The sequence below is a fragment of the Protobothrops mucrosquamatus genome, unplaced genomic scaffold, assembly GCF_001527695.2.
Source record: "Protobothrops mucrosquamatus isolate PMUCROS unplaced genomic scaffold, P.Mucros_1.0 scaffold_174, whole genome shotgun sequence".
Taxonomy (NCBI): domain Eukaryota; kingdom Metazoa; phylum Chordata; class Lepidosauria; order Squamata; family Viperidae; genus Protobothrops; species Protobothrops mucrosquamatus.
The window spans coordinates 161,356-224,401 of NW_015386250.1; the positions used below are offsets into that span (position 1 = coordinate 161,356).

At 40.6% G+C, this 63,046-nt stretch overlaps 1 protein-coding gene across 1 annotated transcript; it reads right to left on the reverse strand.

The window, feature by feature from the left end:
* Positions 1-21,934: 21,934 nt before the first annotated feature.
* Positions 21,935-54,049, reverse strand: ISM1 (isthmin 1). The gene is made up of 6 exons (XM_015822438.1): positions 53,927-54,049; positions 35,170-35,409; positions 27,227-27,500; positions 26,510-26,653; positions 24,217-24,306; positions 21,935-22,481 (listed from the first exon to the last, which is right to left on the reverse strand). Exons 1-6 carry the CDS (start codon positions 54,047-54,049, stop codon positions 21,964-21,966), a joined length of 1,389 nt encoding a protein of 462 aa, XP_015677924.1. The 3' UTR covers positions 21,935-21,963.
* Positions 54,050-63,046: the final 8,997 nt, after the last annotated feature.

The following is a 63,046-nucleotide window of genomic DNA, read 5'->3' on the forward strand; positions in this document are numbered from 1 at the left end:
CTCACACTTATAACTGGTTGTAGTGTCCCAAGGTCACAAGACCATGTTTTATGACTTTTTGCTGTTTTCTGGCAGAAAACAGCAAACTGACTGTTGGATATGCTGAATTTGCCTAATGAGACTGTGGTTTGCTTAATGACCATATCGTTTGCTTAAAGGCCATCATAAACACATTTGCAAAATTGAGTCAGGTCACATGATGACTGACTTAGTGACCACAGTGATTTCTGACCAAAAATTGCAGGCTCAATTTTGGTCGTTGTCAAGGACTACCTATAAGATTATTGTTAATATTTTTATGGCTGGTTATTTTTAATTTACTAGGATTTTTTTAAGTACACTGTTTTTACTTAATGCTTTTCTTGGCACCTACTATAGTTAAGTGTCTGACTTCAGCAATGTGCAAGTTAATAAAATAAAGCTCATCATTTCTATTCTTTCATTAACCCTGCAGGGTAGCTACTTTTATAGATCTTTTCACCTACTTCCAAAACAATGTTTTTATTCTGGTTAAACCATTCTGCAGTTACTGACATTCTGTATTTTCTTTCTTTCTTTTAATCTTTGCTGCTTTTTTTTTCTCCCAACATGTTCTTTGCAATTACATTTTTTTTCTTTATGTGACTTACACTACAGTTTTTGTCTTGTCCTAATTTTTTTCAGCAATTATATTCCTATATCCTTTTTTCACTTACAATGGTGCCTCTTCACTTCATCATTTCATAATCAAACATCCTTTTTCATTAGTACCCACAAATGTATGTGCCCCTTTATCTCATGTTTTTGCTTCAGAGGTTGTGGGTGCTCCGTCACTGGAGGTTTTTAAGAAGAGATTGGACAACGGTTTAAACTGAAATTGTATAGGGTATCCTGCTTGAGCAGAGATTTGAACTAGAAGACCTCCAAGTTCCTTTCAATTCTGTTATTCTACTTGGTTCTAGACAGCTTCAACATCATCTTTCCTTATGTGCACTTTCTACTTATTCTGTTGAGAGAATCTGTTTCAGTAATTTCCCACTTTTACATATAGGATTTGTACTACCTCTTCATGCAGTTCTTATGCTGTTTTGTTCTTATTCCCTATCCTTTCCTATTCGTCCCCCCCCCCGTCAAGTTAATCTTTGATGCTACGAAACAGTGGCCTGTACCACGCTGAGAATCTCCCATCACCATTATATTCATGAATTTTTGTAAGCTTTCATTGTAACATTCCATTGTCCTATCCCACTGGGTCAAGTAAAGAAGGTATGTTGCAGACCCCATTAGTTAAGGAACTTTGACTGGTGGAATCTAGAAAGACAGCTTTCTCTGCCATTGCCCCTGCCCTGTGAAATATTTTTACCCCAGAGGTGAGGCAGACTCCGACTCCCCTGGTCTTCTGAAAAGAAGTCAAAACATGGCTCTGTGGCCTCGTGTGGGGAGCCTAGAGGATCACACAGTCGTGGAGCTGGCTAGAGTCCTGAAAGCCCTCCTTTCGCTTTTTAACTAATTTTCTTCCCAATTTGATTATATACCTTTAAGCTGATGTCATCACTGACAGCCAGTTTTGTCTAATGATTAAGGCACTAAGCTAGAAATGAGGAGACTGTTTTCTAGTCCTGCATTAGGCATGAACGCCAGCTTAGTGAATTTGGGCTAGTCACTCTCTCAGCCTATGACATTAGGCTGACAATAAGCCAGTCAGTCAATTCCTATCACAACTAATGAATCCACATTTGATCTGGGGGGGAAAAAGTAGTTCCTTCATTAGAGTGAAGGATCTGATCAGGTTCTTCAGATCTTCTAACGATGCACCACCCATCACCACTGTATTTGAGTTATTCCACCTTGTTGCTGATCATCCTCTTCTCTTTCTTTCCATCTTTCTGGGCATTAAAGCCTTCTCCAGAAAGCTAGGTCTTTGTATACTATGTCTAAAGCAGGATTATTTGAGCCTGATCATTAGTGCCTTGAGTGAAAACTGGGTTAAATTATTTCATGATCCACTTTTTTCCGTAGAAATCTCAGCAGTTTTCTCCAATGTCAGACTTCAAAAGCATCAATACTCTCTTCTGTTTATTTTAATTTCACAAACACACAATGTACTTATTTATCTTTCATTCATTACTTCACGTTTTTACTAGGTATTTCTTACATTCAGAGTCTTTAATATGCCATGGTTATCAACAGTAATTAATATTGAACTTCACTAGCCATTGTAGCTTTGCTCGATGTAACACTCAATAGTAAAACAGGAGCTAGGTGACCATCCTTGCTATGTTAAGGACATATTACCAGGCAATTTCAATTTCATTTTGACCAGTATGCCACAAGCTCAACAAGCTTAATGCCCAGTTTTACCCCAAATATATTTTTGACATTCTAGACAAGTAGGATCTTGAATCTAAAGTCAGTTTGGTCTAATGGTTAAGGCTAGAAACTGGGAGACTGCAAGTTCTAGTCCCACCTTAGCCATGAAAGTCAGATAGATGACCTTGGGCCAGTCACTTTCAGCCCAACTGACCTCATCAGGTTGTTGTGAGGAAAACAGGAGGAGGAAGGGATATTAAATATGCTCACCATCTTTTGTCTAAAAAAATAATAAAGGCAGGATCCTAAAATAAATATTTTGTAAGCCAGCATACTATTATTGTCTGCATCCTATCAATTAGAATATCCATGCAATTTACTGCAAATGTAAGAAACGGGGGGGGGGGGATGAATTATTTTTATAAAAGGTGTTGAAGAAAAAGTCTTCATCATGATTCAGTCCAAGCCGGGAATAAACAGCATGGCGACTGCTTTAGAAAGAAGGTTGCAGTTTATTGAAGAGGAGAGCCAGACAGAAAGATGGCTCTGGAAGAAAAGAGAGCAAGCACATGTAGGGAGTGGGGTTTTTTAACCCCCTGGAGCCTTTTGTTTGGAATTGTTCCTGTGGCATGAACTTTGATCTGTGTCCCTTTGGGATCTGTGGGTTAATCCTATTATGTCCTGTCTTCGAGTTTGGGTGGGGTATGTAGATTTTAGGTGTCTTTTCTTTGTCTTCTTAATCTTCTAGCTGGGGGACTCCAACCTTCCTGGATTATTTACATCTGCATTTCTACAGAGCTGGTTTCTGCTTGGGGGAGGGAGACTTGGGGCTATTAAGAAAACTGGGCATGCTTTTCTGCCTCTTTAATATTTCCTTCTGGGGGGGGGCTGACTTCCCACAAAGGCACACACCTTATTTCACAGGCAAAGTGAATTATTACTGAATGATTAAAAAAAACTTGTAAGGGCGGATGGTCATGGCCTCCCCCACTTTTTGTTTGGAGTATAGCTTTAGCAAGTACATATACTAGTGCTGTCCAAAGCTCATTGGTTCAAACAAAAGCCATTCTCCTCAAAATATTAAAACCAAACTTTAAAATGTGCCATGTGACCGGATCAAAGACTGCCCCCTACAATCTGCATATGAATGAAAACATAGCTGCTGGCAGTCCCAGTAGGAGTGTTGTCAGGATCATGAGTATAGTTTGGTGGGGGGAGATCTGGATTCATTTCAACTGGAATCAGCAATCCTAGGTGGGCAGGGTGATGAAGCCAGCTGTTTGGCTTAGATTCTTATGTTCATATTGTTTTTTCTTTGAAGAGGGCCCTGATGTCTTTTAAAGTAATTACGGTATAGTTACAAGGAAACTTTTAGAATCATTGGTTTGATTTGATTCACTTTAAATAATAATTGGCCAAGCAAAATCAGCCATAGCCTCTAATAAGTTTTTATCAGTCACTTAAGTACTTTGAGATTATCAACAGATACAGTGAGGGAAAAAAGTATTTGATCCCCTGCTGATTTTGTGAGAGACAGAATAACAACAAAAAAGCCAGAAAAATGCATTTCAAAAAAGTGATAAATTGCATTTTAACGAGTGAAATAAGTATTTGACCCCTTCGCAAAACAGTACTTGGTGGCAAAACCCTTGTTGGCAGTCATAGAGGTCAGATGTTTCTTGCAGTTGGCCACCAGGTTTGCACACATTTGGAACTTTTTTGAAATGCATTTTCCTGGATTTTTGTTGTTGTTATTCTGTCTCTCGCTGTTAAAATAAACCTACCATTAAAATTATAGACCGATCATTTCTTTGTTAGTGGGCAAATGTACAAAATCAGCAGGGGATCAAATACTTCCCCCCCCCCCTCACTGTAGGTAATTAGTAGCAATCTGGTAAACATTATATTTTTGGCCATTGAAACATTTTTCATACTCTCTCTCCTGAAACTCCATGGTCCCGAGATAAAGTCTTATTGTGGGTAAGTATTTAGTTGAGAGACCAAAAGTGGAAGCAGGTGAAATTAAGAAACAGTGGTAGAATGTAGTTAATAAACAGTTTTGATAATGTCAGTAGTGTGTGTTTGCGTGTTCCAAATTACACTAAGCTGAATACTTTTGACTGATCTTTCTTTGGCTCATTTGAACCATTGCTAAAGGCACAAGGGCTAAAGGTGATGCCCAATGGCTTGTTTTGTGCAAAGGAACATCTGGGCGGGAGGCAGAGGTAGTTCCTGCTGATGGAGCTAAAGCTTGCACCTCTAGCGTTCAGGAACCATTCCAGAATGTAAGTTCTGCATTGAGGTTGGAGCCATTTATTGCTAGAAGACACCCCTTTGTTTTAAATGAAGGAATGGGGTGACGTTTGGCAGGGAGAAAAAATACCAGAAAGATGTGGCAGCTATCCGTATGCAAGCAAATTTTAGGCAAAGGGAGAACTTTGAAATTCTGCATAAAGAATGTGTTTTCCTTTGTGGATAATTTTGCAAATTACGCTTCTCTTTGCCTGTTGGGATTTCTTTTAATGAGGAATGAGGATGGATTTTTCTATATATTATGCATTAAGTGGATTCTCCACAAAAGAAGGTGGAAGGATTTGAAAATGCAGCAATTGTTTTTCTATAATTGGTATAAGGAAAAAAAACAACCACTTGTTGATGCTCCATGCCCCCACTTGTAAACCTCAAGGGAGGGAAATATTTACACCCTATAAGTGTAAAAGAAAATGTAAAAATCTAGGGAATTGAATGAATGTTATATTTAGAGTGGTGTGGTTGCCTAGTGTGAGGAAGCTTGCCTCCCACTTGGAAGGTTGAGAGTTGAATATTAGGTAGCGGCAGATATTTTTCTCTTAGGGCGCAAAGAAAAAATATCTGCTGCAAACTCTGTGTGGCATTAGGAAAGGCATCCGGCCAATAAATGCTCATCTCCATCCAGTCGCCCCGACTCGATCCCAAATAAAGGGATTATAGGGTCGTAAAAAGAGTTTATGCAATGTTATTACATTTGTTCCAGAACAAAATGAACCTACCAGTTTTCTAGATATGTTCTGATCTTAACCTAGCTGATGGGAAAAGTTTCTAGATTCTTTCTTGGAAGGATGCATTCCTCCCATCATTAGTGAACTGTACCTAATTTGGCTTTGAGGATTTCCCCCCCCCCCCTTACATAATAGTTTTTACTCAGTTTAAATGCCACTTAGCTGTATTATGATAACTGTCCAGCTGATCCTAAATTTATTTAGGAAACTATCTGCTGCTATTCCCTATTTGTGAATAGAATAATGGTTTTTACCAATGCATTTGTTCCAATCAGGCAAATGAAAGGACCCCCTCCCAAATCTGCCTCGATTTAGGCAGAAAATGAACTAAAATGAAGGAAAAGCCTGATTGGAAGCAAACAGGAAGAGAACCCATCATCCTAGAGGGTTTTTTGCCACTTAAATCCATCGATGAGCCATTGCTGAGGGAACCCTGCTAATTTATTACATTTTATTTTATTTTATTACACTTTTATGCTGTTCATCTCCCGATAGGAAAATTGTAGTCTAATTGTATTGAGAGGCTACAGCTTTTCCCCACCCCTGTTTTAGGGCTTCAAAAGTAATTGCCAGTATTTTCAGCTGAGTCTGGGAATGAATGGACAGCCGGTGAAAGCCTATTGGAAGATGTTCTTAATAAGGTTCTGGAACATTTTTTCAGAGGCCTTTCTGTATGTGATGCATTGCGGTCAACTAGGGCCAGAATATGGCTGAACATATACAACTGTGTTCAGATAGGGGACTGAATGCTGGTGAATTGTAGCAAGCTTGGATTTAAACACCAGGTGTCTCCCTTCATTGTGCCACGTGGGCTGGAGCTTACAGGATCAGAGAACAGTCAAGGAAAGATCTTTGTTGAAGCGATGGCAGTCATGTGTGGAGGACAGATGACTGCCATCACCTCATGATCTTAATCATCTCCGGCTGGAAACGGGGTCATGCTTGACAGATCCTTCAGGCTAGATTTTAAAAATCCTGCTCTATGGCTTCATGTGTTTATACAAAAGCAAGATGCCTAAATGCAGGCAGCCTTCCTGTCCCCCTTTCAGTCTTCTTAAACTCCTTTTGCAGGCAGCCATGCTTACCAAGTCTTTCAGCACATGCTGAGATCAGGATGTCGGATTTCTTCACTACAAAGTGATGCCCCTCCTTTCCCTGCAAAAGTCAGCTGGTGGGACAAAACAATTGAATGAATCCATTCATCTTCAATCCATTGACCAATATCTTTCTGGAGTCTGACCTATCTTAATCTGTGCCTGTTTTTATACTGTATACTAATCCCCATGCTAATACCTCTGTTTACTGACTTTAAAGAATGGTTTAGATCATTTGGCAATGGTTCATGGTGGCTTAAAGCCAGCCTCTTAGTACAAAAATCTACTCTTATTGGAAATGTAAACATTCCCAAATGATTAACAGCTGGAAGCTCTAAAACATAAGTAGCAGCTCTCTCTTAACTCAAGGAAATGGGTAGAATGTGGTGGGTAGTGTATGGGAGAACAATACTTGCAGGATGGGTTTATTTCTCCTAGGGCAGTTTCAAATAGTTGTCATGCTGCCATACAAAAGAACACGTCTGTGGATGCTAACAACTAGACTAACAAAACATCCTTCCCATTTTGCTTTTGCGTTTTTGAATGAAGTCAAGGTGCCCTGTTTACCAAAACCTATTTGCTTTATCAACTGAAGAAATAGTAGCTAGATGCTTTTCAATAGTAAGTAGATGTTTTCTGAAAGACTAAAACACCTGATGTTATACTGAGAAACTAATTAGTGTAATATGTATCCCATAGGAAACTTGACTATTAATGCTCAGTTTGATGGCCCACCTTTCTAGGAATCAAACTTGCTAATTTCCTTCCTTCCCCATTCACATCCCATCCTGTTTGTGCTGGAGGTGCTGGTTAAGGCGCTTCTGAGTTGACAGGATTAGCTGGTGACATTACTGTTGCCCAGGGGATGTGGTGGGGAGGCTCCTTTCATGTGCCCATCAAAGTGCTGGATAAAAACAGGAGCTCACCCTGCCACACAGCAGCATTTGGGTCTCGAATGCGGGCTTACTAACCTCCAACCCAGCATCCTAACCACGTGAGCCACTGCGTTCCTCCTCCTCCATTTGCACTATGAATTGTGGTCGACATTGAGCCTAATCTAATGTTCTTTTCATGTGACCTCTCTCGTTAGGAGTTGGCCATTTCAAACCACTACAAACAGAGTAGCAAACCTGTGTCCCTCCAGATCTCTCAGCCCCAACAAACATTGGGCTCCAACAGAAGTTTCAGGCCCCTTCTTTCTTGTCCCAAGCTAGAGCTTGCCCACTTCCAGTATTTAAGAAATTATTTCCACCCCTGCAAAGTATTTCTCACCCTGCTTCTGTAGGCGGAAGGGCTGTGTAGGGTTGCTCAGTGATTAAATCAGCTGTATGCTTGAAGCAATGACTTCATCATAAAGATTTCATTGGAACAGTAGACATCGCCTTTTAAATGTGTGGAGACTTGTCCTAAAAAGAAGAATATTGGTCAGAAGTATTTCACCAGCCCCATATTTTCAGATGCATGGCATGGAAACAGTGAATGTCTTGATCCATTCATCTGTAGTAAATGGAGCTAGAGACTGTATTTGTTTTGTTCATTGAGATGTTAATCTCCAGCAAACCCCATGAAATGGCACTCACCCAGAGTTCTAGCTCTCTTAAAATATATTTGGAAGGAGAGTACATGATTAAATGACATAATATATAATAACTTCCCCTGCCTTCTACCTCTTAATGGGAATAAATTTTAAACCTGCCCACTTCTACATGCCATTCCTGTTTTACTGTGTCGGGCCCCGTTGCTTGTATTCACTATGCTGCCTTGAAAATGCTCAAGTATAGTGAGTTTTTTAAAAAAATTGGTAAGACTCTTTTGGGGAAAAATAATATATGCTTGCGCCAAAGTCATACAGAAAGTGCAGTGGCCAACTCTTCAAAAGCTATTGAAGCTGTCAGAGATCAGCTGCTGGTTAAAGCCAGTATTTTCAGGGTACATTAAGAATAACGTTCTCCCAAGTGCATTTTTATTTCATGTTCCATACTTCCTGCCCATTTTATTCTCCAAATTCCTTCTAGAGAGTTTCATGCTGAATGTGGAATTTAATTCAGATTGTTCTAATCTTGCTAGACACTTTGTTGCTACACTACTCTGTCCCCCATCATTTGACTGTTCCTTGCTTGAAATGTGACATGATGATAAGTGTGTGATTTTGGGGAAACCAAATTCATTCAGTGGAGAACTCCGTATTTATGGAATTTTGTTTCCACAGAAGCCTACTATTATCCTCTAAGAAGTGGTCAAATGGCAGTCTTAGGGACATATCTGACCTGCAGGCTAATATCAAGTAGAAGTATTTGCCTCTAGTAAGCAAATCCAGTTAGATCTGTTGGTTAAATGTCAGTTTATCTAAGCAAATTACATTACTTAGTTCATGATGCCAATCCTTTTGTCAATCAAGAGTGAGAATGTGACCAATAGACTAGCTGCAGGCCTGACTCTGTCATAAGGTAAAGTGGAATAGCTGGCAGATCCTGAAGATGGGAAATGGAGCAAGAAATGTGCAACGATCCGAATTCCAAGGGTTAGTGGTGAATCACTGTGTAGGTGGTCATGTGTGTCACACCTTTGGCAACTCCTTAAAGCAGTTGTGTCTTTTCCTGGCATGCTTTTGATTTAAGGATGTTCCAGTATATGTGCCCACACACGTTCTGAATCATCTCTTCCTCTTGGAATCTGGATCACTGCACACCCCTAGTAGCAAGCTACTGAGGAACTGTGTCAAAAGGATTACGTCACAACATCTGATCCTCCTCTAAACTTGTAGGATGCCCTGGAAAGGATATTATCCCACTGCAGATTTCTAGTTAAATTTCAATAATTGGTCCAGTCAGCTTTGGTATGTGACAAGGGTAAAATACATCACCACCATTGAATACATCAGTAGTGGGTGAATACATCACCACCGCTACCATTGTTTCCTCTCAGATTACAAAAATGATCTAAGGATTGGCCCTCACTAGCTCTTTCTTTCAGACTGTATACTAAACACAGTGTAGCTCAAAGACCAAGATCCGATATATCTCTTAGTATGACTTAATGTGATGTCGATTTCAAATTAGGGCAGTCTTCCACAATCTGGGTTACTCCAAATGTATTGGGATTGTAACTCACCCTATAAATCGGGGGTCTATAATCCCAATACATTTGAAGGAAATGGATTAGGGAGTGCTGAGATGACATTAAATTGGGAGAAGATAATTATACAGAACTCTGGTACAGATTTAGAAGGGAAAAAAACCATTAAACAGTTTAGTCTGGGTTGATAAGGCTTATAGCCTTTTAAAAATGATGAGTCCAACTGGATGTTATTTCTTGAGTGATCTTCGGCTGGTGTGAGATTTTTTCTTCTTCTATAGACTCAACATCTGTAATGGGTAATGTTCAGAAGTTTCTAAGAAGATGGAATTTTCTAGCGTAGGAGGTATCCTAGGTTTTTCTGTTGGCTCAGAGAAAAATCCAAAGCTATTTATGCCCCCTCTACTTTGCATGCACTCAAATAGAGCAACAAGAAAATGCCATATAACTCATGAAGTAAAGGCTTGTCTGTGCCAAAAGTAATATTTGCACTTGGGAAACATGACCTACACTATATGAAGCAGTAGCCTCTGTGCGGCCCTTGAAGTTTCTTTTGGCTGGATGTTTCTGCGAATGGTCTTCGCTTCTTCATTCATGTAATGGCTGTGGGGCCGTTGAATGTTTTTACATGGAAAGACTGGAATACTTCAGGTTTTACTATTTAGATCTGTGTTGAATGCAGTGTTCACTGCTACACGGGGTGGGGAAGGAAGAGGATGTGCAGAGGGAACACAGAGCTCCCAACGGTTTAGAAACAATGGGACTGAATGTATTTTATCTGATCAGACAAGAGTGCCCCTTGGGTTGCGTTGGTTTCAACTTAGTTTTCCAGTGTCTTGAGCTCTACTGATGATTCTGCACCAAGTCCTTTCTGATGCGTGATGTACCTTTGGGGTTGCCAGAACTTAGATTGGAAGAAACCCACAATAGGGTCTCTGGCACTGAAATGGTGCTGTGCTCTTTAATGATTAATTGATGAGTAGCCTAAGAAGACAGCTTTGCTTGAGGGGAAGGGACACAGCAACACTTGGCATATGTCTAGAGCAGGGGTAGGCAACCTCGGCTCTTTTATGACTCATGGACTTCAACTCCAAGAATTACTGAGTTGAACAACTCAGGAATTCTGGGAGTTGAAGTCCATGAGTCATAAAAGAGCCGAGGTTGTCTACCCCTGCTCTAGAGACAAAGAAGAGAAACATTGTAAGCACTGGGGTCAATCTGCACTAGAGTTTTAGCCCTGTACTGAGACTCCTGAATCTATTTCTTGGCACATTCACCAAATTTTTTCCCCTGGTATTGTTTAGTTAGTTAGACAGTGCTGCACCCCATTTTCTCCAAGATTAATCTTGGGATCTTCCCCCCTTTTAATTGGAGTTCCTGGACGTTTCTGTGTTATGGCTATTCCAATCAAATGGTGTTGGAATTCTTACTAACTCAACTAATTTTGAATCTGTAGAACCTGTTTTGCCACATCCCCCCCCCCAGCCTCCTTTGACTTCTGAAAGGAATGAATTTGCAGTTAGGAAATCAAGATGGATTTTCCCCGGAGGATTTTTATGACTAGATCTCTCTCCCTGCCATTTTTGTATGCTTCTATCAGAAAAGCCTACTGCATTGCAAGTGTAGAAATGTCCCTTTCCTGCATAGATAGACACCTGTATGGTGTTTGGAGACGCCCTTTCAACTTAATGTATTGAAGAAAAAGTACTTTTAATACCTCTAAATTAGCAATGATGTCTGGTACACTCCATTGGGAGTGATGGAAAGAAGGGCAGAGCAGATAATTACAAGTAAAGCCATGTATAATTATGACAATGGGATTGACTGGAATCAGAGACTGCAAGAAGCAAGAAAGTAAATTATGAGTATGTAGCAAAGAATGAGGTGTCAGCACTCTGACCATACACCATTATAAAAGTGCTCTCTTGAGTCTCCATTCTGTTGTTCAGGCAGAATGTATTGAACAGAAAATAAATCTCATGTATAAAGAGCAAAGAGAGAAAGTGAGAAAAATAGAAATAATGAACCGAGGATTTATGTCTTTCTGAAAAGTTGCTACTAAACATGCTATGATTATTCCAAAGTTTTCAAGATTCCAAGTTAGAAAGAAGAAGTTTGGGGGGAAATAGCAGGGAGTAGGGTCCCTAGCAAATTTTTCCCACCCCTTCTTCAACTGTTCTCTTCGGAATACCGCTATAGGGCAATTCATGCCAAAACAATTTTTCCTTTGTGCCATCACTCTGCTGAACACCTACTCCTCACAGTACTATCTAACATCTATGTACAATTACCCATGTTGTATGGCTGTAGTATTGCTAGTAGCCTTCCCATCTTCTTTACTACTACTCTTATTGATATCATTATTATGCATGCACACTGAGAGCTTTTGCACCAGAGACAAATTCCTTGTGTGTGTAATCACACTTTGGCAATAAAGTATTCTATCCTATAGGGAATAAATGGCTCCCTGGATTCTAAATTCCCAGCATCCTTCACCATTGCTGGCAACCTCTCTAAGATCATCTCCAGTAGCCCTTCAGATCCAGGAGCCCAATCCCTCCCTAATTCTTTTCAGCAGTTCAGTATTAGCTTCATATATGGGCCATTTCTTATGGACATCATCGGAATCTGTGCGTTGAAAAGTAGCACCCAGCAGTGCCTTTTGGGAAAGAAGCATGGCAGGATATTAGCACACAGGGCTTTTGCTTCTGATGTTATGTTGTCTGGAAAGTTTTGCAATTGTGCAACTTTTTTTGGGGGGGGGGGAGATGTTATTACTAGCATTTCAGCCAGGACTATGAATGGAGTAGTTATTTTCTTTCCTTTAAAGGAAGTTCCATCCGGTAGCTGTGCCAGCTCTGTTCTCCTCACGTTCTTGTGTGTACATTCCACTCTTTTGTTCCAGATGGGATTCTACACATTAGTGTAAACATGCCAAAAAATCATCAGAAGATACTGATCCTCAAAATGCCAAATTTTTAAGAATGTAGCACTGGGTCCAGGAATGATTTCATCAGAAGTGACTTTCCAGCCACTCCAAAGCCTTTGATGTCTCTTGTGAAATAGGCTTTTCTTCAAGCAAATAAATCCAGGGCCAGATTATTGTCATAAATACTCAGATATTTCTTTAACTTAAAAGGCCTCAAATGTTATCAAAGCAGACAATGAGATTTTATAACACTTACTGGGTATAAATACTAGAATGGTTGTCATGCTGTTTGTTCTCTAACAACAATAATGATCTTAACACTTTCGAAGTTATAATTGAAGGCAAAACCTGAATTATGGGGACCAAAGTCTTTGCATAATACTGAAAACATTTTTTTTTCAAACAAGAAGTTCAGTTTAGATGAATTTTATTTTTCAGATTTTGGGAGTGCAGGGTTAGGAAAATGGTAGGTGTAGTGTGTGCAAATCTTTGAAAGGAATTATTAAGTTCATGGATAAATGAGAATCATCTTACTTGTTCATGAAGGAAATTGGATGAAATTTCAGGAGATCCAGAAAATAAGTGAAAAGTCATGTAATAAATTCTTTGGTCTGTTTGTTTAGAAAAAGGATGATGTACCTGTGACCCTCCAGATGTCTTAGAACCATTCTCTCATCAATCCTGGCCAGGGCAACCTGCTTGGGTTGGAACTAAACTGTACATACACCAATCATTGGCTACAAATGTGACAAAATGAACACCACTAGGGCCAGAAAGGAGCATTGTATAGCCACAAGGCTAAACAATGCAATGCTCTTCCATTTAACCCCATAAATGCAGGTGGGCTTCAATAGATAACATCATCGACAATTTACAATCATGCTTTCCTGCTCTGCTTCAAAGGCTTTCTGACTTGCATTGGCACAAACCTGGCTGTGTACTTTTTTGTCTATGCCTTAATTCAATCTGGGGAACTTCTGCACTCCCAGGAATCACCAGTGAGGGCTGCTGGCAGGTCCCCTTCTCTCTGATTGCAGTTGTCTGTGGCCATTATAAGAATTTACGGAAAACAAGTCAAAGTAAAACATAAATTCCACTGTGCATTGTAAGGCAACTCTTAGGCATTAGGTGGACTCCTTCTGTAACTCTCATAAGTAATGGTCTAAAGCTTCAGGTTCATCAGTACCAAGGTTAAGTCAACCAGCAGCAGATCAGAGAAACTGGTGAACCATTAGACATCTCTCACACACCGATGGGCCAGCAAAATGGTGGATTTATTTTTAATTGAATGAAATTGAGCAAAAGTTTTCCAGTTTTCAGTTCTAGGCCAAGCAACAGGAAGAAACAAAACTGTAGAGGTGTCTTACTGTCCTTCAGTGGATGCACCAGTCAGAAAGGTAGCCAGATCAGAAGGGGTTTCCTGCAAAAATTCTATCAGTAAAAACCACAAATCTTCAAAGAAGAATATTGATCAGCAAGAGATTGGTTTTATCCTTATTGGGATTTGTCATAGAAACATAGGTAGAACTTTTTTTTTGTGGGATTCAAACCCTCCACCAAGAATAGACCTCATGGACCATAGCAGGAAAGTGCAAACAGTGTTGGGCTGTTGAAGCCCTGAGCTGTTGAGAAGTAGATTTTTACCAAGAAAGTAAATGTAAGAGAAGTGATTTCAGTTCTTAAGGCAACAATAGGCTTTTGGGTTTTGTTCTAGTCTGGCTAGCATTTCCATGAGTTCAGTTAAACTTGTCCAGTGCAATTCGAATTTTGCCAATTCTCCTGTTCAGTTTTCCATTCATCCTCCCTTCCCCTCCCCTCCCCTCCCCTCCTCTCCCTCCTTTTTTAGTTGTTATAAAAAAACTTCCTGAAGTGTAGGACACAAACTTCCGGAGGCAATTGTTATTGTGTTTGCATAGGTTTGGCAACAACATTATTCATAAATGGAAATAAGGCATAGGACCAATACAATTTATATATAGCAGCAGATGGAATTTATTAATACTTTGACCCAGGAAACACGGCTTTGATCAGGATGGTAAGGGAATATAATCCTTCTCCTCTGTCAATGCCTCCTATATTTAGGAATGGATGCCTGAGCCCAAATTGTTTGCAAAAGAACTGGCAGGTTAAAAAAAGAAAGAAGCAACCATTTTCCATTGTTTCCCCCTTTTAGTTCTAGTGCTTGTAAATTATTTCCAGGGACAAGAAGTTCAGCTCAGGGAAACAAAGGAACAAAAACAAGTGTCTTGCCTCATGAAAATAGTTGTGAATTATACAAAGCGATGGGAATCGTGTCTCTGTACGTTTTGCTAAAAGGCTGTCTACCCTAGAAAGCTGTGATCTGTTTAGCCTCCTAGACATTTTTACAGCATTTTCCAGCTCAAGCATATTAATTTCAAGCATGATCAAAGAAAATTTAAAAATTTAATCCCCTTAAGGAAGGTTTTTTTGGCATCACCAAGAGCTTTGCTTTGACCTAAATTACAGTTGAGCTACAGCACAGAGTATTTGTTTTATTCTAGTAAAGACTTTCAAGATGACACATCAAACTGAGACTGTTTGGAATACAGAGGATCATTTGACTAGGAATACAGACCTTTATTTGGTTAAGTCCCATTCAGCTTAATCATAAATATGTGCCGAGAAGGATGTACAGACTTTAAAGACTCTTCCCAATGGTTTGGAGATTTCAAAAGCAAACCATTATTTCTCTTTTGAAGATGCAAAACCAATGTCAATAGCATTGATTTGTATGTTTGTTCAAGTTACCCCGTTAATAGTCACCATCACCTTTCTTTCACCCTTCTGTGATGGGCTACAAAGTTGTAAACCTGGTCTAATGTGATGCTATATGGCTTTTTAAAACAACTTTCAGGTTCAAAGGAAGATTTCTTCATGCAGGCAGTCTTCTCACTTCCGTGTTAGCTGACATTCAGGCACTTTTGTCAAAAGTGTGGCACTGCTATTCCTTGGAGAATAAAAAAAAAAAAAGTTGTAGCTGTGGCTACCTTGTGGATTTTCCAAGTGCTGCTAACAGTACTGATGTTTGTGAGAGAACAGACGAGTGAATGACCAAAAAGATTTCCTGTCTTTATTTACAAATGTGTAGGCACAGACATGGGCAAGTAATTACTATGTCAGCCCCTTAATTTTCCTTGTACTGTGTGGGAATAGTAGAATGCAAACTGCCTCAGCAACTTTCCAGTGGGAAAAAAAATTATAACCAGATATAAATTCACTTAAATGAATCTTCTTCTTACTACTACTCCTCTTTTGGAGATGGGGACAGTGAGGTAGTATATCATTTTTTCTCCGTGCTGAAAAATACCTTCAGCCCCTTAATTTTCCTTGTACTGTGTGGGAATAGTAGAATGCAAACTGCCTCAGCAACTTTCCACTGGAAAAAATATATATAACCAGATACAAATTCACTTAAATGAACCTTCTTACTACTACTCCTCTTTTGGAGATGGGGACAGTGAGGTAATATACCATTTTTCCTCCATGCTGAAAAATACCTTCTGCTTTTATCTTTGGTCAGTTAGGGGGTCATTTAATCAGGCCTTCCTTATTCTACTTTTACTGTCAATATTTAGGCAACAGAGCTCGTCTAGGTTATTTGCTCTACAGCGATTTATGTCTTCAATTTGATTTTGTAGGTATCTTAATTGGTTTTTTGGTTTTGTTTTTGGCCATAACTCAAATTATCTCATTAGGCTGGAACCTGATTTTTTCAACTGGGTTAAGGGAATTGCCCTAAACCTTACCCAACACAATAATCGGAAGGCCCTGAAAATTTTAGTCAGATTTCCCTGGCATGTGGGTCATTCCGTACAGCAGGATCCCTTTAATCTACAACAGGGGTCCCCAATATGTGGGCTGCGGCCTATTCACAACTGAGCTACATGAGTGGTGGGCCAGCATACACACACACGTAGCCCCATTCACACAAGTGGCCTGCGCGCCTGCCTGTTCACACAAATGAAGCTGTGCACGTGCACGGGCCTGCCCTCACACAAAACCATCCCCTCTTCCCTTCTCTCCTCACCCACTCCAGGCAGCCAACTCAGAAAGGTTGGGGAATGCTGATCTAGAACATTCTGGGGTTTTGTTTGTTTGTTTTAGAAAAAAAGATAAGGAAGGAAACATTTTGCCGTAATTTTTGCATATACCTACATCTGGATCTAATCCATTGATTCAAGATGCTTATAACAGCCTAATCCAGACATATCAAACACAAGGCCCGGGGGCCGGATGCGGCCTGCGAAGTGGTTTCATGTGGCCCGCGAAGCCATCCTGGAAACAGTGAGGGAACGGCCTCCGCTGCCTTGACCCTGGCCCAGGCCGGCCAGGAACCAATGTACAATTTTGTGGTGGCCATCTATGCTGAAACGCATTCAGTCTTAGCTCCACAAGGCCATCTAGAAATAGCAAAGAACCAGCCCCTGCCACGTCGGCCGTGCCCCCTGGGTGCATGCTGGGGAGGTGTCACCCTTTGTGAGGAATGAAGAAATGGACCATGCCTTGGCGCTTGCCCTGGTCCCACCCCCTTCTGCCAGAAACCCTCAGATCTGTCCCACTCCTGCCCAGGCCCCCACAGGCCCCCATGACGCGAACGATGTAGAGCTGGCCATGCCCACCCATTCCATCCACGCCCACCCAGTAGGCCGTCCCCCCCCCCCCGCGAGCAACTGCAATGCTGATGCGGCCCTCAATGAAATTGAGTTTGACACCCCTGGCCTAATCCATTGCTCTGACCTGTGGGAGGGGGGGTTGGCAGGCGTGAAAGCAGGTAATTTGTCTCTCTGTTTCCTTTCCTGCTTCCTTCTTTCTGACATTCCTTTTCAGGCCTCCTTCTCTTCGTTTGTGCTTGCCAGTGTTTGAAGCAGATTGCTTGTGGAGAACTCTTGGAATCGGTCCAAGGGCTGTATATAGCTTTAGAACTGTCCAGCTACCCAACCTAGTGTATAGTTTACATACTCAGTAATGATGGAACTCTCCTTGCTTTCTTCAAACTTCACCTCTTCCTCCCTTTTCTTCTCACTATATCATTGCCTGTTTTGGTAACGGGCCATTCAAATTCCTGCGTGCATTTTGACCTTTCTGCTTCCTATGATGTTGAGATCGACACACTGAAAGGCAGATATTTGTAACAAGTGGGAAAATGCACAAAGCAGGAGAGTGCATTTTGTTGCAGAGTGTTTATAAAGGAAAAATCCACAATTGATTTAAAATAGTAAGCATATAAACTCAATCACGGTATAGACAATTAAAAACAGAGAGACATAGAGTTTATTCTGAGCATAAAAATGGCACATGAACATTTTGAGTTAATGATAAATATGAAAACAAAATCCAGCATATAGAATAAACTCACAATTTACAGGAAAGCAGAGGATGGTGGGTATATCTACTTTTTTTTTTTTTTTTGGTGCTCAAGAATAAAGTTAGACAATGTACTGGAGAAATAAAGAGATAATCCAAGGGAGGAATACAATGGCAATTATAAACAAGATCATGAAAGACCAGAATACTTTTAAAACAACAAATATCAGAACGGTATTTTTTTTTAGTGTTAATATATAGTTATGGAGGGTGGATTTTGAGAAGGGCTAAAAGAAAGATGCTTTTGAATTGTAGATTTGAAGATAATTCCTAAAAGTATCGCTGAATCCAAGATGAAGTTAACATTGATTGTTGTCTTTAGGAGGTGAATAGTAAGCAGGGGGTTAGCATAATTTTATTGATGGACTAGAAAAAAATTAGCAAGGTTGAGAGAAGTCAGAGAGGAAGACAGTGCATAAAGAGGAGGTGGATAAATCAATAGGATTGCAAGAATATCTCCATATTTTTAGTTGGAATAGGGCAAGTTGAAAGGCATTTGTTAAACAGGCAGAATTAAGACCTGACTTGGTGGCGCATCACTAACTGTAGTTTCCAGAGAGAGGAGTGAAGGATATTACCCCAGATAAGTCTCCACAAATTGGATACTACTTGATATTATGGGGTTTCTGATGCACTTACATAGCAAAAGATCCCATTACATTTATACACAGACTCACACTTCATTACCTAAAAAACCCCAGAGCCTTGGCAATGAATTTAATCCTGCAAGTTGGAGTTAAGAGTGCAAGCAGACTACATTCTGTTACATTAGTCAATGAGATACTAAAAAAAAAATATAGCAGACTAAAATATTTTTTCCAAGCAAAATCAATAACTATGATATTATTTTGAAATATAATCACCAAGGACCACAGATGGAGAAATAGTTTTCTTTTAAAAATGTTCCAGAACTGGTGTGGAAAAAGCTGCAATGATTTTGAAAACATATTGCTACAGACTGCCAAACGATTTTTGTCTTGGCAGGTTAAATGCCCTTGGATTTTAGATAAATGAGATGAAAGATATATATTAAAATAATATCCTCCTTTTGTCCTTAATGAATCTTGTTACATTAGGTAGAATAGTAAATTACAGAATACTTTTTGATTTTTCCTTCTTTTGCTGTTTGCTATTAAAACACACACACACACACACACACACACACACATTAAGAGTAACATTTAAAATGAAGCTATTTTTGCATAGATAAAATATTCTATCAAGGCGCAGTCAGTGGGCTGGTTCTCACCAGTTCTGCTGGCTTTCTTCAGTGGAGCATTTTTAAAGAAACATTTTAGCACTCACTTTAATGAGAACACAAACTAATGGATGTTTCAGAATTGCTTCATTTGTAAGCTTGCTTTGGATTGTTATGTAATTACCTTATGGAATAATCTTGGGCTATCAGGAAGTTTCTAACCTTTGAAATTTAACTTAATCCTTATTAACTAAAGGTGAATAAATACGTATGCTACAAATGTAATATTCTTAAGGAATTGACAATCCTCACGCAGAACTGATTAATCTTTTTAAAATATACGAGTTTCTTTTTTAAATAACACACTGCATGTATTTGCAACATAATAGAAAAGTGAGGGAGGGCAAGATGTTTAAAATCAATTCTCTTCCAGAAAGATGTTCACAAGGATTTTGCTTTAAATTGTCCCCTGCAATAGATCTCTCTAAACCCCAAGCAGTATGTATATGGCAGGTTCTGCAGTGGAATGGGCCTTCTTTTTCTGTATATCTATGAATGCATCAGAATGCAGTTTAAATTCCACTGCCAGTGGTACATTTGAATCTACTGAACTCAACTTTGCTGGATTGCATAGCAGTGGCATAGAGAAAATATCCCTGCGCTGCTATCAAAGAGGAATTTAAAGCACCTTTAATGGAGAGGATGAGTATCATGTACACAGACCCCAAACCAGGGGATGAACACAGAAACTGTGAGCAGTTAAGATAGAGGAAATAAGCCCTATCAGCGACAAAATGACAAATCATCTTTTCATCAAATATGTAAACAGACTTTTGGAGGCCGAAACACATTCAATCTTTTCCCAATTGGCTAGTCAGATTTGTTGTGTATTGCTATTCGAGATCTTTTGGATGTGAACCACAATTTTGTTCCACGTTCTGGGGCTGCCTTAAAATCTTTGCTCATGAATGCATCTACCTGCTTCTCAAATAATTGTCCATGCCTTTTGCCCTTTTCTTCTTCCCTTAAATATGTCTAAATAGATTTCTAGAATAGAATAGAGCTGGAAGGGACCTTGGAGGTCTTCTAGTCAGACTCCTGCTCAAGCAGGAGATCCTATACTATTTCAGACAAGTGACTGTCCAGTCTCTTCTTAAAAACCTCCAGTGATGGCGCGCCCACGATTTCTGAAGGCAAGCTGTTCCACTGGTTAATTGTCCTCACTGTTAGGAAGTTTCTCCTTAATTCCAGGTTGCTTCTCTCTTTGATCAGTTTCCAACCATTGTTTCTTGTCCTTCTCTCTGGTGCTTTGTAGAATAATTCGACCCCCTTTTCTTTGTGGCAGCCCCTCAAATACTGGAATACTGCTATCATGTCTCCCTTATTTCGTCTTTTCTTTAGACTAGCCAAACCCAGCTCCTGCAGCCGTTCTTCATATGTTTTAGTCTCCAGGCCTTTGATCATCTTAGTTGCTCTTCTCTGAACTTTTTCCAAGGTCTCAACATCTTTTTTGCAGTGTGGTGACCAAAATTGGTTGCAGTATTCCAGGTGTGATATCACTACCGTTGTATAAAGCGGTACTAATACTTTGCGTCAGGGCTTTTTTTCTCATAGAACGCCCAGAACGGAGTTCCGGCACCTTTTTTGGATGGAACCTTGTAGGGTAGGCAAGGTGGGTTGTATGACGTATGTGAGTTCCGGCACCTTTTTTTTTTTTTTTTTTTTTAAGAAAAAAAGCACTGCTTTGCGTGATCTTGATTCTATGCCTCTGTTTATACAACCCAGGATTGTATTAGCTTTTGTGTTTATTTATCCATATCTATCTATAAAGAGAGCATTTAATGAACACATTTGTATTAAATAATTTATGCACTCAGGTTTTATTTCTGCTACTCCCTTAGCTTTGACTTAGCAATCCTATCTGGAAGGCACGCGTATGCTTTTTGCAAAATAAGGGAGCCCTGTGTCAGAGGTATATACTGTAGGGGTTTATTAATGAAAAAAACTACAGTCGTTCGAACTGGACTGAGCAGAGTGGGGAGGTTTTTTTTTTTTCCTTTGGCTCCAGGTTTAGAGACAGAATTGTCATGTTAGAGTGGGTAGTTTGACACTGGATCCTCATTTTCATCACACCACCAACCTCTCTGCTGTTTCTGATATCAGAAAACCACACAGGAAAAGGCTAATAAGGATGTGTGGCAGCAGGCTAGTAGGGGCTGAGAATACAAAGGATCCGCAATGTTTTCTGTCCTCATCCTGCCTCTTTACAATCACTAGAAAAAGTACACAGCTTTATAAACAAGTCTTCCTTCCGGTGCTTCCAATAGATAGGCACAATAAAAATAATAATACCTGCAGCAATAACAGCTATTCCTTTCCGATTTGGTCCTGCTAATCTCAAGCACACTCTGATTTGAAGTTAACTTGCATCACATCTGCAATGGATCTGGTCACTATTTTCTTAGTGAGCCAAAATGTTATCCTCAAAATGCACTCCTAGACCACATTTCAATACTAAGAGGTACCTACAATTTCAATATATCTAGATCTTTCTAATACGGTAGCAAATGTTTCCTGAATGGCTGTAGCATTGAGAAGCAATTTTCTTTTCATGTGAAATCCAATGATACTCACCTCTAACTACAGGTAATGTAGTCTCTGTGGGAGTACATGAGCGTAAGCTCATCTTAATGGAAGCAGAATGTGTATCACTGTATAAATGTCTGTTGAGACAATTTCATGTCTGGGCACAAAGGTGAGGGGGACTCTATGCCATATCTATATGTAAACATAAATAAAATACTTTAGAAAAATTGTATATTTTGTACAACTATGTACAGTGAGTGTTGGGGAGGTGAATCCCATTTTCAAAGGTTCATTCACTGGAGTGTCCTGGTCGCCACCACCCATCTTTTCTTTTTTTAAAAATTTTCAAAGCTCCTCCCACACCCGTTTTCAGTACTCTCTTGCTTCCTGAAATTGTTTGTAATAGTCCTCCTCCAAAGGATTTTCTGTACATTTCTGACCATTGTTAGGTGGCCGGGCTTCATTGTACCTACTCCAGTCCCCTTTGCAAATGATCCAGGGCAAAACATCCACCTTGTAATGAAGTTCTGCAGAGAACTCGATGCTGATCAGGTTGGGAGTGCCAGCCCCTTTCCCTCGGGTAATCAGTTGCATGCTGTCGTCATAGCAGCAATGCTGTGCTGCCAAGGTGGTGCTTTGCAAGGACAGCATGGACCGGATGCAGTAGCGGGCGCTGGGCTTATAGATCTCCAGTTTTTCTTTTGGCCCACTTGCATCTTTCCAGCGGAAGTTCTTCCTTTTCAGACGATCGTAGATCTCTGCTGTGCTATAAGCTACTTCGGTTGGGTAGGTGCAAGGACAAGCGGGAAGATCGTTGACTACTTTGTGCATGTACTTCTTTAAGAATTCACTTTTGCAACTCATCCACCTTTCACAGCTATCCGTATCTGAAGAAGAGAAAGGAGGGCACAAGGGGGGGGGAATCAAACTCTATTAAAATCATAAGTGGTATGATTTATTGATTGGTTTGGAATCTGTGACCCTCTAGATGTTGCTAAACTACAACTCCCAGTACCTTTCCCAGTGGATGTGACTGGAGATGCTATGGTTATGTAACAACATCTGGAAGACCACAGGTTTTCCTTCGTTGTCACACTGTTATCTTTCAAGTGTCAAAAGGCAGGTTTTTACTATGAGTAGCATTGTCACATTTTAACAAAGAGTTGCTTCACTTTTTAGTAGTAATATTTTGCTCAATTTCTTCACAAGGGCTGTATGTTTATCCCTTTAGTACAGGCTTTAAATCAGCATAAAACAATGCTTTTAGCCAAAAGTCATGGCTGGTTTTTTTATTAATTGATTGATCTTTAACTATTTCAGTGTTTTTAAAAAGTCATAAGCTGAATTAAATTATTTAATAAAAGTATTCTTTATTGCAAAAATAATTCTATTGATTGATTAATTGATTGATTGATTAGACGCTTTGTAAGGACTTGGCTCCAAAAGGCTATTTAAAATATTTAAAAGTAATTAATAAACTAATATATAAATCCAGATGCTTTCAATATTATTTTCAAAGGACACATTCCTGAGCCTCAAAGCAAATTTCTTAGAATCAATGTCAGTGACAATGTGCACGTTTGCTATCCTTTCCCCTTGAATGCATATATTCTCAAGTTTTTGTTGTTGCTGTAGTATCACTAGAAGATAAGTTGTTATTTAAAAAACAACATATTCCTGAGTTCTGGAATTGAAGCAGGAATACTGTAATGCAGAGACACTAGCACATAAAGTTTCATGTGCTTTCTTATTAATGTGCAAAGTAAAAGTTGAATTTGTTTTGTCTATAATATACTCCTTTTTAAAAAGAAGTTGCATTAAGATCTATCATTATTATTATACTACTAATAGTATTATTATTTTCTTTTAGCTGATGATATTAAAATAGCTTCTTATAACTGAAGTCAGAAATGGCTTGCATTCCTCTTATAATATTTGGTAAGATAGCAAGAAATCTGGCCAAGTCAGGATGTGCCATAGTGGAATGGTCATGAGTGATGAGGTGGTGAATATGTCTCTAAAGTTCAAATATTTTGCAAGTTTCAGGGAAATCCTTGGCTTTTGTTTGCATTCCTAAGCAATCCTTTGACTTAATGATGTCCTAACCACTGTGGATAGATCTTATAAAGCTATTTATTGTTCATGAAGACTTCCTGAACTTATTATATTCAGCTGTACTATTCAGTTCTTGCCTTTTGTCTTGATGTTGTTATTTAACTTGGAATGTCCACGATACAGCTGGAAATAGTCACTTTTGTTAGAATTTCGCATTGGAAATCACAGATCTCCTGGAAAAGGTTGATGGAGGTTCCATTCAAAAGCCAGAAAATGTTGGCAGGGAGAAATTTCAGAACGCACTTCGTACTAGGGACTCTTTGTATATAGAGCCACTTCCTGTTGGCATATACAACTGAATCTTAACATATAATCTGAGGTAGCTGTCTTAAATGTAGCACTCCCCAGATGCTTTCAAACACAACTGTCCCCCTCAGCCAGTATGCGGTGGTGTAGATTATGACTGTCAATAGATTCCTAAGGGAGTGAACTTGGGCCTACCTATGTCACCTAGAATAAGTTTAAGGGGGGGAGGAAACCCCACCCTTTTTGCTATTATCTACTTACCAACTTCAAAGAGCTTTGTGGCATTGAATTCTTCACTTCCTGCAAGCAAGCTCACTTCTGTGGCAGCTGTTCTGAATGTATCCTCCAGTCCTATACACATTATTTGAAAGAAGGAAAGCACAAGAGTTGTTTCAATAGTCCCACTGTACTTGGAGAGCAAGAGCAAATGCACCGCATGCATTTATTTTCCAAAATTTATTTATTTAACATTATTTACAGCCCCTGGGAAGGGTAAAGCAAAGTCAAGAGAAAGCCAGCACATTAAAAATCAGACATGTGTAATAAACTCATGAACAATGATTGCTTGCCAGAGCACAATAAATCAGTTATAAACTCAGTGTTTGTGTACTCTGATATTCAGAACTGTCTTGAAATGTGTTCAGGGTTTTGAAACACTTTTTTTTCTCTTTGGTATTTTGAAGTCCGTATTTTCAGGCATCGTTGAAGATTACAACAATTTGGATAAAGGCAAAAACTACAAAGTAGTAAAGCAGTAAAGCTTTTCATTATTGCATGCTTGAAGTGCTAGCAGATGAAGGCTATGCATTCCAACTACATTATTAGCAGATCATTATTTAAAAACAGGATGTGCTCTTGATGTTACGGCTTATTAAAACAATGTGACTGAGATGTTTGGCAGGGAATATATTGGGGATATTCATCTTCAGCTTTAAAGAAGCCACTGTTGTATGAGAGGCCTCCTCCCAAGGATGTACAAATAGAGATGGCGGTGGAGGAGGCCACCTTGGGATCCACACGCATGGAGGATCCATGGCTTGAGACTTCTGGGACAGGCCCCTGGTTAACATGGAGGCCATGAACCCTGGGTTCACTCAGATCCCATCCCCAAGAAACAGGGTTTAAAGTCCCAGTACTCCCGAGAAGTATGTAACTTTTAAGGTAGTCAAATCCTGTCCCTACTCAATATTCTGCAGTTTAGACTCTTCACACTGCATTGAGAAATTTGAAGAAACAGAAAAATGATTTCTTATCATTTCAATGTATCATTCTCATTTTCCTTCCTGAGTTTGCCTCATACAAGCCTATTATTTGAAGCGTTTTAGGACAGCCAAATTATAAGTAATTTCGGCAACCTGCTTTTTTCACATACAGAAATGTGTGAATATCGTACTTTCTGCCCAACAAGAGAGGAGAATTCACCATTAACTCTACTGCTTGCATTAAATCATAAAATAGGCACAGCTATGTTTACTTAGGACAGGGGTGGGGAACCTTGGCTCTTTTATGACTTGTGGACTTCAGCTCCCAGAATTCCTGAGCCAGCCATGAAGTCCACAATTCATAAAAGAGCCAAGGTTCCCCATTCCTGACCTTGGACATTTCAGAAGTTTGAATGGTGCTTAAAGGGGCCCTCTGAAAATTTGCATTTGGTTTGCAGGTAAGTATGGAGTGGGGGGAAGTCCTGCTCCCTTGGTGGAAAGAGAAGCAAGTCAGCAAACCTACCACAGCTGGAATCCCCACCCTACCTTCAAAAGCTGGCCCATCCTGCTCTTAATAAGTAAGCAGCATTCTCCTTTGTGAACTGCTGAAAGATTACTATTGTTAGATGAGTGTGTGCTACTTTCTGGGAAGCTATTGTTCAGTACAGCAAGTGTTACAGTCTGAGTCACAGAGGAGGTTCTCTAATTGCATTTCAAGCTGTATGATAGATGCTTGAGGGGAAAGTATTAGAAAAGGAGCACTCCAGTGGCTGAACACATCAATGGTTACCAGAGTGCTTATTTCAGAGTTAGGAGCCTAAGACAGTATAAAGGAGGCATGTGCTTTCGTGATGTCAGCCACTCTTCCTTGAAAACACTGCAGAGTATAACTTTTCATAGTGCTCTGAAATCTGATTTAACTACACAAGTTTCAAGATTTTATATTAGCTTACTATTAATAAAAGCTCAATAATGGGGGGGGGAGGAACAATTAGAAGAGGCATGAGATTCTTAATCCCAGTACTACTCCATCTAGTGCCTTTTGCAAGAAATGCACTTTCTCCCTACCAACTGTCTGTAGATCATACTGAAAAACAGAATATACTTAAATAAAAAGTGTGATTGAGGAGCCTTTTGAGGCAGGGAAACAATTTATGTCATTCTGTGATTTACAAAGATGCAAGCAAGGTAATAATTCCAGCTCCTGCTTGTACTATAAATGATTTGGTCTATATCTACACACACATACAGAGAGAGAGAGAGAGAGAGGGAGGGAGGGAGGGAAAGAGAGAGAGAGAGAGAGAGGTGTCCATGTCCATGGCTCATGGCTAGGAGCAATTTCTATTTCCTACCTGGGCAGTTTGGTCGGTCACATGTCCTCGATTCAGTGGCTGTGCAAGCATATCCACAGGTCCTAGTGCGTTTCTGGTTGCCACTTCCACAAGTTGTACTACAAACTGACCACAGACTCCAGTCTCCTTCTCCCTCTATGTAATCTGAAAAGGAAGAAACACAAAATTGGGAAAACAGAAAATACCACTACCACGAAAGTCTGAAAGCTGTTGAAAGTAGACACAATCTGTGCTGCCATCATCTGCATGCTGGCTGGAGGTTTATCTATGTTGTAGTCAGCCCTGCAGCAAAATGTTGCAACACAGATTTCTACTAAATGTATTCCAGTCAGCCATGCCCCTTTCTATCCACTTTGTATTGTTTTTCAACCCTTTCTAATAATCCATGAGTTTAATTTGTTTTGTTTTTGAGCATGGTCCCATCTTTCTCCTTCTGGAGAAATTTCATCAACCCTGCTTAACACATCCTTCTTCTGCCTGGGTGGTGCCATTTTGACTCTGTAAAGTTCCACTGCTTCTAAACAAGTTCATTGTTAGTACAAGAGCCTTGACGTTAGTGAATAGAATCACCCCATCTATTTGCCTTTCTGTTGAGTCTGATTTCTACCTGATTGTTCCTTCCCCTTCAGTTCATGATCAGAGTGCACAAACATTCCACCCTTGTTGTGGACACCTGTTTTGTACACACATTTGCCAGTGAGGTTTTTGTTCACTCACCATATTCTGGCTGCTCCTTTGATTCAAACATCCGATGACTTGATGGATGCCTATCCCAGCCGTCACTCAAGGGATTTAGGAAGTTGCTGTCTTCAGTCGTGCTATCGTATTTGTAATCCTGGTCTCCACTACTCATGCGAGTGATGGAAGGTGCGGATCTTTGCCACCAGTTTCTCCAGTTTGGTGATGGAACAGGCCAACTGGTTTTGCTGCTTTCTCTTTGAAGACCTTTCTCCGATTCAGACTCTGTCCCATCAACAACTTCTATGGTCACCTGGAGAATTCAAGAAGAAATGGCATTCAGGCCTCAAAGGCTGCCTTCCTTCAGATCAGAAAAACTCTTAACATACTAATAAATCTTATAAAGCCTAAAAAACAGCCACAACCTGGTAAAGAATACATTGGTTTTAAAAAAAAGGTTACAGATCCTATGACCTGGAACAAATTAATAATTATGTCTGTGGTTGCATAACAAGAAAGAGTTTTATATTTTTTACCAATACCTCTTTGCAATTTGTCAGTTATTTTAGCTTTCTTAAAACCATAAAGCAGCAGCTCCCAACCTTTTTTATACCCTGCACTCATGGAACGCTTCTGATATATTCTCGCACCCCTTACAAAAGTTCGAAATAACGGTAACGAATTATGCATATACACTATAATTTTGAAAACCCAAGTTTTCACACCCCCTGGAATATCATCTTACACCCCCAGTTGGGAACTCCTGTAATAAAGGTAGGTGTGTTCAAAGATTCCCACATTTTACAAAGTAGAAGCATGGCAGAGTGAACATTAGAGAGAGGAAGGCACAGAACAAGGACATGTACAAGGCAGCCAAGAGGAGAGATGAACAAATGGAAGACTGGATTCAATGGAAAGTCAAAGAAAATAGGAAATACGTGCATGATTAACATTCTTTTCCCATAGGCCAGTAGTTTATAAACTTATTAAAATTGAGATGTTATTGGACCACAAGGTAGCTCTGAATAAGATATATTGTTTTTACAATTATTTAGCTTACTTTTTTTTAAATTTCTGCTGTAAGGTCCCAGTATTATTTATCAATGGACTATTTAGTATTGTATATTTACACATATTATTATGAATGAAACTGCTGCCTTGGAATATTTGACAAATTATATTGAAATACTGTATTATATTAGCTCCCTAAAATATTCTGAGTGTGATTCCAGCCTCAGTGATGACATTGTTGATAGGTACTGGGGCGTTACGGGAGCCAGAGGGCAGGCTGTTAACAGGGGAAGACACCTCTGATGTGTAGCATTGGTGTCGTGTTCTGTCCACCTAAGCAAACTCCCATCTTTAGATAGTACATCCTTGGAGGACTGGAAGTTTGGCTACTGCCAGTAAATGCCAGGTCGGTCTATAATAAGGCTGCACTTATCTAAGACCTTATTGATGAGGAGCGAGCCAACCTGGCATGCATGACTGAGACCTGGCAGACTCCAGAAGGGGGAAGGGTCCCTCACAGACATGTGCCCAGCTTGGTTAGGTTTTTATACCAGCTGAGAGCCCAGGGCAGAGAAGGTGGAGTGGCCGTGGTCATCCGAAAATCTGTCTTGGCCTTTAGAGGCCTTGATTTCCAACTTTCTGCTTGTGAGACATTATTTCTGAAGCTGGGCTTATGGGATCAGTTGGGATTGTTTCTACTGTATCAGCCTCCCTGTGTGTGGCAACCTCTTTGCCTGATCTGCTGGAGACCATCTCAGGGCTGGCAGTGGAGTTTCCCAGACTTATGGTTTTGGGAGACTTCAACCTGCCATCCCTGGGTTTGACTTCAAAAGTGACCCAAAAGTTCTTGGCCACCATGGAGGCCATGGACCTCTCATCTTGGCTCCAATTTGGGACACACACCAGATATGATCTTGTTGGAGCAATGGCAGTGTGATTTGGTAGGGGGAACTATCGATATCCCCCCGGTCATGGTCAGATCATGCCATCGTATCCCATAGGGAGGCCATACCCATTTGTGCAGTCTGTCCACAGTGACTGATGAACTCGAATGAGTTCCAGAAGGAACTGGGGGATATCCCGGAGGCTTTGCTTCATGGTCCTGCCAAAGCTTTGGTCATGTCCAGAAGAAGAGCCTTTTCTGCTATAGCTCCTGCCCTCTGGAGCATCATGCCCTCCCAAGATGATAGGCCTGGAAGACATGACAGTGCCAACTAGCCTGGGGCCCCAATGGGGGTGTGGATCTTTGGAGGTGGCTAATGGGGTAGAGCAGAGGTCCCCAACCTTTTGGGCACCAGGGACCGGTTCCGTGCAGAGAGGTTTTTCTGTGGACTGGAGGTGGTTTAATGTACTGCTTGCATCCCGCAGATGGGGCTTTGCTTGTTTGCACGGTTTCTGGCATGCTGTGGCCCAGTGCCGGTCCACGGACCGAAGGTTGGGGAACCCTGGAGTAGAGGACAACCCACTTCCTCCCTGTGCTCAGTTTGCTCCTACCCTCTCCATCCTGATGAATTTTGTTTTAGGGTCCAAACTGGGTAGATCAACAGGATCCGAGGTTTTGTCTTCCGAGCTTTTGAGCTAGCGTTGGAGCCCATCTTATTCCAACTTATATTGTTTATATATTTTATCCAAGTATAAAATATAAAGGAAAACACAAATAGAAAATTAGGGAAAGGAAAAAAAGAGAGGGAAAGAAAACATGTGGTACAAGGGAAAAAAGAAAGAAAAGTATTGACTTCCAATTCTTTTTAGCACAGTAGAAGGTAACATTACAGCCTCAGCTTTTTGCTTGTACACGTTAGTATATAACTAGCCATTCTTATAACAACAAATGTATCTAATCGGCAAAACCAAAGTCAACGTTTCATTATTTTTCAGCACAAGCACAAAATCCAGAAATGACTTCCAAATAAAAAATATGTAATTAAATATATTCTCCTCTTTGAATAAAGCAATCAGTTTAACCATTCCTGCTTTTTCTTCCTTGCTGTGGAAATATATATTTTTATTTGCATTTAATAATGTTTATAAACTATCACCACTTATACTAACAAAATTCACTGTATTAGTTCAGATTGTTTAAACTTAAAGGGAAAAAAAATATTTTCCCCATCTATTTTAAATCACTAAACCTTTCTTTAAAAACATTTCTAAAATTAAAAAGTTATAATACATTTTTTAAACTCGCTCTTAACATACATACCTTAAAGTTTACTTTCAGTTAGACTAATAAAGTTCCAACTCACCTCAATTAACTCATTAAATTTAAATCATTCCCTCCAAGTTATCCTCATAAAATGATTTTTTTCTTCTATACATCATTTTTAAAACTCTAAACTTTTCGTTAAGCTAATATATCTTTTTCTTTAACTTTCTCTTTACATAGATACTTTCAAATACATTTTCAGTAATATTTTACAAGCTTTTAAGAATTACCTAAGCATTATATATAAAGGGGAAAAGATGCATTTTCAGACCCACTTTACATTAAAACTTTTTTTCAATTACAAATATCAGACCGATAAAAATCCATCCTAATGCCAATTGACTCATTATGTTTAAGTCCTCCTTTTAGTTTATCTTCATGAAATAAAGTCTTTTTCTTCTCTGGAATGTTTATCATGTAGTTACCAATTTCTCTTTTTCTCAAGGATTTCTCAACGTTGTTAGTGTCCATGAAGAAAAAGTCTATTTGAAAGTTGCAGATTTTCTTGGAACTCTTCTTTCAATCGTGTTGGGAGATTTATATTTAAACCATCATAATAATGATTGGTATCAGGTTTATATTCCAAAGTTGCAATTGACTCCTCTACATCAAGGCTGGCCAACCTTTCTGGGTTGGCGGCCTGAAGGGCAAGGGAGGGACAGGCACCTTTATGCATGCATGCGCACACACGCAAATGGGGCTGCTTCTTCAACAACAAACTGATTGCAGCCCCGCCCCTCCAGCTGTTGGCACACAGGGTGCTTCAACGCACGGCCCCTGAAGCTACATGCAAACCGTTGCTGTGTGGAGGATCTTGTGGATGATTCTAGAACTCTCCCTAACCCAGGAGAGTTATGTAAACTAAAGGAATGCCAGTTCCTTCTGTTGGTAAGTTGAAAAAGTGACAGCCAAGGAAAAGCCCTTCAGGGATCTTTCCCTGGACGTGGTCGTTTAGTTGGCCATCTTCATTAAAAGTCCACTGGAGTCCATCTTCAGGGAACTTCTCTCCAGCTTGAGATTAGATCCTGGGACATGTATAGTTGCCATCGTTTGTGAGTTCTATTTTAATTGAATATTAAACTTATGATCCTTATTTATTGTTTTAATGTTTTATAGTGAATTTTAATTGAATGTCTGCATACTACTTAGAGTTGCCTCTGGCAAGATGGACAGCACACAAGTTTAAATAAATAAATAAATAAATAAATAAATAAATAAATCTACTTATATCATCCATAGAATTTTATCGGACAGCACACGTTAAATAAATAAACAAATAAATAAATAAATAAAAGCTACTTATATCATCCACAGAATTTTCTCAGTACAATCAAACCACTGATCCATTTACTCCAACATTATCAGTACTAGAAGTGATTCTTCCCCAGTCTGATTCAAAATTTGGGAAACGCAGACCTACCAATCCAGAAGGCATCAGATTGGGAAAAATTCCTCAAATACACTGATGTACCATTGTTTGTATTAATATTACCTTCCTAATTTCCAATAATACCCTATACATTTTTCAGTTCAGCTGTATTTCAGTGCACTACTGTGCACGTCTATGCATGTTTTCACATGGACTAAAGAAATTTACAGTATATTTAAACATGCACAGACATTTGATGGAGAAATTATACCATACAGTGAGATGTATCTCTGCCTGGAGAGGGAACACCTCAAGCATAATTGAAGAAGGGGACTTTAATTCATGAAATCCTACCTCGTACTGTGATTTGGTTGGCCTTCGAGGTGTACCAGGGCATATTTGGTTTTATGGCAAATGGTTATTAGGGCTCCCTCTATGAAAGCATGGGAAATAGTTACTGAAAAACTGGAAGAAAGGGAACATTCAAGTCAAGAAATGAAATATCGAACCTAATTTCAGGGCCTTCTAGTACTCACTCGCAATTTAAAGAGGCTTGAAAAGCAAAAACATACATCACACAAAAAAAATAAAATAACTTGGCAGCCAAGTCCTTTTGCTTACACATGACTTCACTTTCTTTCGAAGGAGAAGAAAGTGAAACTGTTGCCCGGTGAATAGCCCTGCTATGCCAGCCTGACTGCATGAGTTGGCATGTGTCAAATCAATGCCCATTAACAAAAGAGCTCAGAGGAGGGGGGGGAATCAATGCTCCTCAAGGAAATATCTTTAAAAGTACCTCGTTTTCAAGAGCTTCCTGGGAATCCCTTTACTTGGGTGCAGCCGTGCATTTGGCTGCTGATTTGGCAATCAAATTAAAAAAGCAGCTGTAGCACAAAAGTAACAGCTGCTTGGGTTACTCTTTCAAATGATTCTGAGGAGCTGAATACAATATTTTGTTACTGAAACAGATGCAGGCAAACGATCAGCAAACAGATAAGCACTGTGCTCATTTCCACTGGCAGTAGGTTAATGCAATCCTAGAAAGTCTTTCTCAGCAGTGGATGGTGGCTATTTTAAAGCACAAATGTTGAAGCTGCCCTTCCTCGATCTCCAGATGTGTTTAGAGTGTGACAGCTTCCCGAATTCCCAGCTGGAATGGCCAATGGGCAAGGCAGGTTTAAATAAATATTTATATTAAGCCTAAACAGATAAAGAGGAGACGAAATAGGAAGAAATTGACTACTTTACATGTATCTACTTGAATAAATGTGTTGGACTGTCATATAGAACATTACATAGATATACAGTATTCAGTTCTATTCACAGGCAAACATTCTATTTTAGAATATTGGAAATATTCTAAGATAATCCCAGAAGAAGTTGCTTGAGATCTAATGGTGACTCTAAATTTAAGGTCCCTAATATGGCCTACAAAAATTCAGATGACCATGAGACAGCAGCAAAGGATACAAAAATCTCTGTTTGCTGTCAATTAATGGTTATCACATTTTTTCCAATCCAGTTATGATTTAGAATAGAATAGAGCAGGAAGGGACCTTGGCGGTCTTCTAGTCCAGCCCCCTGCTCAAGCAGGAGAACCTATACCATCTCAGACAAGTGACTGTCTAGCCTCTTATAAATCTCCAGTGATGGAGCGCCCACGATTTCTGGAGGCAAGCTGTTCCACTGGTTAATTGTCCTCACTGTCAGGAAGTTTCTCTTTAATTCCAGGTTGCTTCTCTCTTTGGTCAGTTTGCAACCATTGTTTCTTGTCCTGCCCTCTGGTGCTTTGGAGAATAATTTGACCCCCTCTTCTTGGTGGCAGCCCCTCAAATACTGGAATAGTGCTTTCATGTCTCCCCTATTTCTTTTTCTTTAGACTAGCCAAACCCAAGACCTGCAGTGTTCTTCGTATGTTTTAGTCTCCAGGTCTTTAATCATCTTAGTTGCTCTTCTCTGATTTTTTTTTCCAAACTCTCAACATCTTTTTTGAGATATGGTGACAAAATTGGCTGCAGTATTCCAGGTGTTGTCTTACTAGGGTTTTATAAAGCAATATTAATACTTCACATGATCTTGATTCTATGCCTCTGTTTATACAACCCAGGATTGTATTAGCTTTTTTGGCTGCTGCTGCACATTGCTGGCTCATAGTCAAGTGATCGTCCACTAGGAAGCCAAGGTCCCTCTCGCAGTTACGGTTTTTAAGCCAGGTCTCGCCCAATCTGTACTTGTACCTTTGATTTTTCCTGCCTAAATGTAAAACTTTTCTCCACATTGAAACTCATTTTGTTGGATAGGACCCATTGTTCAAGTTTGTCAAGATCTTTTTGGATCCTGAGTTTGTCTTCTAGGGTGTTGGCTACTCCTGCCAGCTTGGTGTCATCTGCAAATTTGATGAGTTCCCCTTCAATTCCCTCATCTAAGTCATTGATGAAGATGTTGAAGAGTACTGGGCCTAAGACAGAACCTTGTGGTATCCCACTGCTTACTTCTTTCCATGTGAATGTAATGCCGTTGAAGACTACTTGTTGAGTATGGTTCGCCAGCCTGCTACAGATCCATCTGGTGGTAATGTTGTCTATTCCACCTTTTTCTAACTTACCAAGGAGTAGGTTGTGGTCTACTTCATCAAATGCCTTACTAAAATCTAAGTATACTACTTCCACAGATTTCGCTGGTCTATTAGTTTAGTTACTTTATCAAAGAATGAAATAAGATTGGTTTGGCATGATCTGTTTTTAACAAACCCGTGCTGGCTACTATAAACCTATCTAAAGATACAAAGTTGGTTTCCAAAGTAATGTTGGTCTAAAAGATTTGAGGTTTATTCTGATTTAGCTGTGGTTCAAAACTCCTCAGGGGAAGTTAATCTATTTAAATTTAAATTAAAACTATGCCTTTAACTGCATACATTTTATCATATAGATGCTGTGGTGAGATTTCTTTAGTGTTAAAAAAAATCATCCAAGGCAAAGTTAACCACTCCAACATTAATTTCCAGTTTCCTTTTCTGCTGTTCACATTACAAGCTAAGGCTATGGAACATCTGATATTACACCACAGCTAATAATGAGATTTCAATAAGATGCATTATTTAATTCAATAATGATTTCAACTACACCACAAAAATTTAACCCTAGAGCAAAAATACAGGAATTTAACAAAGCACCCTTTTCTTGCACCTGCTATTGTCATATTTTTTCACATAGAGCCCAAATATTTAATAGGATTCATGCAATATTATTTATTTCCTTTGTAATATGAAATGTCCAATTATTATCTTGCTTTCCCCCCTTTGTTCCTGTATTTGAAAGTGCTTTTTAAAAAAAGGTACACATTAAGTCCATGATCACTTTAAAATAAAATTTAAAGAATAAAACAGAAGACCTTTACCTGGATGTTAGGGTTTTGCCCATTGATATCTGCTTTTGAGAAGTCGGGAAAATTTGGAAGATCGAAAAGGAAAGATCTGGGCCCATCTTTTTGCAAGGATGTATGTCCGTTCTGCTGCCTGAATCGCTGCTTGGCCAATGACCGATGTGCTGCCTGGTGACCAGGATAATTCTGTCGATCTTCTGGGTCTAATGTGAAGCTGCTTTCAAGAGATGAAAGGCTCTCTGTGTGAAGGATTTCCTAGGAGGACAAAGAAAAAAAGGAAAGAAATTCAATTTTTGTAGATCCAAGAAAGATATTAGGCTGGATACAGCAAGGTTTAGCAGAAGTAACTCTGTTGTGGACATCTGTGGGTAGAGGAAGGCAAAAGGGGAAATGACAACTTCTGTGTGATAGTTTATAACACAAATGACACAATATGAAAGATCACTGCACCATTTGTATGACATCATGACATCTAAGTCATTATCTGGAACTCATCGTGGCTTGCTACACACCCTACTGATTCTGGAAGTAATGCTTTATGTACATTTCTGCAAAAAAAAATCTGTGAGATGTTGTACAATGAAAGATCTCATGCCTTATGGAATGCTTTGTGACCTTGAATAAGACACTTCATATGGATTTCAGCTCTTTTAGGATACAAAATTCTGGTGTTAAGTTGGAAAAGATCTTTCTGAACACCAAAGAATCCTTCATTCAAAGAAGAAGGGCACCAGTGGATCCATCTTCCAGAGCGGCTTATATTAAAGCTATCAAAACCTTTGTGCTGGTGAAATGAAAAGACACATGCAGAAAAGAACCAAGCTCATGGCCTTTGCAATGGCATGCCTACAATCAAGAAAACAAGTCCATAACATTTACAGTATATATTCAAAGGTACTACATGTTTCAGTTTTATACGCTTCAGTCTTCTATCCTCTACAGCAGCGGTGTCAAACTCGCAACATCACGTGACGTGTCGCGACGTATCGTGACTTTTTTAGCCATTGTCAGCAATGGGATGGGCGCGATTTCACATGATGCATCCGGCCCACAGGCCGGCAGTTTGACACCCCTGCTCTACAGTATAGAGGTCATTAAAACTTTAGCAGTGATGGAAAAATAAAACTACAAACTACATGTCAAACAGTACAACAGGCTTCCCTATCACATACATGGTCTGGAGGAGGCAGGAGAGGAGAAATAAAATGTGCATTGTGATATTGATGGAATAACCTTCCTATTATAATTGATTTATTATGTCGCTTACAAATGTGTAAGGTGCCAAACTTGCAGTCTTGTTGAGGCATCACAACACACATATCATTTCGATGAAATCTCGGCAGATACCTCTTGTACCATACTACATAGTCTGTGCTGCTCTTCAGTATATCCCAATCCTGTCTCCTCACTTGATGTCTAGCAGTACAAGAAAGAAATTGGCAATACATCTATATGACTTTTGCATTCGCAGGGCAAGGAAATAATAGAAAGTGGGTCATGGATATTCTGCAAGGGAATTTTGATGCTTGCTAGTTTGCTGATGTAAAAGTTGGAGTTTTTAACAGCTGGGCCCAGATGTTTTCAGTTGCCATCTAATATGAGAGCTACATTCTTGAAATTATGAAGGTTAAATTGAGACCGATGCAGAAAGGGGAACAGAATGCCAGGTGCTATTAAGAAGCTTTGAAAGCCTTAGTGCTTGCCTAAGAAACTATGGGTTGCTCATTGGAGATGAACACAACTATAATGGGGTGCAGAAAAGGAAACAAGAAAATTGGAAGCTTCAAACTCTGTGTCAATATTCTTTTTTTAAAAAAAATAGTTATGTTTCATGGGCACAAACATAACAATCACAATAGGCAATGTCCCATCATTTCTAATAAACATGTTGCATTGTTCCCCTTCTCCACAATTTGGAGCTGAAAAGCAGGCAAGAAAACACTTTCCATGCTCCAGAAAGTGCCCCCAAGGAGTAGCACCATTTTGGGGACAATTGCCCTCTTCTAAATTCTGTGTTTGGGTAAAAGCTGGGACTTTAAATATACTCAGAAATCTCAGGAGACCAGTAGAATTACAGAGATGGACCTAAATCTAGAAGGGTAACAAGTTTGTGTTATGTGTTAAAGATATTTCTAATTACACTAAAGAGCAGCACATGAACAGGAATGAACAAAAATCCATACATATCTGTTGTGTGATAGACATGGTCATAGTGATAAATTTTGGCTCACTATCAAATAAAAGTGTGTATTCGTATGTTTACATCTTAGCTTACTTCTAGAGGTCTCAGAATGGCAAGGTTCTTTCCCCTAGATACCCATAGAAAGACATGATAAAGTGGGTTGTCTAATAAAAAGATGGCTGGCTCAAGATCTGCAAAGATCTTTTTGATTGAATAAGGTTGAACTTGGATCTCACATGTACTAGTACAATTTAATCTCAACCGTACAGTATCTCTAAACTTCTTATATATTTTGGACTAGAACTCCTGGCCATTAGCTATAGAAACTACAGGTCACAAAGTTTCCTGCCCTTGCTTTGTGACCCACCAAGCATCCTTAGGCAGCCTACGGATGTTTTTTTGAAAACTCAGACTATGTGTTGCTGCTCCCAGGAAGGATCTGCTGCTAGATCATTTTTCACAGCCACCTCCTCCCTGAAGACATGCTACTGAATGTTTGTCACATCTCCAGGCCTTATTGACATTGCCAGCTTTATTGCTGCCAGCATTGCTAGCCACCCAACAGTTGATTGGCAGGCCAGCTATTCCTTTGTGCCCTGCAATTATCGGTCATGTAGCAATGTGGCAGTTTGTTCCCTATGAGTTTTGCTGTCCTGCTCAAGTATATCGTCACTGTCTAGAACAGTCTTTTCCAATCCGGTGCTCTCCAGATATGTAGCACTATAATCCACGTTGGCTACTCTGATTAAGAAGGATGAGAGTTATAATTTAATTAATGAGGAAGGCAGGGTTGGGGTTTTTTTTGAAGATCTAGAAGGTCCTTCCCCATGTTGATTTCAGTTGGGCTTTTAATGACGGGCATGAAAGTTAACAATTTGCTTTAAATCCATGTGGCCTATTTCAAAGATTTCACACAGCTGTTTCAGGTTTCCAGCAGACAGATGTTCTGTAATCATTTTCACTTTTCCTGCCTATCTCTTAAAATTTTCAACATCTTGTTCCAAATTTATTTCTGGAATTATCATCTGCCAAATAATATTTTGTAAAAAAAAACATTTTGTTTATACGGGTCACAAAAAACAAGAATTCACTATTCATTTAGAAGTTAAAAACAACGTAAGTATGCAATAGGAAAAAAGCTACATTTACAAAAAAGAAAGAAAGAAAAGGAAACCAGAAGATCCTGGGACAAACAACCTATTTAAGCAAAAGATACTTTGCCTGACAAGGAAGTCTCATTGGTGGTATTCTTCATTTAAAGTTTGACATAGTTGAGCCTGGAAGCAAACTGAAGTAAAATAAAGTTTGTTTCCAAGAACTCTAATTAAGATCTAAGCCAGAGAAAATGTTCCACTTTTCATGTTTAGTCCCCAAATGTCACATTACGAGAAAACAACAACCCATCATGGTGTTGGAATGAAATGGTTGTTTAGATAGGTAGAGATAAAGGCAGAGGCAGATAGATAGATAGATAGATAGATAGATAGATAGATAGATAGATAGATAGATAGATAGATAGATAGATAGATAGATAGGTAGGTAGGTAGGTAGGTAGGTAGGTAGGTAGGTAGGTAGGTAGGTAGGTAAGTAGGTAGGTGGAATGGAATAGAATTCTTTTATTGGCCAAGTGTGTTTGGACACACAAGGAATTTGTCTCCGGTGCATAAGCTCTCAGTGTACAGTAATAGTAATAATCATAATCATATACAACATGAAAATACATTCCCCTCTCTTCCAAACCCTTTATAAAAAAAACACACTGAGGCCAATTCATTTTGTTGATTTGCATAGGCGTAACATAGTTGGGTTGCAAAACTCCAGATGACACTAGAAGGCAATTAGAGAGACAGAATTAGTAGCCCTTCTGCTGGTTAGATTTTATGCTTGTTATTGTACAATGTCATTCTGGTTTTGTTTTAATTTTCTTTGTATTTTATTTATTTATTTATCAGTCGGTTGCATTGACTGTCATGTTTAGTGCAAAAGTTGGATATAAATCTAATGAAAGAAACAAGAAATAATTTTACCACTATTTCCTATGGTTGCAGGATTTTCATACAGTGGTCTCTCCTCTTGCTGCTCAGAGCTTTTCAACTCTTTTTAATTCTTAACTCTTTTTAAAATATCTTTTTAGCCTTTGCATCAAACCAAATGCTACAGTTCATGCTACAAATTCAAAATACGTTAAGATAGTAATTCTCTATATTCAATAAAGTTTGTAAGAATGATAACTATCCTGCTTTCTGAAATATATAAAGTATATAAGAACCATCAAGAATGCTTATGACCCCTTAGCATAATTTCTGAGGGTAAACCTATATTATCTTTAATAACGTATCAATTAATTTAAACTCCCAAAGAAGCCGGCTAGTGAAACAAATAGGTCTAGCTTTGAAATTTTGTTACAAGTGCACCTGGATTGCTCCTATGCCATGTATAGCAGACTATTGGACCATTGAGAGGAGAAACCGTAGACTTGGCCTTTTTTGAAGCTAATAATGGACTAAGTGATAGTCCAGGTTTCCAGAACACCTGGTTTATAATTAAAAATATTTAACACAGAGGCTTCAGATGAAAGTCTGTAAGAACTGTAATACCCACAGTACACGGTTCCTTCCTGTAAGCAACAAAGCATAGAGGAATAAAGCTCTGCTACACATTAGGAGTCTCTGGCTTGAAAATTAATGAATGCGGCCTCGTTTCAACATTGTTCAAGCCCTAACCCTCCTCTCTGCCGATGCTCTATTGTTACAACATCAAAGACCAACTGCTGGCTCAGATACAGTCAATATGAAAAGAGAAGAAGGCCCCTTAAATTTACTGCTTGACTGCATTCTCTTTAAACGGATGGCACCACGGTCCTCTTTCAAAGGAGGTATCCCAGACATAGATCATCTTTATAGGACATCATGTACAATAAAACAAAGCTATAACTTTACAAAACGCAAAAAAAAAAAAACCCCAACAACCCAACAACAAACAATGTGAAGCACCTTTAAAGACTCCCCATGAGGTGAACATTCAATTTAAAAAAAAGAAATCACTGTGTATTCCACCCATGGTTCAAAGCTGATCAATGACATTATTTAACCATTTTATCTGTTTTTTTAAAAAATCTGAATTATAATTTAGCTGGGTGTGCATTTCCATGGTTGATATTCTGAACTGTTTTTTAAATACCAGGCAGCCTTGGAATATTCAAATCTTAGAATCATTTACTTAGGCATTTCCATACATTTACTCACTGAAAACATCAAATTATATTTAAAAAAATCATTCCCCAATGTTACTATTTTTATTTTTAAATAATTTTAATCATGATATATCTCTGACCGATAAAGTAGAAAGCAAAAAAACTTACCCCCTATTAAACTGTTTTGTTTCCAATCTGAGCAATGAATGTTTTGAAAAATAATTGGTCCAAATAAAGCTTAAGATCGGTTACACGTAAAGCCTCCAGAGTCTACTTTTTAATTCACTACAAGAAATTTAATCCATCCTTACTATTGAGCTATTTTAATGTTTGCAGATGCTACAGGTATGTTAAAAATGTAGCACCATATAGGAAGCACAATACTAGATGGATGAAAACCACATCCCCAGAGTCAGAAAAGGCATAATAGTCTTGATGGGTTTTTTAATCACAATAAATTAAATAATTAAGTCCAAAATCAACTAAAATATCAATCAATAGTGAAGATATCTCCATGTTTTCCAGAAAGTATTTATTCAGGATGTCAAGCAAAACATGGGGAACACTGGATGGATATGATGCAAGTAGGAAGACAAGTGTAACATTCTAAGAGTTAAAATATGAATGTAAAATACATCAGAAATAGTTTGGCTATAGAGGGCTTGCTTTGGAAAAAAACAACTTTAAATCAAATAAATAATGGTGACATTTCTTCTATCATATGTAATAACTTCACTACATACCCACCATGCAATATTTGGAAGCTTATAAATGTACTTTGAAATATGCTGGTCTCTCAAGTTAGTAACTTTCTACAGAGAGAAAGTTGTCTCACATAGCATTGGTACTCTGAGTATATGAGGGCTGCAGTAAGAGAAAAAAATGAAGAAAAACTAAATGATTTCCAAATATCTCCTAGAGGAACCTGAATTAAACCTTCCATGAATAGTATGGCTGGACTTGAATTAACTTTGCAAAGAGCCGGCAAACATCTGGAATTTTTTCCACACGTGTCCCTATGTCCCCACTAATACTGAGTCTTGCCTGGTACTTCAACCAGAACACCTGATTCAAGTTTCAAAAAAACACGATTTTTTTGCAACATATCCTCTGGAGTTATAAGTAGGCTTCCCATTGGCAGGAATTCCCACAATGTCCTGCAATTTCTTCTTTTCTCATGTAACCCAAAAGTTGTTACAATCATTATTTCTCAGAAGACAGCTTTGCTTCTCCCATCACAAAATGGGGAATGATAGTTATTTTTCCCTTTTATTCCCCTTAATTTGAAGGACAGAACAAATGTGGTAAAGGAAAAATGGAAGGGTTAGCGTTTTTTGTGCCCTCCCATTGCCCCACTAGAGTGCTGGTTAGTTCTGTTGGAGAATGAATACAGCAAGGAGGAGATGTACATATGATGCAAAATGACGCAGAGTTTCAGCAGCTGTTTGGATATATCCTTAGAACAAGCCTCCCCAACTTAAACGTGCTTCCGATGTGCCAGCTTTCATGAGAGCTGCTACTGCAACACAAGAGAAGGTTTTTGGGACAGCTGTTCCAAAATAATTAGTATTACTAGGAACATGCTGAATAGAGATAATAACACAGCAACAAACAAAATATTTTTTAAAAAATCAGCTGTTGCAATCTTAAGAAATCCTGATAGGAACAAATTGTAGCATGTTACTTAAATTTTCTGACATTGATGCCTTAATTCTTGAAGAGATACAAGAAACCTTTTTACTCCCTATACCAGGATTCTTTAAGTGAACTTCCAGGTGATTTAACTCTACTGTCCCAAATACTCAGGCTTCAAGCATTTCCTGATCAATATACTTCTGATCTTAAAGCACTTATCCCACAATGTTATATGTTGCACACAGTTTCATTATCCTTTGTTTTTTTTCAACCTGATGGGCATATTCTATTTATATTTTTCCAGCACAATATTATAATAAAATATAGTAAGAGAGTTCAAAGGCAGAAGATGTTCAGCTGCTTTATATATCATCGGGCCCCTTACCAAGGCACAAGATGGAAACTTCATGTGCACAGGCATGCAGAGAAACACACACACACACACACACACACACAGGATGCTGGATTTTATAATGAACAGTTTGCATTGGGCCCAAAAACATTGGGAGCATCCCAGTTGCTATGCAAGTGAATCACATAGTTCATAATTACCTGCCCTGGTGAATAGTCTGGCTGTATCATTTTGAACTAATTGAAGATTCCAAACAGTTTTGAAAGACAGACCTGCATACAGAACGTTACAACAGCTAAAATGGGATATAGCTAAGGCAAAGGATATCACGCATTCCTATTCACTTAATTTCTGATTTGGCCATTTCTCTGTGCATGTATTCTCAATTTCAGGTTCAGGCTGATGCCCACGCTGCAAACCTGCCTATTGCGAAGGAAGCATAAGCTCATTTCAACACAGGTAGCATTCCTATCATCTGATCTGTGGTTTCAATAACATGAATTCAGTTTTCTGTTGTTTCTCTTACATAAATTCAGCTTTCCGTGCCTTCCTCCAGTCCCTTACTAGACTCTGTTTACAGCTTGATTAGCTCCCAGGGGAGTGAGATGAAAGGAAGAGCTTTCATCTCAAAATATTGGTGCCATTGAACCCAGCAGTGCCTGCAGCGGTTTCATAAGCGTGATGAATACTATGAGGGACTTTGTAAAAATTCAAAAGGGTGCCGTATTGCACCAGTGGTTATTGTGCCAGACTTCAGAAGCACCCACTTCTGAAATTATCCATCTATGATAACTGTAAAATGGAATTAGATAATATATCTCTGGCCACGACTTCTTTTTCTTTTTCAATTGTTGCATAATACCTAGGTAATATCTCATAAATACTTAATATTTAGACCCTACTCTAAATACCTGAAAGAAAGTAGTCCAGAGCACATATCAACGTACCCTCTTTAAATGCATGTAGTAGATTGTTTTAAGGAAGTTCAAACGCTGTCATGAAAACTGGCATGATTTCAATGTTTCAGTACCTTTTGGTAAAGTACAACTCACTGGCTTGGATCAGAAAAGAGCTAAGTTCTGTTTTAAAAAATGAACCAATAATTTTGATCCAATACGCCATTAATAGAGCAAGAAAAGGCAAGAGGCTAGAGGAGTAAGAGAACATTGCCTAGATCAGTGGTCCCCAGCGTTTTGGGCACCAGGGACTGGTTCCGTGGAGAGAGGTTTTTCCATGTACTGGAGGGTGCGTGGTTTTGTGTGTTGCTTGCATCCCGCAAATGGGGCTTTGCTTGTTTGTGCGGACCAGTTGCTGGCATGCCATGGCCCGGTTACTGCTCCACAGACCGGGGGTTAGGGACCCCTGGCCTAGATTGCTCAGGCCCTCAGATGTCCATAGTGTCAAGCACTGAAGCCTCTTGTCTTCTTGTTGCTGGATACCATTTTTTCTCTCTTTCCTTCAACCTTCCCACGTTATGGACTTTTCAGTACCACCCATGTCGCATTATAACTATTTATATTTATTCTATATTTAACAACATACTTTAAATAAGATTTTAGGCTTTAATAAGACTTTAGCCTTCCATTATAGCATTAAAATAACCCATTTTGTATACATATTACCAAATAAGATAAATGATATTCTTTGCAAGAGGCAGGAAAATCTTGTAATCCTTTCCTTCCCCAAACACACACAAAGGTAGCGGTACTGGTCTGAAAACAAATTCATTGTTGGGAATTATCTTCACTTGAACCAACAAAAATGATACCAAAAAGTGTGCATGCTTTCCAGTACTCTTTCTTAGGTTAGATGATACAAATAGCAGCTTTGGAAGAAGAAGCAATTAGGTCCCCAAATTAGGTCTGGTACTGTGACATGAACTCTGCAACAATATGAACATATCACAAGCCATGAGCCATGATAATACGAACAAGTAACAAGCCATGAGTCGCATTTATAATTTATATAATACATATATAAATATGCTTATTTTTTTCAACGCAAGAGCAGCAAGCCAAGTAAGGGAAAGGAATTAGATATACTCTCCCATTCCATTTATAATCCAAAAGCAGAATTCCAAACTAATGACAGAGACCAACAACATAATTGGCAATGTTCACTCATTTGGATCTGGGCTTCATAATTAAAAAAAAAATAGTGAACGAGAAGTTACTTGTTTGTAAAAAAAACTTGCTCAGGTCTGGTATCCTTCAGGTGTGTTGGGATTACAATTTCAAGAATTCCCAACCATCAGACAGAAGACTGGTTTATATATCTGCTTCGTTTCTAGCATCTTTGTATATAAATCTCTGTAACATTATTCTGTTCTTTGGGTGGAGGGGCTTTAATTTGGATTCCTACCCTGAGAAAAGGGTCAGGGGGCCTCAACAGCCCCTTATAATGTTTTGATTCTATGAACTTGGGAAGTTGCTGCCAGAAGAAAAAACATCTTATTGGACTGGTAAGCCAATATTTTAACACTGTGGATTTATAATGTGATTTGTTTCGTTTGAGTTTAAAATTATATATATTGGCCATTATAGTTTTTAAACCATTATCTAAGATTCATACGTTGATTGGGACATAATGGCTGTGAGTGCCATGACATTTCTTCTCTCAAATTGCCCAGAAACCAAATTAATTAATTACTTATTTGCTCCTGCATCCCTGCAAAGATCCAGCTCATGCCCATCCTGATATTATTCTGTAAGGGTGATCAAACTTTTGTTTACCTTGTTTAGATGGGTAGGTGTTAAAAGCTTGCTTTATTTTTATTTATTTTCTGGTTTAATGTTTCCATTGTGAGTTTGGTTTTGGTTTTTATAATTGTGATCGTTTTAAAACTACAGGTAATCCTCAATATACAATCCATTTAGCGACTGTTCAAAGTTACAATGGTACTGAAAAAAAGTAACTTGTGCCTGGCCCTGGTATGTACAACCATCACAACATCCTCATGGTTGCATGATCAAAATCTGGGCGCTTTGCAACCGGTCCGCACATATAATGCTTGTAGTGTTTTGGGTTCTTATGGTCATGATTTGTGACCCTCCCAGGGGGCTTCACACAAGCTAAGTCAATGGGGGAACCTAGATTCGCTTAATGATTGCACTATTCGCTTAACGACTGTGGAATAAAATCAGGTGTGACTCATTGAACAATTGCATCACTTCACAATGGATGTTCGGGTCCCAATTGTGTTTGCAAGCCAAGAATTACCTGCATGTTACCTGAAGATGAAGATGTTACCTAGGCTGGTAATGAAACGTTCGGAAACCAACCCACAAGCTCGGAGAACAAACCTTCGCCCTCATCCTATACCCGAGCTACAGATATTCACCACTATTGCTAAACTATTTGTGATTGTAAACTGCTGGGAATCACCTTGTTTCAGTGATATATTAGCACAGTACATACATCAATGCTACATACATACATACATACATACATACATACATACATACATACATACATACATACATACATATATTTCACTGTGTTTCTGAAGAATAAGTGGAAAGAAAAAAAGTTCAAGGACATACATGCACCAATGATACTGAATGCTTCAGCTTATGTGCATGAGGCCTGGTGTTGCCTAGTTTGGTAATGAAACATTTGCAAGAAAAAACCAAACTTAAGAGAGTGCCAAGAACCCCATCACCTTGCCATGGTTTTGTTTACATGTATTACTTGTTAACATAGTCAATTCTGTATAAACAAATATAGTTGTTATCATTATCTCCTTTATTAGTGTGAGTAGAATAAGGTGAATATATCAAGCAGGCGGTTTGGGGTGACACAAATGGCAGCATGTTATTGGTTATTTAGTTTGGGTAATGAAACGTCTGCAAAAACAAAACAAAAACAAAAAAAACACACAACCAAGCTCAGAGAGCACCAAGGACCCCTTTTTATAATGTATTTACTGTCAGGAAAGCTAAAGTGGTTAGATATCTAAATAAAAATTGATGTTATCAGAATTCATTCTGGACTTGGAACTTTCCTACTGTATCTCTATATTTGTGAAATGTTTTTTTTTAAAAAAACATTTCTTTTAAAAAAGAAAGAAAAAATATAGAAAGACTCCATATTACCTAATTCCTCTATGGTTAAAATATAGGCTTTAGGGTTTTGTTTTAAGAACTTCCAAAGAGAATATTTATCCGCCACTTACAGCAGAATGCATTTTTTTTCAGAATTCCAAAGTAAGTGTGTATGTGTATGCATGCCTACGTTACATTCAATAAAATTTATGCCAGTGCAAATTAAATCTGCCAGGTATTCCTTTTTTTAAAAAAAAAAGTTTGTTTGTTTGTTTAAATTGAATGGCCACTCACTCACAGTGACTCTTCCTTAATTAATGTTAATGGGATGAGACACTCAAGATTGTTGGCTATTGGTGCAACTGTGAGAATTTCAGATGGCACCTGAACTAGGTCAAAATTGATATTTACCACCCTAGTTTATTACTAAGGGTCAGAATCTAGTTTTAGAACCAAGATATATAACTTGTTCAAAAATACCCTTTAAATACAGTATATTTCAGCTGACTAATTCTAGCACTAAGTTCATCATAATGCATAAGAACTGGATAAATTCAACACTTAAACAGTACTGCCTGAAGAAAAGATACTGACTTAGGATAGCAGAAAACTCAAGACTACTGTGAATCTGTTAATAAAAGCAGTTGAATAGTGATTGTGAAAAAATTAGAAGAGATATACAGCACTTGCAGGAACTTGTGGTTTTCCAGATTACAACTCCAAGTGTTTAGCCAAGATGGTTAATAATAGGAATATTGGCATAGGTCAGTGATGCCGAACCTTTTAGAGATCGAGTGCCCAAAAACCGCCCCCGCTCCACCCCGCCCCCCCACCCGCCTGCAGGGCCACCCACCACCTCAATGTCCCACTGCAGATCGCCCAGGTGGCCCAGCAGCACCATGGCAGTCATGCTTTCCACCCACACCCCACAGCATCATCTGCATGCAATGGGGCGTGACGGCGGAGTCTTGTCCCCGCTGCCTGGCTGCCATGTCCTTGGCTGCACTGCTCCATGCAGGCCACGCTTGGGGGCGATTCTCCTCCGGGGGTGCTGCTGGTGAGGAGGGAGCCAAGGGGGGAGGCGGGGCTGGGGCGATGGCGCATGTGCCCACAGAGAGGACTCTGAGTGCCGCCTCTGGCACGCGTGCCATAGGTTCGCCACTACTGGCATAGGTATTCTCAGATAACCAGGGTGATAAAAAGTGATGACAATTTAGTGAATGAATTCCTCTTCTATAATAAACCATGAAGTATCTTAGAGGCAGAAACTTCACAATATCTTGAATACTTGAAGAATGCTAATTTTGTGTTTCTGATTTTTTTTTCTGTACCTTTCAATCAATTTTGACTCCTGGCAACTGCCTGGATAAGTTGCTGCATTTTTTTTGGCAAGCTTTTTCAGAAGTGGCTCCCTCTGAGGGCTGAGGGAGAGTGACTGGTCCAAGTTCAGACAGCACACTTTGTGATTCAGGCTGGATTAGAACTTGTAGCCTATTGTGTTTCTAGATTAGTGCCTTAACTGCTACACCAAAACGGCTCTCCTTTCCATCTTACTTCTAATAAAGTTAAAATACAGGAACTCTCTCTCACTCTGGCTGTGTGTGTGTGTGTGTGTGTGTGTGTATGTATGTATATATGTATGTATGTATGTATGTATATAAAATGTAGTTATTTACCATGCACTCATGCTATGCAAAAAGAGCTAGGTCAATGCTCTAAGCCTGCCCACAGAATTCTGCATTCGTATTTTATTAGACAGATAGCAACATAAACTATGATATCCGTTTTGGAAGGTCTGAGGAAAATAATAGATAGTAACATAATTACTGTCTCCTGAATTAAATAAACGAGTGCTGGTTTTTGAGCCTTTAGCCATTTTAGAACTCTGAATTTAAAACCTATCATTATTTGAATAAAATAATCACAAAGAATGGGGAGCATATAGTTAAAATGTATAGTCTCCACTTTAATTGACTAATTACTAATTGTACCATCAGTCATAACTGTATAACCTTTGAAGGTTGCTCGTTCCTGCAGGAAGATATTAGAATTGTGAAGCTATCACTGGAGCTTCTCCTTTAATTAGATATACTAAGAATTAGACAACCTTTTAATTTTATTTTAAGGTTTATTAAAGCCCAAACTGCTTCATTCAGATGCATCAACTCAAAAAAGGAAGGGAGAGCAAGGTCTGCCGTTTTTCCAAACTCTTGCTCCATGTTGAGTAACCCCTTCAAAAGGACTGCAAGATACATTCATTTCCCAATACTATGTAAATCAAATTGAATACCATCTCAGGTGGAACATTTGCCAGCCAGCTAAAACCATTACTCATTTGACTTACTGTCTGCAAGATCAAAAATGCTTCTTTCTACAGACATTTTTAAAGAAACATTCCAGATGAGCACACTGTTACGGCATGGAACAAGAAGGTAAAAGGAAAAATTTAAGAAAGAGTAAAATTCATTAGGGCAATATCTAAACAACTCAATTAACAATTTTTTTCAGAAATCATTTTATTTTGCACTGTAAAATATAGATTGAATACAGGTTACTGTATTTTTTGGGGGGGGCTAAACAACTTTGCCCTTACACTTCCATCTGTTTAACTGCTTATTGTGACATCCAATATATTTTTTTCCCCTTAATGTTTTCAAGTTTCGGCTTTTCCAAAATTCAGAGCTGTGAAATCAATTAAGTTAGGAAGCCTGTAACTCTGAATTGCTACACATGGCAGAATATATGAAATATATACACTGGATCAGATGTTCAAAGCTGTTTAAGGGCAGGAGGTCAATTTAATAGAAACTGTTATGAGAAAGTGGAGAGATTTCATGAAGTCAGAAATTTGTGTATACATCCTTGCGTTAAACAGAACCTGCCTAGCAATTCCTTCAGGAAGTAACTTTATTTGGACTTTTCATTAGCTCAGCTGCTTCTCTTTATTAAGAAAGGTAAATTCAGAAATATCCCAAATACCTCATTAAAACAATGCACAATCATCTTTAGTTCACTCTTTTATAAACATTCATAAATATAATAAATAAATAAATGCTATGCATCATAGGAAGAAAATTCTTAAATCAGGAATACTCGATGCTACACAATGGCAAGAAGTCCTTCAAATGGTTGTTGCTCAATATTCCCATCCCTGAAGTAAACACATCTTAAAAATCAATCATGGGGTAAAAGGAAATATTCTAGGCCGCTAAGAGGACAGAAAATTCTATTTCTGACTCAGAAGATCATACATAACGGAGCGGGTCCAGATTTTGCAAGAAGTAAATCTGATAAAGTCACTCCAAATACAGCAGGTGTTTCTCAGATTTTCTCCATAAATGTCCTTTCTTTATATAATATATGAAACAAATGCCTGGTCTGTTAAGAATATGACAAACTTTGTTCAATAGCCTAGTCTCCATAAAGAAAATTGCAGTAATTATATATATGTGTGTATTAAGAATTTCTCTTAAATCAATCAAAAATAAGATTTACTTTTAATTTTGTATGGGGTTTGTTTGATATTGTATTTTTCCACATGAGTTACTGAAATATGTTTTTGATTCTGGTGGATACAAATATATTTAATAATTAAAAACTTTCCAGCTGCTTTCTTCAATCTGCTTAAACAATTTGTTGGGAGTGGATTTTTACAGGTTTCTTTGCCTCTTATGGAAGCACCTGATTGGTAGATTCCCTTTCCTCTGCTCATCATCTTTTATATACAACAAAGAGTTTTGAAAAAGTGTCCTCCAATCTTGTTTCCTTTAGAATTTTGGGTTTACTAGTTTCACACACTCACCCATCATGGTCAGTGGTTTGAAATTATGGAAGCTTTCAACCAAGACACCTGGAAAGCCACAGCTTGAAAAACCCTGGCAATAAACCCTGGCAGTTCACACTCCTTGTACCTTATTTCTGTTATGGAAACACACTGTAAGATTATCTGGAACAAGCTAGGAAAAAAAGTAACTTATTCTCATTCATATTAATTTGCAGCCTTAAATTTGTCTATGTGTTTCACTAGCCAAAGATCTGTCGTAAATGTGCAGATAACATTTTCTGGCTACACAGTTTACTCAGGAGGAGAGACGTACTGTTGTACTGATGCACAGAAAAGGCACCCATACATTCCTTTTATATCATAAAAATTAAAACCTCCATGAAGGTCAGCAAGCTTGCCTTTGTGGCTTGAATTATGGTGGGCAACAGTAGCGTAGGAATTTCCTAAGTGTTGGGCTCCTTAAACTCAGTTTCCCAACATTTCAGTCACTATCACGGGCCTCTTACACATTTTATCCACCAATAATACCAATTATTTAGAGAACTTGATGCAGGATGCAACTTAAGTTGGATTGGTATAAGAATTCTTTGCATATACAAATGATCAATTCTATCAATCGTTGAATTGTTCAGTACGTCATGAGAAAACAATGCACGTCAAGGGAAGAAGTGGTTTGCAGACATGTAGCTGTATGCATAAGGGCATTCAATGGATGTCCTAATGCAGAGGTGCCCAACCTTTTGGGCACCAGGAACTGGTTCCATGGAGAAAGGTTTTTCCGCGGACCAGAGGGTGCGTGGTTTTGTGTGCTGCCTGCATCTTATGGATGGGGCTTTGCTTGTTTGTGTGGACCGGGTGCTGGCATGCTGTGGCCAGGTACTGGTCCACAGCCCAGGGGTTGGGGACCCGTCCTAATGAATGTGGGAAGATTGAGTAGATACCTGTCATATCCGTAAGTGTTCAGTGCTCTATGCATCCATGGGGGAATAGGTTTTAAAAAGTCAATTTAGTGATCCCACCTATATGACCAAAGCCTCATCCATTTTGTACATGCATCATCATCACACACACACACATATACAGGGCTCTACAGCAAACAGTTAACAGTCATAACTGTAGACTTTCTGATACCCTCGACCCTTTCCCACCCACAGATGCCACTGCTTGTTGCCCATATATCATCCATGGATGTTCCTGCAATGCTGCACTTTGCAGTCAGAGGCACAAAGATGTTCCAGAGTGCTTGACATTCTGACATATTTGCAACTCTTTCAAGAGTCATGTCTTTTCCCTTGATTGTGTAGCTGCCCTCTGAACTCCTGTATGCTCTGAAGTAGCTATTGGACTTTAAATCCAAACTGCTGAACAGCTCAAGAGATACTGAACAACTAAGAAGGAACTCATGTTCACTGCATAATGGATATTTTCTACCACTTTTGCTTTTCTTAATTTTATATTATAGCTAAACTTGGACACTGTTCATTTCTTGGCCATAAGTCAAAAACATAGAACTACTGCAATCTGAAATCTGGAAAAGCTCCTTTTCTCTTCTCAAATATATTTATAATGTCACCAGATTAAATGTGTGATTTTTGAATGTGTTCTAACTAGAACAAAGACTGATATCAACTATCCACCTGCTCTGTGCTTAGCAGAGATAACAAGGGTAAATGTCTATGAAAGAAAATAGAAAGTTATTTTGTCCAGGGATTGTGTCTTTGAGAGGAAGCTTTTCCTAACCAAGCACATTATCTGAAGTTAATTCCCTTCAGATTCTTAATCTGAAGTTAATTCCTTTCAGAAGAAATACTTTCGCAGCAAAAATGTATTCTTACTTAATATTTCTCCAAATATTTCTATGTGTAGAAGAGACCAGAGGATATTTGGGGTGGGCAGTGTAGGCATAGAATAAATATATATTATGTATAAAATGTATTGGCCGCCTATCTTGCCTCAGGATAACTCTGGGTGGCTTACAATCATAAAAAAATAAAAATAAATGATTGACTGGAACCACAATTCCCAGAATTCCAAACAGAAGGGGTCAAAACAGGTCCCCTTAGGAATTCTGTGACCTTTAACCCCAACAACTTGGAAGCTTTCAGAACACTAATGTAAACAAGGAAGCAAGTAAACAGTTAGACAAGTATAATATGGCATGATAGGACATCTAAATTTATGAGTCTCTTATTTGCCCAAACAACCCCCAATCACAACTTCAAACCAGGGTATATTCTTGATCCATAAATAGTAGCACAGCTAACCATAATAAATCATGACCTCACATTTGTGCATCATGCAAAGTTACGCCTGCCTGGTTTCCTTATTCTGATGGTACAAAGAATGGTGGAAATAATCTCCATGCTCGTTCGTGTCCTAACATAAATACTCTTTTTGGCTTATTGTTAAATGTGAATTTGGCCATTATTTCATTAGATCATTTGGTCTATACTGGATTACTAATGCCATTTACTCATAAAGTACGTAATTTGTTTACATTGCAATGAGTAAAAAGCATTAATCAAAAAGTGCTTTAAAAAATATACTGGGTCCTTTTCATTCATTCAGGGACGGGTTATGGGGCAGCAGGACAGGGAAAGAATTCACTTCAAGAAGACTAGGAAAGTTGTGAATACAGCCTTCAATGAGTGAAAGAAATCTCAGGCAAATAGGTTTTAAAATTAGGAAAATTTGAAGGCCACTCCATATGGGCCAACGGCATGTGAGAAGTGCCAATTCTCCACCCCAAGAAAGGTCCATATCCAGACTTTGAAAGGAGCGTGTGGAGGTCAGATACAGGACCAAGAAACAAAAGCTCTTTTGAGCATTCAACTGCAAGGGTGAACAAATTGAAACATACCTGACAAACTGATGTAAGAAAAGAGAAATATACAGGACAGAAAATTGGTAAGGTTTTCCTACACAGGGCTGGTGTAAGGTACAATCCTTAAGAATGGCAGTTTAATGGCACAAAAGAAGATGGGCAAGATTCTACAGGACTTCAACCTCAATTCTTTCCAACCTGCACAAACATTAGGGGGGGGGACCTTGCTTTCAATTCTTGGCAAATTCCAATTCAACAGAGCCGGTTAAGAGGTAACGGGAAAAACTCTACAGAGAGTTGGGTCTAGCTTCCAGATTTCCCAACACAGCCCTCCACGGTTGGGAATTCTGGCTGCTTAAGCCAGCGTTTCTCAACCTTGACCATTTTAAGGCATGTGGACTTCAACTCCCAGAATTCCACAGCCAGCAAGGCTGGCTGTGGAATTCTGGGAGTTGAAGTCCACATGCCTTAAAATGGTCAAGGTTGAGAAACACTGGCTTAAGCTGAGAAGTATCCTAAAGCGAGCCAGCCGCTCCAGGCGAGCTCGCTGGAGGAATTGTACGAAGTGGGTCAAAGGCGGCTGCCCTCGAAGGGCGCGCTTTACGAATGCTTTCGCCAGCTGGACGCCCTGAGGGGTTTTTTTTTTTTTTGCCGTTGGCGGGATGGCTCCAAGGGAAATGAAGGACCCGGGTGGGGGGGGGGGAAAGGAAGCTCAAGAGCCCGCGCCTTTTGCAGCCCAGCCTCGCTCCGCGCTCTCACCTGCTGACGCTGGCTGTGGTTGCCCGGCGGCGCTTCGGGATCGCTGCTTCGCAGCACCGTGATGTGCAAGGTAAGCAGGAGGAGCCCCAGCAGCAGCAGCAGCTCGGCCGCTAGACGCACCATCCTCCTGCAGAGGACGGCTTTAGGGCTCCGCGGCGGCGGCGGCGGCGGCAATTGAGCAGCAGGAGGAAGAGGAGGAAGAACAGCAGGAGCAGCCGCCGCCGCCGCCGCCGGCCCAGCCGCTAAGGAGTCGAGAGCAGGAGTTCCTGCGCCAGGAGCGCCGCTCTCGGGATCGACTGGGCCAGCAGGAGAGGAAGCGTTGTTGCAGGCAGCGCCGCCGCCGCCGCCGCGCCGCCACCGCCACCACCACGGCGGAGCCACTTCGGGATGGGAGGAGGTCTCCGAGACGGCGGCGGCGGAGGAGGACTGAGGACGCTCGTCCGACGGCGACGGGTCGGGCTGCAGGGGTCGCTGCTGCTGCGCTTGCAGCCCGGCGCTCGCATGGGGTCTTGCCCGCCTGCAAAAGCGGCCGCACGCCGGGGAAGTGGGGGGGGGGCTGCCGCGGACTTCTCTCTCTCTCTCTCCCCCGCCTCCGAGCGCGCCCCGCGAGTCAAGAGACGTGGCCGGGCAGCCCTCGGGTTGTGTGTGTGTGTGGGGGGGGGAGCAGCAGAGGCTCTCTGGGCCGGCACTTAGGGAGAAATGGGGGCGCTGGGGTTTATAGATGCCCGGCCTGTCTGCAGAGGCACCGTGAAAGGGGCGGGCGGCGTCCGCCCCTGCTGGCGGCGAGCGGGAGAGCCCCGCTTGGAGGAGTCGGTCCCCTTCCCGCGAAGTCCGCGCCAGAAAGGCTTATTTCTGCTCTTCCCCGCCTCGCCTCCGGGATGAATTCGCCCCACTGTCTCTCAGGAGAGCCAGACCCGCCACCAGGGTCCTTTCAGAGAGCCCCCCCCCCCACTCCCTCAGCAGCCTTCGGAAGCCTTTGCGCTGCGCTGCTCTTGCTCGCCCTTTCCAGGTTGCGCTTTCAGTCGCGGGCCGCTTTTCTCCTCAGCCCATTAGCCCGGAGAGCGGCTGGCTGTCAGTGCAGGCTGGGCTCGTGTCAAGTTAGGAGCCTCGCGCAAAGTTTTTCCCGCCTTGCCTCCGCTCCGCTCGAGGGCGAGTCCCGAGCCTCCTTTGAATGCTCCCGGGCCTACTTTCGCCCCCTCGGGTCTCCCGGTCTTCCCTTCCCTGCTGCTCCTATAACGGCCGCGGCCGGTCCGAGGCTATTTCCCAGGCAGCGGCCGCGGCTCCTCTCAGCCTCCTAGTCCCCGGGGATGATCCGCCGCCGAGAGGGAAGTCCAGTCTGAAGGGACGATGGAAATCTTCGGGTGGGAGCCTGGGGGAAACTGGAGCCCAGCCTGTTCCCTGACCCGCTGGTGCTGGGGTGGCGAAGAGAGGGAGCAGTGCTGGTGCCCGCACCGAAGGGCGGGCTCCCCTTCTCCGTCCAGCCTGGCTTTCCCGTTGCGTGTGTCTCATGCTTTTATACGAGGCTCTTTCCCTTCTCTGCTGAGCTGTTGTCCCCCCCTCTCCCTCCCCTCCCTTTTAAACTTTTCTTTCTTCTGATCTCATCACGGCAGCTCTTTTCTCCCCTCCCTTCGCGTTTTATTCCATGTGGCTAACTTCTTCTTTGCCCCTCACTGCCAATCTGGAGAGTTAAAAGCCAGGACATCAGCAGGAACCGCGCTCCGAGCTTCCTTGCATTTTAATACAGACACTTGTGGCCCCGGGGTAGGCCTTCCTGGATGGAGCCAACACTTGCCATTAGACACACAACAGATTTTTTTCCTCCTTAAGGGAAGGAGATTCTTCCCACTCCAAAGGAAAAGACCATTCCTTCCCCAGGTTAATTCTTTAGTTGAGTTTTCCATCCATTTTTGCTCAGCGCTGTTGAAGACAGACTCTTGTTTTCTAAATAAATCCCATATTGTTTCCATCCGGTATACGGATGGTGTTATCAGCAGAAAGTCCGTTATGGATTTGTTTAAACTAGGAATCAGAGATACACCATGTAGGTAGGTTCCGTGAAAGAATCAGAGGTCCATAATCTGTCTGTAGATTTCTGATTACCACCTGAATGGCTGCGGTGAAAACAAGGATGAACTAGGTAGGCCTTTCATCTATCTAGCTCTTTATGTTTTCTGCTCATTCCACAGTGCAAGATTTTGGGGAATGGGCAGGTTACAAGTTATCTTTACCAAGTAAAATTGATTGATTCTCTAGAGCAGGAGTAGGCAACCTTGGCTCTTTTATGACTCGTGGACTTCAACTCCCAGAATTCCTGAGCCAGCATGGCTCAGCTTGGAAACCTCTCTCTTTTCCCCTTAGCATAGCTGGCTCAGGAATTCTGGGAGTTGAAGTCCACGAGTCATAAAAGAGCCAAGGTTGCCTACCCCTGCTCTAGAGCTTCTCCCACATTTTTAACTAAGACCCTCAGTCAGGAGTGGGCAACTATGGCTCCCTTTATGACCTGTGGACTTCAACTCCCAGAATTCCCTAGCCCGCCATGCTGGCTCAAGAATTCTGGGCGTTGAAATCCACAGATTGTAAAAGGGCCACAATTTCTGAACAACATTTATGGGGCCTGAAGTATGCATGTTGAGTACTGAGCCCTCCTAATATGCACATTTCCAAACAGCAATCTTAGGTGCAATAGGCAGGGATGAGTTGTGCTGATTGCCTGTTGTTTTCATTTATGTGAAAAGGAAGAATGAGTCCAATAATTTTTACAATATTCCCTGGTTTAATCTTCCTGCAGAGTGTCCCATACATTTTTCCCTGCTGTACAGCTGAGAAATGGGGGCAGCCCGCCTATCTGAAAACAAATACCATTTAAATCAGCAGATTTTAATTCTGAGCAAATACGAACAAGATTCCTAGCCCAGCAGTAAAACATAATGTGCCATGCTACTTAAAATCTATAAACCGTGCCGATTACAGCATATATGAATGCTTTTGAGAGCTTTGATATGGGTAATTTAAAAAATCTATTTCGTGGCTAATATGTAATGCAACACCACAGATGTATATTTGTGAACTAGCAATAGTGAACATTGTGGACAGTGAACTACGGTCAAGCAGAACTGGGTACATTTTATAACTGAATCAGATGAAATCTTTCCATTCTCCCTGGAATGTTACAAGATATTCCTGCTGCTTTTGTTTCTGGGAAAGCCACTTTTAAGGGCAGCAAGCAATAGGTTAAAATGTCAGGGAGAACTGGAAAAAAAATGGCATTGCAATTAAAAGTCATTTCCCATTAAGAGAGCAATGACCCAGACTTAAGAGTTGAAGTCCAATATATGCAAGTACTTATACTTCACATACACTCCAGAGGATTCCCAATTTGTCAGCAATGTTTCTTCTGCTAGTAGAAAGATCCCTATTGGATATAAGTCTTAAGGGGAGGCAATCTGCTCATTCCAGAAATGATGGACAAGAATTTCAGTAACGCACAATTCCTTAAAGAAAATCTGCTGGCTGAGACTCATGGGAGTTGTAATCCAAACCATATGTAAGGTACTGGCTGCTCTATGTGCTTTACAGATAAGAACGATTAGGTAATAAGTTGAGAGCTGTGATAATCCTTGACATAAAGCACCAACCAGTTTTGTGAAGGAGCCCAATAACTATGCAACCTCCTTTGAATTCAGCTGATCTCCTGGTGATGAAGTTTTCTTGGCAAAGGGTTTGGACCTGCCCTAGGAAGACAGAGGGTCCAGACCCGCCTTACCCTCAGAGTTCCCAGGATGACTTTGGACCAGTCACTCCCTCTCTTAGCCCAACATATCTTGCACCGCTGTTGAAAATAATGGAATGTGGGAGTGTTGGGATATACAGTACATCTATCAGGACAAACTAAAGACAGCATGGAAAATTTTCCATTGCCATCTTGGAGTTTTGCCTGATTACCCAGTCAGAGATGTAGCTCTAGATGTCCCTCATCATTTCCCACTAGTACCGATCAAACAGTATCTTTTATACCCTTGAAATGCTCATACCGAGGGCACATCCAGACATTTGATTTCATATGCTTTCTTCCTCTCCATAAGGCCACACACACACACACACACACACACACACACACAATCACTCACAACATCCATTTCTCCATCAGCCCTCTGGCTCCATTACCTACTCAATTGCTCTTTTCACTCTATTGCTTGCCTCATCTCTCCCCGGTTCTCACCTCTGTTCTCTCTTGCTTATCTGTCTCACACACTCACTGCTCTTTTCTGTCTTATTTTTCTTTTTTGCTGACTGCATCACTTTTTGATCTCTTGCTTTTTGTCAGGGATGCTGGGAGACCCTGATGGGTAAATTCTCCTACTTGACTCTGCAGGTTGTTTGATCAGGCAGTTGGAGCTACCTGGGTTAATGGAGAAGCCAGCATTTTGTATCCAGTTTCTGGGTGTTCCTGTTGCTAAGCTGAAGTGGCCATGGAGGGAATTCACCACCAGGGATTGGAGAGGAAGAGGTGTGCTCTGAAGCTAAAAGGAGCTAGGTAGAACCCCAATCCCTGTTCCATCATTTCCGTAACAAAACACGACAGTTTGTGTTTACAGCAATACTTGTATTGGGAAAATATGGGAAACACCACTTTAATCAGGTCAGTGAAATATGCTTAGGTGGCCTCGGCTATGGTCTATGGATGAGACCAAAAATGTGTAAGAGTGGCACATCCTTAAAAAAAAGTGAGGTCCCACTGAGGCCCAGTGAGGGGCGGGGAGGGGATGTGTAGATGATCCCCAAGAAGAAAATCTTGGTGAATCCTTTCTCTGGAACATTCAGGTTTGATCTACAATCTCTGGGTGGAAGTGAATGTGAAATTTTGGAGAAATGTTGGGTATGTTACGATTTATTTAAAGGCTACAAATTGATTGCTAGGGAGATGGAAATATCATAATATATACCAGATTAAGGGACAGTGTGGTCAAAAGAATTTCTTGCACATAAGATCTGCAGCTGGTTTCTGGGTAATGTAAATTTACTAGATCCTATGGATCAAAAAAAACATATTTAATCCATCTGAGTCAAGCTTGTATTTGGCATGCATTTCCGGATACACTGTTAACTTTTGTGTGTCAAGATGTTGTGCAAAGGGCTGTAAAACACTAATATTGGCCGTTAGAAACTAGATTCTCTCATTATAGGAAAAAAAAATGTCTGAGCTGACATTGCTTTACAAAAAAAGCTTCCCTTGTATAGATTCGGTGCCAGTGGCATTGCAAGGATGATTGAGTAGAAATGGAAAAGGATAGGAGACAACATAAACTGTACAGTCTTGCTCTGTTGTCTATGGGGCAGCCCACACAGGGTGACTTTTGACTTGGAATCAAAAGCAGCACGCAAGATGAGTTCATTGACACAAAGCAGTGGATCAGAGAGCATTGCTTCAGAGAGCTGTGCCCCCCCCCCCTTTTTTTTTTTTTTGCAAAAACAAACAGGCAAAGCAAAGAGAACTGGCTAAAGTCTCCGCTTCAATTCAGCTGACTCTTTGCGGCTGCAACCTGTCTGCGCTCCAGTTTAAAATGGAGGAATAGATTAAAACAGATTTGTTGTGACTACCCAGTTTAGGAGTGGGATATGGAAAGCTGCCTTGCTCGGAGTCCGATTTTCATTTCACCAGATGTTCCCGGTGGCCCTCTGTGATGGAGGTTGGGTGATCCTTCCCCAGCCAACAGCCACACCGTTTGGTTTTTAAATCCCAGAGATCTGCAGTGGGGTGCAGCAGCATCAGGAGGGGAGTGGCCAGGATTTTTAGTCTTTTAAGTAAACATGTCTTTGACTGAGTAGGTACCCTGAACAAGGGAGCTTTCGTGGTAGAAAGTAAATGGTGTAGTTGTTTCATCCAGTTTCTACCACTTTATGATGTGTGAATAGATATGTTTATATGGCGTCCTTTCCCCTCTGCCTGCTAGTTTACTATATGCATGGAATTTCTTACATGGCAGCATGGGAAGTTTGGCACTTCTCCTGTCTGCGCTCTGAAGTAGTACAGTCCAGAAGTCTTTACTGTTTTACGATATGGAAAATACCTGTAGGAGGATCTTTCTTCCTGTGATTAATATCCGGGGGTAATAGATTCTGAAACGAAGCCTGGTAGACTCGGGTTGTATTTATTGCCTCTTTCTTCATGAAAGACGAGATAAATAAAAACCAGACCGAGTCTTTGCAACTCAGTGGACAACTGTCTGCGAGGCCTGTTTTGAGAAGGCTGGGCAGCTTTTCTTCATTAGCCCTTTAAAGGTGTTGAAGCTGCAACGCCCAGAGTCCCCACTGAGGTTGGGAAAGGGCTAGATAGGGAAGAGAACGGAGGTTTACTGTTGCCAAAGACAGACAGAGCCATAACATAACATTGATTCGTTAAATGGGAGGGGGAGGGAGGAGTTGCTGCTACTTCCACACCATCGATAGTGAAAACTTTGAACAATTTCACTGAAGGACAAAAGATTACAGGTTCTCCATCTCTGGAAGATTGAAAAAGGAGGCTTGATAGCCACTTCTCAGGGAAGGTTTAAAATGGTTTTCTTATATGCTGCAGAAAGTTCCATTAAATGGTCCTTGGGATCCCTTTCACCTCTGTGGAGATTCACAATGTCCTCCCTTCGTTTCCCTTCAGGAAATGGGTTAGGGTAGGCCAGGGGTCGGCAACCTTAAACACTCAAAGAGCCACTTGGACCAGTTTCCCAGAGAAAAGAAAACACTGGGAGCCGCAAAACTCGTGCGCGCACGAGGGGAGGGGAGCTTGATTGAAGAGTTTAATTAAAAAGAAATAAAGGCTGCTGTGCATGAGTTCTCTCTCTCTCTCTCTCTCTCTCTCTCTCTCTCTCTCTCTCTCTCTCTCTCTCTCTCTCTCTCTCTCTCTCTCTCTCTCTCTCTCTTTCCCTCCCTCCCTCCCTCCCTCTCCCTCTCTTTGTCTCCCTCCCCCTCTCTCCCCCCCCTCTCTCTCTCCGATCTTCTGCTCACCTGGTAAGCTGGCTTCACGACAAGCTGACACACATTCTTATTTGGCTGGCTCTCTCCTGCCCTTGGTCTGCCAGTCCTCTTCAGAGAGAGAGAGGGAGAGAGAGAGAGAGAGAGAGAGAGAGACAGAGAAGGGAAGCGCAAGTGCCTCTCTCTGTCTCTGTCTCTCTCTCTGCAAATGGCGGAGGAGGCTGGGAGCCGCAGGAGAAGGCTCAAAGAGCCACATGCAGCTCTGGAGCCGGGGGTTGCCGACCCGTGGGGTAGGCCATTTTTTTTTCCACAGCTTTCTCATCACATTTCTCCTTCCATTTCCAGCTCTTTTTGCTTCTTTTGAGGCCAGCTTATCCTGGAGTATCTACAACACTGCTAAGACTCTTGTTCCTTTACCTGGGCAAAATAGTGCATCGTAGGGCAACAGTTTTTGAACCAAGGTACCTCAAATGGGCTAAATTACAAAATGCATCCAAAATCTGGGACTCATGACTTCTGATGGAATGAAATTTTGAAAAGTTGGGCTGCTGCTATGGCCATGTAATGTTCATTGTGACCATTTGTGATAGCTTCCCGGGCACTTGCAATCCCTTGCACCTGCCCTACTCCTCAGCAGCCACTCACCTGCCTGATGGGAAGGCAAGGTGAAAGGAAGGGAAGGGAGGGTGGGAGAAAGAAACCCCTGCACAGCCTTCCCTGCCCACACTGCCATGTGGGCACCCTCTCAACCCTTGCTGACCCCATGTGCCTTCCCTGACCCACATAGCATCTCATATACACATCCACACACACTCCCCTATCCCCCATGCCTCACCCCATGCGCACTCGCACGCATTATTATTATTATTATTATTATTATTATTATTATTAATCACATTTATATCCCGCCCAAGCCACACCATGCCCCTGCGTAAAATCCCTGACCTGAACAGCCCCTCCCCCACACAGCCCATGCACCTGACCCAACCCTGTGGCACCTCTCATATACCCTGATGACTCCCACACTCCCTTCTGGATCTACACTGCCCACTCNTCCCTCCCTCCCTCTCCCTCTCTTTGTCTCCCTCCCCCTCTCTCCCCCCCCTCTCTCTCTCCGATCTTCTGCTCACCTGGTAAGCTGGCTTCACGACAAGCTGACACACATTCTTATTTGGCTGGCTCTCTCCTGCCCTTGGTCTGCCAGTCCTCTTCAGAGAGAGAGAGGGAGAGAGAGAGAGAGAGAGAGAGAGAGAGAGAGACAGAGAAGGGAAGTGCAAGTGCCTCTCTCTGTCTCTGTCTCTCTCTCTGCAAATGGCGGAGGAGGCTGGGAGCCGCAGGAGAAGGCTCAAAGAGCCACATGCAGCTCTGGAGCTGGGGGTTGCCGACCCGTGGGGTAGGCCATTTTTTTCCCCACAGCTTTCTCATCACATTTCTCCTTCCATTTCCAGCTCTTTTTGCTTCTTTTGAGGCCAGCTTATCCTGGAGTATCTACAACACTGCTAAGACTCTTGTTCCTTTACCTGGACAAAATAGTGCATCGTAGGGCAACAGTTTTTGAACCAAGGTACCTCAAATGGGCTAAATTACAAAATGCATCCAAAATCTGGGACCCATGACTTCTGATGGAATGAAATTTTGCTGCTATGGCCATGTAATGTTCATTGTGACCATTTGTGATAGCTTCCCGGGCACTTGCAATCCCTTGCACCTGCCCTACTCCTCAGCAGCCACTCACCTGCCTGATGGGAAGGCAAGGGGAAAGGAAGGGAAGGGAGGGTGGGAGAAAGGAACCCCTGCACAGCCTTCCCTGCCCACACTGCCATGTGGGCACCCTCTCAACCCTTGCTGACCCCCTGCGTGCCTTCCCTGACCCACATAGCATCTCATATACACATCCACACACACTCCCCTATCCCCCATGCCTCACCCCATGCGCACTCGCACGCATTATTATTATTATTATTATTATTATTATTATTATTATTATTATTAATCACATTTATATCCCGCCCAAGCCACACCATGCCCCTGCGTAAAATCCCTGACCTGAACAGCCCCTCCCCCACACAGCCCATGCACCTGACCCAACCCTGTGGCACCTCTCATATACCCTGATGACTCCCACACTCCCTTCTGGATCTACACTGCCCACTC

Bases quoted from the DNA above. Each gene is read 5' to 3' on its own strand.
- ISM1 (XM_015822438.1), bottom strand. From the start codon at position 54,049: ATGGTGCGTCTAGCGGCCGAGCTGCTGCTGCTGCTGGGGCTCCTCCTG. The intron at 35,410-53,926 runs GTGAGAGCGCGG...TTGTCCTCCTAG, and splicing joins ACCACAGCCAGCGTCAGCAG to GAAATCCTTCACACAGAGAG. The intron at 27,501-35,169 runs GTAAAGGTCTTC...TGAATTCTCCAG, and splicing joins GGCAAAACCCTAACATCCAG to GTGACCATAGAAGTTGTTGA.